General features: G+C 43.4%; 1 protein-coding gene across 4 annotated transcripts; it reads right to left on the minus strand.

Moving 5' to 3' along the window:
• Positions 1–30,581: 30,581 nt before the first annotated feature.
• Positions 30,582–60,555, minus strand: PDCD6IP (programmed cell death 6 interacting protein). 4 transcript variants are annotated; one of them, XM_057431386.1, is made up of 18 exons: positions 60,323–60,555; positions 54,546–54,600; positions 52,746–52,815; positions 50,250–50,377; positions 49,536–49,689; positions 46,662–46,762; positions 44,006–44,122; positions 42,698–42,920; positions 41,833–41,956; positions 40,963–41,140; positions 40,465–40,576; positions 38,760–38,929; positions 37,792–38,040; positions 36,114–36,248; positions 35,159–35,253; positions 32,605–32,734; positions 32,027–32,238; positions 30,582–31,250 (listed from the first exon to the last, which is right to left on the minus strand). In XM_057431386.1, exons 1-18 carry the CDS (start codon positions 60,526–60,528, stop codon positions 31,082–31,084), a joined length of 2,628 nt encoding a protein of 875 aa, XP_057287369.1. In that variant the 5' UTR covers positions 60,529–60,555; the 3' UTR covers positions 30,582–31,081. The 4 variants fall into 4 exon arrangements, with proteins under 4 accessions (XP_057287369.1, XP_057287367.1, XP_057287368.1 ...); XM_057431384.1 differs by having other exon boundaries at positions 44,006–44,137; XM_057431385.1 differs by having other exon boundaries at positions 32,602–32,734; positions 60,323–60,554.
• Between the last annotated feature and the right edge of the window lie 393 nt (positions 60,556–60,948).

Raw genomic sequence — 60,948 nt, forward strand, 5'->3', positions numbered from 1 at the left:
ACCAAAGGCTTCTAGACGTGAGAAACCTGAACTCTGAACAGCAAGCAGACTGCAGTAACAAAGAGTACTGGTGGAAGCTGCCAGGAAGTCAGCACAGGCAGAAAGCAAGCAAACAACTGTGCAGTCATTCAACAATTTGCAAGAAATTGCAACTTCTGACAAAGAACAAGAGCTCTGTGGATGAAGAATTATTAAGGATCTGGCAGGCTTCAAATCAGACTCTCATTTCCAGGATCCAAGTGGTGAACAGGTCAGTCAAATCTTGGAGAAAGAGAAGGTTTTTTCCTCTACATTGTACAGGTAGAGGAATACACTGTGATACTCACAGAGCCACAAGCAGCACAGAAAACCAAGGAAAAATAAAAGAAAATAGAAAGAAGAAGGAAAAGACCTTTCAACAGTAACAACCAAATCCAAAGAATAAGGAAACCAAAACAAATAAACCACTTGGGAAACAGTTGTTACTGATATGCAGCAAACACAGGGCTGGCTTCAATCTTCTTTTACCTTCTATAGTCAAAATGGCAAAACCAGCTATTAAAGTCTGAAGAGCATAGTCATTCCTTTATATAAGGATAAATGGTTACACAATACATTAGAGAATGTCACCTTTAGCAGTCCAAATTCTAATTAATGAATGGCATTTTACATAGTATTAACTCAAATAAATAAAATTGGAAGTGATGAGCAAGCAAAAGGGAACAGCATCTCCTGATTTCTCAGTCAGCCTTCCACCAAACTAAGCTATTTGCAGGAGGAAGATACAAGTCATATCTGGACAATAAGGTTTTCCACAACCAAATGAAGCACTGAAGCAGAGAAAAGCCAGTTTCTTTATCATCCTGAGCATTAGAAGTGAGAGCAACCTGCTCCACGTGGCCTGGAAAGTCACAGCTCAAGTTGGAGTTAAGACACCAACAAGCCATTCCCAGCTCCTGGTTGATGACCAGAAGGATTCATAGTAATTATTCCAGCAAAGACAATGTATTGGCTAAAAATAATACTGCAGGATTTTAATAATCATAGGCAAATAAAGGTTGGAAGAGCCATCCACAGGTCATCCAGGCCCATCCCGTTCACAACACAGGGCTTCAAACTTAGATTGCTCAGTGCCTCACTCAGCCCATCAAGAACTGAAAGTCTTGAAGGTTAGAGAGTCCACAGCCTTTGGGGATCCTGTTCCTTTGCTTAAGCACCCTTTTTCCTGAATCCCATGGGAATTTCCATTCCAGCTATTTCTGCTCATTGACTTCATTCTTTCATTGTACAGCTGAGAAAACTCCATCTTCTCTATAGTCCCCCTTTCTAGGGAATGGAAACATTGAAAACAGATCCCTAGATTCTTCCTTTGGCCATTTCATGGCTGAACCAACCCATGTCCTCCAGCAATGTGTGTCATGGTCCATCCCCGACATTAGCCCTCCACTGGCCTCATTCCAGTCTGTCTCTTACACTGGAAGGAACGGAGAAAAACCAACCATGGACGCTAATAACAGAGTAATATTCCCCTCCAAGGAACAAGGGTTTTACGGAGATGGGTTAACAAAGGGGTTCCCTTTTTCATCACTAGACACACATAGGTAAGGGCAGCAGCTTACCCGGGCCATAACACCATCCCAGTGGTCCTGTGTTTTACACAGTCCTTCACACAAGGACTTAATACATTGCAAAGGCAATTAGTAAACCCAATACAAGCGGAAAGCATCCCAAAGCCTCCCACAGAGGCAGCAACCCCTCACAGAGCCAACTGTGCCCAGACTCACATCCTAAAAGCCATAAAACCAAAAGGGAACGCTGGCTAGCATTAGGAATATAGTGTATGGGGAGATATGAGATAAATGAACATAACTTCCACTTTTTCCCCATGTATCATGGATTTAAATTTTAACAAGGCAGAGGAAAAGCATCTATAAAGGACTTTACTAAGTTGAGTGACACTGTTCTAATTACACTAGATAATCTTGGAGCAAAGAAGTTTTTCCATATCACGCCTTTAAAGGATTTAAGGAAAAGAAGAAAGCCACAAATTACCTTAAGAACTGAATCACTCTGAAGATTAATGATATTTAGCCAGAAAAGACTTCAAAGACACAAAGCATCCTTCCAAAATCCAATTGACCCAGCCACCCAGGAACAAGCAGGTTTGTTCTCCTGAGCAACTGGCAAGGAGGATACGGATTTCCTCGTCTATGGCAGCCAAACAAGAAGCTGAAGCCAGTAGATTTCCACAGCAGCTCCGCAGGGCCGATTTATCCAGGTGAAAGCAGCAAACTGAATCCGAGCTCCATAAGAAAAAGCCAAGGGGGATTCTAAGGGCAGTTTTAAGGAATTTTCCTGTGTTCAAGCCCTTTCTCCAACATTCCACTGCCGGTAAAGGAGATTCCCTCCACCTCCCCAGTGCCAGAAGGCTCCTCTTCCCCTCAGACCCTAAGGGCTAGCCCATGCAGGGGGCTGAGCTGCACCCCGCTGCTCTGGAGCTCCTGGAGGATCAGCTCAGGATGCTGGGTCTCACAAAAGCAATTCAGCTCCCTTTCTTAAGGATGAGAAAACCCATGGGAACAGTACCAAAGCTTTGGTAGTTGCTGGTTACCTTGACACCACCCATAAGACAAGCCAAGTAAAAAGCAAAGAACTAATTGACTTACTGAAATCAAAAAAACATCCACCCCGTTTCTGATGTTGTGAAGGACAAGAGAACAGAAATAGAAGTGTGATTTTTCTCTTTTATCCCCTCATCTTAGGATCAGATCTAAGAGGTTTCTCACTCTTTGTCATACGGTTTTTGATGAGACAACTGTGTGGTGAAGGCTCCGCTCCTTGAACAAGCCTTTGATTCTCACATTATCTTCACAGCAGGGGATATAGGCTGAGGAACATGTTTGCCATAACACCCCATCCGTCCTGTGTGGCCTCCAGCTAGATACAGATCTTGGTCCCTTTCTCACCCTCTAGGACTACTGTATTTAGCTGTAACTAAGGGATGCAATGTCAGTAGGCTTCCCCCTTCCCTCCTCCCTTAATGACCACCCTCACTTAGAATCATAGAATAGTTAGGGTTGGAAACGCTTAAAGTACAGATTGATTATGTTCCTGTGAGGAAGATATAAAAAGAGAAGTAAATGTTACTCATTCCACAGGCATGTTACACTCTGAAGAAGTTAGGGCTGGATTAAAAGTACTTCTGACTTCTTAAATCCATTTCACAGCCCACACCAAACATCCTGCTGCGCTGAGCCGGCCAGCCAAAAGATAAATTGAGGAAGCAAATAGGATACAGTGTAATTGCTAAACAGGAGAAAACTGTAAATACAGCCATAGAGTGCCTCTTCAACAATGTAGTTTCATGCAGATAAAGTCATTTCCTTTGCACAATGGAGATCAAGAGCTATACTTTGAGATAAATCCTGCAAACAATATGCCACTGCAGGAATAAGCCCATGGAAAAGAAATGGAAAGGATCAACTACGGTGTTGATCATCATTTCATTTGGACAGCAGGTTCCTGAAGGCTTCTGGGGAATGCTAAACTCTGCACGTTTAAGGGCTGCTTACCACTATGGAAAGGCAGCCACCCTGGCACTGCTCCGTTGCTTCCCTGGAAACTTTTCCAGGTGTTTTTACGTTATGTGGAATTTTCCTTGAAACAATGGCTGCCATTTTCATATCATACGAAGAAAAGTTTCTGTCCTTCATAAAGGACAGAAATACTTGAAAACACATCCCTTCCCTGCCAGTACTCAAGGCCAAGTTGGATGAGGCTTGGAGCAAGCTGCTCTAGTGGAAGATGTCCCTGCCCGTGGCAGGGATTGGAACTGGATGAGCTTTAAGGTCCCTTCCAACCCAAACCAGTCTGGGATTTTGTGATTGCTTGTAGAAGAATAAAAAGCAAAACCCCAAAGGAGACATGACACAGTCCAGATACAGGAGTGAGACAGCACAGCACCAACAACTGGAAATCTCCTCTTCAGCTATTCCACCAAGGACCACACAGTTAGCAAGTACTGGCTTATAACTTGGGTACAGGCAGGTACACCCAGAACAGGTTCATGTCGAGTATTTCCACTGAACATAAGGTATGTTCAAACCGAGTTATAAGAAAAGCCTTTGATAGAAGGGCTACTACAGGCAGGATCCCTAAAGCAGTTTTCCAGTGATGGAAAATCATTTCTTTATTAAAAACACACACCTAAAGAAAACCACACATAAAATGCCAATGTTTCTCATTTATGGGGATTGGGATTTTCAGTGCTGTAAGGAATGCTGCTTTATAGGATCCTGCTTTTAATTCAGACATCTTGGGCTCTGCTGGACACTAGAGAAATCCTGTTTTGACACAAAAGCTCTAACTTCAAGCAGTACACAGGGCTACAGATGGCAACAGTGGGCCTTTAGAGAGCTTATTCTAAAGAGGCAAAGTTCAGTGGAAAATAGCACAGATCTTCCTTTTTGAAAGGCACAAGGATCGTCATCAACCTCTAAAAAAAAAGTTATATTTTGTGAGAATAACTCAAATTAATGTTTCAAAGGGCTTTTTTGATAGACTAATTTATAAACCACAAAGACCAATGGGTCTTTAATCAAAGAAAATGGATTCCTTTTCTGAACCACAAAGAAGAGATTGATGATGTCCTAGACCACGTCTCCACCTTCAAGAGTTGTATAGTGCCAAAAGACAGTCAGTTAGTACTTTACAATACCACAAATAACTTGCATACTAATTGCAGCTGAAGTTCTCATGGAGTGTTTTGTGGACACTAGAAAGCAATATTATAGCAAAGGGAAATTCATGATGTAATTTATCTTATCCCCTCAGTACTTTTTAAGGATAATGCAGGGGGGGTTAAGTAATAAGCGCACATGGCAAAAAAGTAAAATAGGTACAAACATTTCATTTTCTTACATATAGAGCAGAAGTAAAAGCAAGAGAGTATAGAAGGAAGTGGTCAAACCACGGCGACATTTACTGTTATGTTGGCCTATACTGTCCTCAGAAGCCACAAGAGATCTGTGGAGACCAGAAGCAAAGAGCTTCCCAGCTAGATGGGACTTGCTGAGGCCTGCAGCTTCCAGTCCTCCACAAGGTCAGTATAACTGGTCTAGTTTCATCATCTCACGCCCATCTGCTAAAACCTTACACATCACCAGAGGTAGCAGATTCCACATTGGTTTCTTATAGCCTCCTCCTCCACCACTCAAATAGCCTGCCTTATTCTTCAGCTTGTGAGCCTGTGACTGAGGCTCAGTCATAACCCTTGGTACTGAGCAACTGAAGAAGGCTAGACTGAGCAAGCAAGAAATAGTGCATTATAACAAAATAATGCAACCCAACAACAACCAGGGTTTTTCTTAGTTTTATAACCTAGACATTATGATAAAGATGATAAAATTAAGAACACATATTTTCCCCACAGGCCCTTAGATTCCCAGAAGATTCAAGAACAATGCCATGTATCAATCATTTTACCAGTGCCTGTTCCTCCAGTGCTGTGCCACTCATTGTACAGCAGCTAAAGCCAAAGGTTATAAGAATCCTACTTCTCTACTGTGCCCTTTTTTCATTCTTATTCTTGTTCTTGACATCTTTATGCTTTGTTCTTTTGGGTTAATGTGGCATGTCTCCAACACAGCCCTGGAAAACAACTATAATGTGGTTTGGGTTTAGTGTCATTAAACCCAATTAAGGCTTAAGGGAGTGCTCATGAAAATCCATAATTATCTCACAAAACAAAACAAAAAACCTTTTTTGCAGGGAACTACAAAGAACTTCACTTTTATTTAACTGTTTAGGCTACATGGGAAAAGGTATTGCCACATTGTTATCCCTCTGCACTTTTTTGTGCCTTGAAAATACCGTAATACACCAAAATCTGCTGAAAACATCAACCTTCTAAAGCTGATTTTTAATATGAAACTAAATATACAGTCTTTATTTAAAGAAAATAAAGTAAAAAACCATAGAGATCGCAATGCATCTTGACTGATGCACTTGTGCTTTGGGTACAAGGCTGGACTTTGTGACTAAACTTGTAAGGATAAAAAAAGTTCAAGCTGGTCAACAGCACAGCGTGGCTCACATCAACGCAGCTAAACTGTTTAGCTTCCTACAACACAGTATTTTCCAGTAGTTTGGGCACTCCCCAGATCCCACTTCTCCATGTCCTTTACTTTGCATTGATTGCTTTTTGGGAAGGGGAGGATACTGCTCTAAACTCTGTGAGCAGAGGCATAGTCGAAGACAGGCACCAATAGGCATTTTTCCAACTCCTCGTTTAATGTTTAATAGAGGACAATCTCTGCCTGTAGGCTTTTCGGTCTGTTTTCAGTTGCAAATTAAGCAGAGATCAGCCTTTACATCAACTGCTGCTTGAAAACCTCAGTAAGAATTGGGGAGAAAAAGAGCCTTTCTCCCCTGCAGCATCAGGAAAAGGGTCTGGGGCAGCTCCACTGCTGCTCTCCATGGGCAAGCATTCCCACAAACCTGTCCCCAAAGCCTTGGCAAATCCAACAGCATTGTTGTTTGATTTTTCCAGTAATACCATCCTCAGGGAATGAGCTTGCCTAGACTTGGCATAAGCAAAACCCAGCTTTCATTTGGACCATTAAGAGGCTCACAACCTTAGGTGCATTTATTAGAAGCTGGTGTTGTCACATCCTGGTTTTAAGCTAGTGGGTGTTCTTGGGCTCTGAATACCATAGACTTCTTCCCATATAGCTCTCATATCCGTATCCAGAGCTGTTCACCACAGAGTAAATACTTCCCCACCTTCTACACAGGGACAAACCAGCAATGCCTGTGCAATGGTTGGATGTTGTGCACATGCTGAACCCCAATCAGAGGGTGGATGTCCTCTGTACCTGAATGAGAGCTGGGTCTGCAGCCTGCAAAGCTGCCCTTGAAGCGCTCCAACATGCAAATTTAGAGATGTGGGTGAATGCATGTGCCATAAAGAAATATTTGAGGGACTCTCCAGCCCCAGGCAGAGAAGGTAAAACACATTGACAATCTCAGTAACAACACGAGAAATGTAGGGGGGGAACTAAAATCACCTTCTTGAAGGTACTAGGTAGGCTTTGGTTTACCCATCTTAGAAGCAGGCAGAATTCCACTCACACATTTACCCTCTACATGCAGTATGACCATATCATCTAAATCATACAAGAAATAACAAGCTTCCTTCAGAAGGTCTCAGGCTTGCCTCTCCTGCACAGTTCTATGGGTACCCACAAGTACAACTGATAAAATACCCTGTGTTCTTCCCCTCCATCTACTTACCAATGAAAACAGTAAAATGATGGCAAAGGAGAAGCTGAGTCAGGCACTACTTTGCAATGTTAAGGTAAATGCTATAAACCTGCAGAGCTTTATCACACAGACCAAGGTGATGAAAACATCCTTTACACATGCCACTTCCCTACCACCTCATAGTATTAAAAACCACTCAAAAACCCACCTACTGGATTAATGAAGAACGCACAGAGACAAGGGACGGTCTTACTTTAGCAGCAATGGGAAGTTTAAAACAACCTTCCAACATCATCAGCAAAGGCAATGCGGGAATTCTCCCTCTTTTGTGACACAATTCTGTCAATTAGCTGAAAACAGCAATTACCAGCCCTTTTCTTTATTATTTGTGAAGAATCAAAACTTGCTGAGGATGATAAATGGCTCCTTGGAAATTGCAGCGCTTGGTTCTGCTAAATCTGCACTTTCTTGTTTTGTGGGGGTTTTGATACTTTTTTTACCTGTTCTTTCACACAGCCTATAAAAAGAAAGTAGGGGCTGCTGAGAGGAAAGGAGAGACAGGACACACATCATGGAAGGAAAATGCCAAGGAATGGTTTAAAGGAGAACACAGAGCTTTCCTTGTTTCACTCACTGACCAGTGACACGTTCCCGCACCCTCATTAATCAGACAGAAAAGTTAACACTGTTGACCACATTAGGAACAAAACCTCATTTAAGTTCTTCTGAAACAAAACAGACACAAGCCGATGCATTCAGAGGGTGACCTTTGAGAATGCTGCTTCATTAACATTTCAAACAGCACAGCACAATATTAAGACAGGAAATAGACTTGCGATGCTATTTGGCTGCAGAAATATATATCAATTACATGCCCATAAATAACAGGATACCAATATTTGTTCCATTGTCGCTGCTAATAATGGTGTAACATGCAATGAGCATTTCTCCTAACAAAAATCAAGGAGCATATTTAAGTTTATTCCACTTCTTATGTACATTAAGTGAAGCCAAAAGAGGCCCTTTTGTTCTTTGAAAGGGATGCTCTCCATGCCTGCCCTCCCAGGCTCACCTAAAACAACTGCAGACAGTAGGTACAAGCTGCATTTAAAACAGAGTCCCATCATCCCTTCCCACCCCACAGCAGCAAGCTAACTGGGGAGCTCCCAATAACCCACACAGGCACTACAGAAAGCAATCCAGATGCTAACATTACCTCTTCCATGCAATACCACAGTGTTAGCGGATCCCATTCTTCTCAAGGGAATCATTTTTCCCCAAGACATGACAGCAAATCCCTATCCATACCTAATTGTTCAGAACACTGAGCTCCCATGCCATTTCTTGGTGCCTGCTGCGTACCAGCCAGACACAGCCACACTGGGCATGATCATACTTATTTGACACTGCCCCGCTCCTATGGCACAGGTAACTGAGCCTGCTCTGTGCTTCAGGTTTTGGGATCTTGCAGTGGAAGGAAAAATATGCCATTCAAAACAATGCTTAATAAGCAAATGCAATAGAGCACTCAGGGCAACCCAGCACTCAACCTGGTGGCCTTGATTTGCTATGAAGGATTTCAGTGCAACCCACTGAAATAAGGATGAACCAAGGTGCGATCAGCAGTGCCACAGGAGGACCAGAGTCAGCATGCCTGAAAGCCAGAGCAAGGTCTGGGAGATGGACATGGTAGCAAACAGCTTCCTGAGGTTCCATGAACTTCAGCCTCCTCTTGGATAAACTAGTGGTAACACCCCTGTTCAAGACACAGGGTCAGGACCTTCCTTAGACTGCAATCAATTAGTTAACATGTAATTTACTGCCCAGTCAGGGAAGGAAGCTGCTCCTGCAGCATGTGGTTCCCATCGCAGACAGCTTGGCCTGGGTCTGACTTGCACATGCTGCCAAGGTAATGCCTATTCATTCCTACCATCATAGTGCAGCCCTTTGTAGGGCCAAATGCAAGTTTTGGGGGTTTTGAACATTCACACAGAAACCATACATAACAGTTCCCAGGGCAGAATGAAGGGCTGGGCACGACAAACTCTTCAAGTGCCACTGCCAGTCCTACAGTTGCGTGATTAAGTCAAGTTATGTCACTTGAATCTGTTCCTCTATTATCCCTCTTCTATGCAAGGAGGCTAAAGTAGCAGGGAACGAAGCTTACTTTCTTGTAACAGACTAGGGGGATTAGCTAACCTCCTTCTATTTGCATTAAGACATCATTTATGTTATGAGTTTTCATACAAAGTCACAGAAAAATCAAATACTCAACTGGCTGATTGTTTGGGTCACAATAATAAGCTTGCCCATAAAACATCCCATCATCAGACCGTTACACAGTCACTGCTGTGCCACAGTTTATGTCACCAACCTACTAAGGGTTAAGGAAATTATTATTGTGGCGTTGAGAGACTTAGTAAACAGCAGAAGTTCAAGGATGAACCAGATTTGTTGATCCCAGCAGAGAGCTACAGTTAAGATGCAATATTTCCTTATGTGTGTGTGCGTCCCTTTACTGTTCATCAGTATTAAAAAGGGAATTTATACTTTACAGCTCTCTAGGTTGGCCAGTGCATCTTACCAGCGGGCAGAATTAACCTGTCCATCACAACAAATTGTCCTTTCCCTCCTCTTATATTATCAAAGCCTATTGAGATTAAAGCCATAGGAAAAACATTCATTTGCTTCAAATTCATGGGCTTATGAAGTTATATTCCTACACACCAGTAGTCATCTTTAATAGGAAAAGCAAAATCCCAGATGTTCCCTGAATGGTAATGAAAGAGTTTGAGAAACATTATATGCATTTGCTGAACTCGCTCATCAACACCATAAAATATCTTGCCAGGATGCCCCAAACCAGCGCAGTCAGAAAGGCAACATTTCCATGGCTGATCTGTTTAAAGAGGAAAACTACTTACCCATCTGGCAAGACTGAAAGTGGCTCTGGGCGTCTTTCCCTTCCAGAGGGCTCTTCTCCAGTCTCTCCTATAGGTACCAGTCAGCAGAGCAGCGTTAAGGTGAGGGACGTTTCAAAATGCTTCACTGCTCCACACACCATCATCCAGAAAATCCCCTTTGACCAAAGTCAGTACTACAGCTTTACAGTATAAATTGCCATGCTGATCTCAACAGTACCCATGCAAGGTGCTTCTAGATCCATTGTTGGTATACTCCTTCCGAGGTCTGAAAACCAGGAAAAGTCACTGTATTATGCAGCCACCTTATGTTTATTCTTCAGTCGAACGTTCTCATCCTCCATTCACTTCACTAAGACTCTTCAACTGCACTTATCAAGCCAGCTGTAAATCTTCTAGGATCAGAACGCCTCCTCCTCTGACACAGCCCTCCTTGTCAACCAGTTGAGCTGATTTACCTGGGTTAAAAAGTCTTTGTGCTTCCCTCGGGGTTGATCAGAGGCTGTAAAGCCAGGGATGACCACACTAGAATGAAAGGAAACCCAAATCAAATACATCAGTATTACAGTTGATAAATACACCAAGCAGCTAGCCAATATACACATGTAAGTCAGCACAAGTTCACTGAAGTTGCAAAACTCCCTGGGGCATCCCGATACCATGGTAGTGGGAACAACCTAAGGGACAAAGGAAAGAATAAGTGGCTGCATGGACAGAACTGCTGCTGGGAGCTCTCCAGGGAGCTCTCTCATTGCTCAGGAGCAGCCACAGTTTTATTTGTGCTGTAAATAAGATCTCTTTCTTTCTGGAACTATGCTTGGAAGCACAGAAGTGACCCTTCCAAGCTCAGAGGAACACAGGGAAAGAAAGCCCTTTAGGAAGCCCACATCTTTCTGTGCTGCTCCCACAGACCAAACTGTCTTTGGATGCTCACTGACAGAAAGACCTGTAACTCACAATTGAAGAAAAACACTTCCCTAAATTCCTTAGAAGCCTTTACTGGATACCCTTTATCATTCCGAGTCAAAACCACATTTCTTCTACTCACTAAAGCCCCCTACTACTTGAAAAGCAGAACTGCCTCAGGACAGATGTGTCCCTGCAAAGCAGCAGCAGAGCACAAATCCCATGTCCATCCCTTCCAGATGAGTCACATCCTCAAGGGGTGACAGTCAAATGCAGGGAAATTGGAGCTTTCACAGCTCAGAGGACAGACTGAAAAGGCAGAAAAGTGAAACCATTGAAGGGCTGAAAAGATCTGCTCCCCAAAAAGGCCGATTTTTAATTTCCCTGCTTTGCCCATATTAAGCAGCAGCACAAAAATTTGTATATTCAGCTGTATGTTTCAGTCAAGAGGAATAGGCAAAATTAATCCAGCAACCAGAAAATCGCTGAGGACAGGTGAGCATAATGCTTTCTCCAGCTCCTATCTGCTAATTCGTAAAGTACATGACTGCTTGTGGCTTGGTTTTCTCCCTCTTTTAACAAGGATAACACCCAGTACACATCCTTATGAAACCCTTCAGCAGATTTAGACTGCCTGAGCTGGGGGCTGAGGGAAGCCCAAACCTTCTGGTTTCATAAACAAATTGGAGCTGGCTGAGGATCTAACCTGCTACTGCCCCACTGATGATAAGCAGCAATGCAGAAAGGTACCAAAATGGATTCCTCAGTCCTATCTCATTTTCTAAAGGGAACACTGCTAAACCGTATGTGCCCTTGTCAAGATGAGGCCGGTTTTCAGTACTGGTACAAGCACAATGATATTGGTGATATTTTCAGCAAAGGATTCATTTCCCAGATTATAGCAGGCAGCTTATTAAAACCAACAAACACAGAAACCCCACAAGTATGAATAGGAGAGGTTTTCCTTGGCAGGATTCAGCAAATGACATAATACTCACTGCAATACACATAATTGCTCATGCCAAGCACAAACAGAAACAAGGAGACAAAGCCAAGAAGAAACAAGCACAAGTTCATAGAGAGCTTTTACGCACCAGGGGACATGTGTGAGATTAACAGAGAAGCTGACTAACAGTAAACCACCTCTCTAAACACACACCAATGTCAAATCTGAGAGAAGCTATGCTGTAGCAGCAATCCACATCAAGTCACAGAAATCAGAGCACAGGATCCCAAGTAAGACCTTGGACCTCAAGGGATATATGTTAAGGGTGCACTGAAACTTATCACTAATCCTGTCTGCCCATCCAGCACTTTTCAGCAGCAAACACCACAGTGATCAGCCTGCCTGCCTAAAGTACCCACACAACAACAGGAGAACCAAATAGAATCAGAGGTTTCCATGAAGATCTATTCCTCAAAGAAACCCAGCAGTAAGAAAGAAAACAAATCCCATCCAACCCCCTTGAGAACCAGTCTCCCTGCATAGATAATAATGGGCCGCAATCAAGAATTTGTATTCCCACAGGCTTCAGCTGCTCAAACCTCATCAAATACACTTACAGCAACATAAGGAATGAGAGGGAAAACCAAACCCTGACCTGTGATGGGCATCCATAGTGCTTTCCTGCTCAGGTGAACAGCCGGACAACCAGCAAAGGAACCAGCTAGGAGGCAACCAGACTTGTTAACCTGCAGAAAGCTGCTGTAATTAAGCCGGTGCCTAGAGCAATCAGCAGGATTTGAGACACCTGGGAGACCACGGACATTTTGTGACAAGGGAGGAGACCAACCCTGATTTCTCAGGTGATGGATGGCAGGAGAGCGGTGCGAATACCTGCAGACATCAGCAGCTCTGCTCTCACCAGGCCTTTGTACCTTTTGTGGGAGCCACGAATTAATCCACCAGGATTCCATATGCAGTGAATCCAACCTGAGCTCTCTACTTCCGAGATGAACTGTAAACGACTAATTAAAGGCCAAATAGTGGTATCCTTACTTGCATTTCCCAGTACCTTACACCATAAGCGGTCCCTTTGGCTTCAATTAGTTGCTACCCTGATGGGTACTGACTGAACAGCAGATAAATGCCCAGTCTTGGCAAACTGTGAACTTCTGCCCCGGTGAGTTTTCCTATGGGATGCCCGGGTTCTTTGCAGCTGGCTGCTGTGCTCCAGGTGAGCATCCCAGAGCTCAGAAAGCTCCCAACACCACTCTCATCTGGAAGTCTGCTCTTTCCTACTGACAGATGCTGTGAGCCTGCACCGGTCACAGAAGGGCCTGGAGGAGCAGCTGGATCAACACAAGGGCTGCAAAGTTCATGGAGCTCCTTCCCTCACCCCCTGGCAGGGCACATGTGTTATCAAAAGCCCACGCAGATAACAAACAGCAGCATTTGGATCAGGGCCCGGGGTTGTGCGCTGCAGAAAAGCAGGGGTTTATGCTTCAGTCTTTTAAGAGAGGAAGGATGGATGCTGTGATGTCAATTATGCCTCAAGACAAAGCCTGCTCAGAAGCCTCCAAAATGTACCAAAGAGGCGTTTTACTCACACATACCTTCTGCACTGGGCTCTGTGAAGGTCAAACGCAGCCCAAAACAGAAATACCCAAGATATTTATAACCCCACACCTCTCCCTCCCCCCCCCCCCCCCCAAGGAAAATTCATAGGAATCAGCTGTTATTCTGAATTTTGTAGCTTTTTTAGTAGCCTCACTCAAAGGGGAAAGCAATCTGATTTTTTTATGGCTTCTCGCAGCATGTTAAACACAGACTGGATGCTCTAGATTTATTGTGCCGCCATTCCAGCTTGCACAGGTGTAACATATTGGTTTACATTAACTTCCCCCACCAATGTCTGTATTAATATATGGCACTTATCATGCTCCACAGCAAGAGCAGGTTATCTTCTAGAAAACTGAATGTCTTTCACCTTCAGAAATAAAATAAAATAATAAATTAAAAAAGCCAATTTCTTTTCAGTTCTTCCTTGTCCTCACCCCTTGGCCAACAGACAAGCAGGTTTTCCTGTGACCCTTCTGAGCTCAGGCCAACAGAGGGTCATCAGGAGAGCAAGAGCAGCCCTGGGAGCAGCAGCATCACTGGAAAAGAGCCATTTCTTGCTCACCAACTTCCCTTTCTACCTGTAACTTCAAACTGTACCAATTGCACAACCTGCTTTTGGCACCCCATGTGGCTGTGCCAAGCGGAGTGGACTTCAGGGCACTGGATGACTCCAGAGGTCTCCATAAAGCTCCATGCAACAGCTCTAAGGCAGGTCTGCAGAGCTCATTCCCAGCTTTGCCTCGGGGCTTGTTTGGGTAGGAGGACTCGTCTCTCCTGTGGTAAGCAGGGAAGCTGTGGAGGAGCTAAAATCACTGAACTTTTAAGTATCTCATGACCTTTTTGCCCAGCCTTTGCTGTTGTCAGACCAGCAGCAGGTACCTTTGCCAGCAACATGGTGGGGAAAGAGGGAAAGCACCCAAGTGAAATAAGGGCAGAATAAACTTGGCTTACCGTCTCCTGTCTCTTCCTCAGAGCATCCCTGGTTGCAGGCTCACTGTTAGAGCCCAGACTGGCTAAAAACCGGGAACAAAAGGCCTGCTCACCAGCCCGCCTTGAACCAGCAGCTACCAGTCGGGGTAAGGGAACACTGCCGGTAGCAGTGTGCAGGCGCAGCCGCAAAATGGGGCATGAAGGAACAGAAAACACGCCTTGGGTCCTTTTGGGGTCAGTTGCTGAGGTGAGCAGCTCGAGAGAAGACCCTTCAACACCGGAGCGGGAGGAGATCAGCGTCCAGGAGCCTCAGCTCGGAGCGGCGAGAGCACTGAGGTGAGCGTCGAGCGCCACACAGGAGGCGGCAGCGCCGCTGAGGCGAGCGGGGACTCAGAGGGGGCGGAGCCAGGAGGAGCGGCACCAGCCCTGATTGGTTACAAGGGAGCGCGAGCGGTCAGGGCGGGACGAGGCCGTTTGCGCGGGCGGGAGAGCGCTCGCCTCAGGAGCAGGGCCCGCTCTGGGAGCGCTGCCCCGGCGGTGCCAGCGTAGGCACCCAGGCAGAGCCGATGAGGGGGAGGCTGCAGGGCAGAGCTCGGGGTGCAGAGAGTGCCTGCACCGGTCTGGTGAGGGGAGGGGGCACAAAGGGCAGGGCTGCACTGGTGGAGGTCCTCCTGCAGCAGGGGCTGAGCTGCGAGATGTCATGGAAGCTGAGAGGGAGCAGGAATGCTTGCTCCAGGCCCAAACTGTGCTTCCCCGCTAGCTCATGGAGGAAAGAAGGAGGCTGCTAACCCAGGGAGCTGGGAAATAGTGACAAAAAAGAACAGCACAAAAAGGAGGAAGAGGACAATTAAAAGCAAGGGGCTTCCTCCTAAACCTGTTACCGCTTTGCTGCCCCTTCAGGGGGGTGATGAGGAAACACACTCGCGCCATAAACAACCACCTGATGCACTGGTAAAGATCTCTACTGGTGCTGCCAGGAAAAAGCAGCTGGTCGTAGTGGTAGGGGACTCTGCTTTGAAAGGGACAGTAGCACTTGTCTGTTGGCTTGACATAAAAAGGACATGGAACTGTTGGAACAAGTCCAGAGGAGGCCATGAGGATGATCAGGGGCTGGAGCACCTCCTGTATGGAGACAGGCTGAGGAAGCTGGGGCTGTTCAGCCTGGAGAAGAGAAGGCTGAGTGGAGACCTCAGAGCAGCTTCCAGTGTCTGAAGGGGACCTATAGGGATGCTGGGGAGGGACTCTTCATTAGGGACTGTAGTGACAGGACAAGGAGTAAGGGGTTAAAACTGAAACAGGGGAAGTTTAGATTGGATATAAGGAGGAAATTCTTTACTGTGACGGTGCTGAGGCACATGGAATGGAATGCTCCATCCCTGGCAGTGTTCAAGGCCGGGTTGGACAGAGCCTTGGGTGACATGGTTTAGTGTGAGGTGTCCCTGCCCATGGCAGGGGGGTTAGGACTGGATGATCTTAAGGTCCTTTCCAACCCAAACCATTCTATGAGTCTCTTCCTAAGCAGCAAGTTGTGGAAATAAATGGACCCGTTTTGAACCCTTGTCATCTATAATCACAAAGAACAAAAATCTCGTAACTTTTAAAGCTTGTAACCATTTAATCACACCAAACCTCATTATTCTTCACAAAAAAAAAAAACAGCCAATTGACTCCTTTCCTCAGCTGATCTCCCCCCAAACCCTCAACCTTGGTCTGTGTGTGCACAGCTTGGTTCAGAGCAGCAGGACCTAAACAGCCCCAGCTTCCTCCTTATCCACAGAGGGCTTCGGATGACCCAGCAAAGCTCATAAAACAAGGCAAACACAGCAAAGATTGTGCTAATTAAATGGAGACCATCAAAAGCAATTTAAGTTTTTAAAGGAATCTTACATTGTTTATAAAGGGAAGCTGATGCTGTTCAAATGGCTCCTGAGAGGACAATACCAGCAGCAAGTCTGCAGCATCCAGAGTATGTTTGTCTACCAGATACTTAGTAATCTATCTATGTATGCTTACTATAAGTGAAAACATACACAGACCTTGGCAGGCCAGACACCCACCGTGGATTTAACACACACTGCTCCTAAGTCTATTTATTTTCTCACATGCCTAAAGCAAGCCCAGAAGGCTTCAAGTGAAACTTTCTAGGGTGCAATACCACTGCCACAGGCACAGGTAAAGAATAAATGACTTCAGGTGCTTTGGGAACACGAGCAGTGCTGCAGGCAGAGAGGCAGGCAGTGGAAAATAAATACAGCTAAACAGTAGGAAACAGATTACTTTTGCTCCTTCAGGCTTCCCACTGGGGAAGCGGATGGCAAATACAAGGCTGGAAAGGGCTTCCAGAGTTACCAGTGCCCTAGATGAGGAAGCTATCCCCTTTCTTTTTACATTCTTCAGCTGTTAGTGTTGTGAAAACCGGTGATTGTGTTGAGCAAACACAGTGTGCTCCTGGGGTGAAGGCATCGGTGCTTCTTGTTTGCTGCCCATGATCTCCAGCCAGAAGGGATCCCAAACCAAGCAGGGTTCATTGCTTTTTAGAGTTGGGCATCAGGAGAAAGGCCACATCCCTGACCTGTCCTTCAGGAAGCGGCTGCAGAAGGGGGTCCTGTGTTTGCTGTGAGCGCTGATTTGCAACTACCTTACTCGGGGGGAGGGTTACAGCTGCACCCCCCAACCTGCTTACTTCAAGGATTAAAATTCAAGGCCCCAAAACTGGCCTGTTCTGGTGCTTAGAAGCAGCAAATTCTGTTTATCAAGCTTTTTCTACCTTTTTTTTTAATCCAATGTATCTTTAAGGTAAAGGGCCCAGCTCTTTCTTCCATATACACTCTGCCTAAGTATTTACAGCTCAAAGAACACACTGCACCTAAGAACTGCTAAACTGCTCTAAGTCAATGCTAATCTGCCAAATTGCCCCATATCAAAGGTTCTGCAAGTCCATTAAGTACCACGAAATGAAGAGCTGTTGAGCAGTGCCAGCAGCATTAAAACCCACAAGGTTTTTGTGCACTGATTGATAGTGTTCATACCTGGCTCCAAACACAGCCCCACACAAACCTCAACCTCAGGACAACCTGCTATAATGGTGTCACAAGCAGGTGAAAGACGAAAGGAAATAGGTGACCCTTCCTCCACTCCTGCCCTTGCTCCTAAGGTCTTTGGTTGGATCATTGAATCAACGGACCCCAACAGCTTCCCCATTAAAATTACAAACAACATAAAAAGCTATGAGCTGCATTTGGTTTTTATCCTGCTTTATGGAGAGATTTGTGAAATAGCACTGTAAAAATAAAGCAAGGACTCGGTAAGAAGCAGTAGTGTGCATTATTAATACCAATGAATTTTAAAAATCCAGATTTACTTTTAACTTCTTTGCTTTTCCATTATTAACGGTTCTGTATGCTGTACCCAGCGTAGCCCCATGAATAAATATGCTGAAGTAATTTAATATGAAGATGGAAAAGGCTTGGGTAGTTAGAGCAAGTTCACATCCATCTGTAGAAAAACAGTCGTGCAATCTTTTTGACACCAAAAATGTCAGAACGTGCCTGCAAGTGTTCTTACCTGTAGATTTCAGAGCAACTGAGGATGCAGAAGGGTTTGGGAGGGGCTGTTGGCACAACCCTAAGCGAGAAGAGTGCAGAGCAGCACAGCCCATCCTCCTGGGAGCAGACAGACCCACCTTTACTCAGAATAAGGTCCATCCATCACCCTGTGCAGCAGGATGGGCTTGAACAATGGGTGTCTGCAGAGGAAAGATGTTAGATGCGGGAAGCACCGCGTCTGGGGTTACTGCTCCTCCAGGAGCACTCAGCGTCACTCCTCAACTGGCAATCTCAAACTGCCCCATGTCAGTGCGAGGTGTGGGGCTGGCACCATCCAGAGCCTGGAGGGTCACATCCGTGCAGTGGTACAAGCCCAGGGGCAAGTCAGCGCATCAGCACCCACCCCTTCTTGGTCAAAGGCTGCCCATAGCTCTGGAACACAGTTGGCTGCTGGAAGGTTGGGGCTTCCCACAGGCAGCATCACAGCATGGTGCAGGCAGGAACAGAGAAAGCAGGTGGACATCAAGGAGGGTACAAATGGAGGAGACCTTCTGTAACTCAGTAAAATAAGGTTACGTTGCACCATACTGCTGATGCTCAGCAGTGGCGAGGCTGGAACAAGCTGTATGTGTTTAGGGACAAAATGGGGTTTGTTTTCTTATGAAAAAGAGATGTCATACTCAATTTATTAACATTTTACTTTTAAAACTGCCTCTCACCTAGAAGTGGAATATTTAGCAAGCCGAGAGGTAGCTGTATTGAAAGCCAACAGCAGGCTGAATTCCTCTGCAGTAGTCAGGAACTGGTTTTCTGGGTAAGAGAAGGTTAAAAAAACCTTCACATGGAAGCAGGAAGACTTTGTGGCATTTACGGAATTAGCACAGAGGAGAAATCCATGGTTCAGGATATTTCCAGGACAGACTGCAGCAGAACTGCAGAGGAAAGGCAAAAAACAAGAGCATTAAAACCCCATGCAGTTCAGCTACCAAAACACTGAAAAACCAAAACACTTGGAAGATGCAAAGCTCTCCATGTTGCAATGGTTTAAACAAAGCACACTTAAAAAGAGACTTTATACTGGGTACTATGCCAAAATAGAGCAAGCGTTAATTAGTGGCTGTTCAAGAAGGGTGCTCTGAAAATGTTAATTAAAAAGGGCTTTCAATTAACAGAACACAACTTTAAGGGAGATGCTTAGGAAAAAGATTCAGCCTTTGCTTTTGGGTTTATGGAAGCAGTTGCGAGGTCTGGTCTGGAGGCTGCAATCAGAGCGTACAGCTCACTCCTGATACCCTGGAGCTCTTTGGAGGGATAAGTTGATCCAAGCCTTCCAACACTGGGGAGCTTCTGAAGATTCCCATTAACCAGGAATAAGACACTCCTAAGCTGACCTTGCAGCCTCAGGTGAATTGCAGAGGAGAAGTTCAGCGTTTTCTAGTCTGAGGGTTTGATCTGAGGCAGGAGGACCATTTGCTTCATGAGGGGCTGACTCCAATCCAAACCACAGCCCTGCCATTCCGCAAAGCGTGCTCCTGCCTTCAGCTCTGACACAAGTGGTCATGCTCAGATCCATGAGACCTAATTTAAAAGCAAGCCCATTTGCAGAGGAAATGGTGTTTGAGAGGGTGCATTCTGCTGCATGCAGTGTGTTAGGGAAAAACGCATTGCAGAGCTAAGTTCAGGTACTGTGAACATGTTGTAGCTCTAATATGAGGGAAAACAAGGCAGAGGAAGACAGCATCTCCTCTCAGGGGAAAAGCAATCTCACTGATGAACAACATAAGATGATTAATAGCTAAAGGAGAGCAGAACAAAGGCTGAAAACTATAATCTAAACATTAACACAAGATGTCCAGGCAGTTGTCAAAAGCACAGAGCATGGTGCATAGACCCAGGCAGACAAGAAAGAAAGCATCAAGCTAGCTTGCTTTTGACCTTTCTTTAAGATGGGAGAAGAACGAAACCTGAATCTTTGGCTTCCATGCAGAGGGCTGCAGGGAGAATCACAAGCCACAAAGTCTGACCTAAGCATATTGCATACAGGTAGCATTAAGGGTCTTGTCTTTGCCATCTCATAGTCAAGCCAAACAAGGGCCCCGGCTTCACTAGCAAAAGGCTCAGGACAAAGAGCATTGGAGCCTCAGGACATTGGTGCACACACTTGTGCAGGGTCTTGTGTCCGAGATCTGTCCACCTCACAGGACAGGCTTTAGGAAGCCTGGAGATTTACTGGGGAAGGACAGGAAGTTCCATTTCAATGCCATCAGCAGAACTTGCACCAGAGGGCTTCAAGAACAAATATCCTTTAAGTAATAATGCTGACATGCATCAGACTGTTCATAACAAATATAGATAGAAAACACACATCTCCTCAATGCGGCTGGGGCAAAAGGCTCTCTGAATGCCACCAGATGCAATGATGCAGGTTGCAATGAAGTGTGTGCATCAGCAAAAACAAAGTACAGCAGCTCCTTCAAAGGAGAAATCACGTGTGAAACAAAACTCACATAGGTCTGGTAGTGGAGTTTAACAGCACGGCATGAGCCAGACACAGCTGCTCATTGGCCTTGAGTTCTGCACACAAGAGGCACTAGAGCTGTGCCAGGTGAGCATCCCTGCTAAGTAACCCTGATTAATCCATCAAATTATGGCAGTGTTCTGAAAGGATGAGCAATGCCACGAACTTCATGGTTCAAGGCTTCACAGTCAAAAGAAATCATCTCTTGTCAGGTTTCTGCAGGCTCAGTCAGCACCACAGATGCTGCATCACATAGAGGTTGAAATCCCGCTTCAGTTACCAAACGCCCTTGTGGACTGGGTCTAGAAGAGTGCCTGGGAAAAGTTATGAATGAAGTGGTGTGTGCTGAATGATGCCCTCATGCACAGCGGTGCCTTGGAGGGACGCACAGAGAACACAAGAAAAGCACTCTAACCGCTGGAGGAGCAGGAGGGGAAGCTGAAAGGTCTTAAGTGTGGTCTAAGTCAGAGGTACAGGACATGGGAGTCGAAACGTCTGTTGCAGGGGATTAGAGAACAGAGCAACAGAGTAGGTGGGATGTCCCCTGTAGCCTACACGTGGATGTTTTCATGAGGGTATTAGGTACAGCTCATTATTACTGTGTCAGGATGTTTGACCGAGCATCGCTGTTCATAGCCTGGGAAAAGCTCCAGCTAACAGGAAGACTGGAGGGCCTTTTTTACAAGAACAGTGACTGCCAAACTGTTGAAACCCACATTGAAAGAAACCCTTTGCTTCCCACAGAGGGAACAACCTGACCCCATCGAGACAACCTGGATGTTTACCCATTTTGCCTGGGCTGCAGAGAGAAAAGAGCTATCGGTGCAAGTGTTTCTCTGGGTATCTTTCGGTCCATTCCAGGTTTGTCAGACCCACTGAGGTTCACACCGAACAGCCAACAAACCTCAGAGGAAAACAAAACTTGCTGACAAAGGAATGGGGCAAGCTCTTGAGTAACATCGTACAAGTCAAGTCACAAAAGAAAACCATGAGGAAAGGCAGGCTTGACCTGTGCTTGAAATCCATTTTTCTGCCAAGGAATTATGTGAGGTTTCTCCAAGACACCTTTTAACAAAGATACTCCTGATGCTGGAGGCATACAATGCATCAAGATACGGCAAGGTATTCCAATTAGCTGTACCTTTCTGTCCTGGGTTCAGCAGACCTTAGGACCTTAAGATCATCCAGTTCCAACCCCCCTGCCATGGGCAGGGACACCTCACACTGAACCATGGCACCTAAGGCTCTGTCCAGCCTGGGCTTGAACACCACCAGGGATGGAGCATTCACAACCTCCCTGGGCAACCCATTCCAGTGCCTCAGCACCATCACAGTAAAGAATTTCCTCCTAGCCAACCTAAACTTCCCCTGTTTCAGTTTTAACCCGTTACCCCTTGTCCTGTCACTACAGTCCCTAATGAAGAGTCCCTCCCCAGCATCCCTATAGGCCCCCTTCAGACACTGGAAGGCTGCTCTGAGGTCTCCATGCTTCTCTTCTCTAGGCTGAACAGCCCCAACTTTCTCAGCCTGTCTCCACACAGGAGGTGCTCCAGTCCCCAAGATGCTACCTATGGTGTGTGCCCACGATGTTCCTGTTCATCTGCTGGTGTCTGCGGTGCCGCTTTGAGCTAGGGTAGAGTTAATTTTCTTCTTCATAGCTGGTATGGGGCAATGCTTTGGGTTGGTGCTGCAAGCAGTGCTGATCACACAGGGGTGTTCTCACTACTGCTTACACAGTGAAGGCCTGCTCTGCTCCTCACACCAGCCGCCAGCGAGCACAAGGAGTTGGGGTGGGGGGACACAGCCAGGACCCCAACTGACCAAAGGGATGTTCCATGCCATAAGACACCTCCTCAGCCTATAAAGCAGGGAAAAGAAGGAGGGAGGGATGTTTGGAGTTCTGGTGTTTGCATTCCTAAGGCACTACTACACACGATGGAGCCCTGCTTTCCTGGAGATGGCTGAACGCCTGCCTGCCCTTGGGAAAGGGTGAATGATTCCTGTGGCTGGCTTTGCCTATTAAACTGTATCTCAACCCAGGAGTTTCCCCACTTTTACTCTTCCAACTTCCTCTCTCATCCTGTTGAGGGCAATGAGTGAGCAGTTGTGTGGTGCTCGGTTGCTGCCTGGGGTTAAATCACAGCATAACTGCCCCAGCTCATGCAGGTTGTTTTTAATCAATAAGAAGCATACTTTCATTGGGAATAAAAAGCTAGGACATGGGTCTCAGCACAATGGTGGCTGTTACCTGCACTGCTGTGCTTCCCCAAGGAAGCATCCTGCCCTCTCCATGGAAAGCTTGCGGTCGGTACTTCACGGAGCAAAGCAGAGAGGTAGCTGAAGAACCTAACAGCTCAAATTACCAGCTACCAATGAGATTGAACATCCATTTCCAGGCACATTTACTGAAGAGAACACAGAAGAAGTTTACAATTCCACTGTTCCTGCTCCCTGTGCTTGTTAAAGTGCAGAAGACAATCTGTAGTTGCTTATTTTGTATCTAAGCAACTGTCAGACTCTGTACCTACTAATAAGAAAGGGTATAATTATATGCTGCTACTTTAATTAGCAGCAGATGCCTATGTTTATGAAGATTTTCTGAAGTGCAGAGTCTTGCTTATATGCAAATTGCAAGAGCACTTTTGGAGGCTTCTAAAGGCTTTGTTTGGCTGCAGCAGGGGTAAGGCACCTTAGACCATGGGCTCAGAGCCCAGCTGTCCTCAACACCCGTTTGGGTGAGCTGCAGGGCAGGGATAAATCCGTGTCTGATGCATCTTCTTGACACGAGGCAAGTGCTTGCCCCTGGTTCAAAGCCCAGGACCCAACCAGCGCACAGCCTGCTCTGGGCTGCCCACCTGAGTGCCCCAGGGGCTGCTCTCTGCGGGCTGTGGTTGCAGAGCAGCCAACACTGGGGCAGAATCCCTAACGTGTGTTTCTGATCTCACCGAGGTGCTTCAGCAGCACACAGCGATGCAATGCAGCATTTCCCTTCAGAAGCAATCACAGCAGGGGCTACTGCTGAGGGTCCTGCTTTGTGAATAGAAAAGTACCAACAAAACAAAGTAAACCCCACAGTCTTCCAGAAACCCATGAAGTCACAAGCAGACAGAGAATATGGATGAGAATAACCTTGTCCAGGATAGAAAACACTTGTTAGAGGAGCCTCTAATTTCCATTATTCAGTATTTTTAGCCTTGTTTCCATGGAAACAGCACTTGTGCGATGATGCTGTCCTGCAAGGGAGCGAGTGGATGCACACGTGTACATCCATCTGTGTATTCTCCTCCTGGCCTTCAGCAGCTTTGAACAAATTCACCAGCAAAGCTGAGGTCCTGAGGACAATTACATGTGAAAGCAGCCAGGTACGGGAGGGAGAAGGGATCTTGTGAGTTCTCCAGCCAAAGGAATCGCATTCAGCAGTAGAGAACCTGCATCAAAGAATCAAACAAAGGTTTGGGGTGCCAATAGAGTAGCATCTGTCTTGCCTGTTTGCCCATCTATTGGAGTGCCTGCCCTGCCACCTGCACCCTTCAAACACGAAGTGTTCAGCCCATTTCTCCATTCCTTCCAAACGAGCTGCCAGGCTGCCCCATGGCCACAAGAAAAGGGGCAGGTTGGGTCATCAGGTTAAGTTAGGGAGAAATGCTGAGCATCCACCACCACATTTCCTCATTGCGAGAGAGATGCGAGACCTTTAGCAGACCTTTATATCCCTGGTTTTGTGCCCCTCTGTCACTGCTGGCAACCCCATTACAAGAGCTAAGTTACATGAGACTGCACCCTAGGAGGCTGCAGGAGCACCCAAGCGAACAACCTGCACCTTTGTCTCCTTTTACTGCACTTCCTAATGCCTCACCTGCCCTCTGCAAGAGCCGCCAGCCGTTCCTTTGCTCACTGCAGTACAGGCTGTCAGCAGAGACACGCTCCAGATGCTTCCCCACAGAGCCCGATTTCACGCTCCCTCTTACTCTGTGGCTCCCAACCAGGATTCAAGGTCGTTCTGATCACAGGTCTCTTTGCACTTGGCCTTCCCGGGCACAGCATCAATGCACAGCGGGCAAAGCAAAGCTTCCACAACAGGAATCGCTCAGAGCACATACAGAGGCAGAAGGATCTGGTTGAACCAGACACTGCTGCTGGAGCATTTGCCTTACTCAGAAGGTTTAGGGGCGGATTTATAGTGTAGAATATTTGTGACAAATCCCCATCAGCCTTGTCTTCAACATGCTTTAAGAAATCACCCATGTTTAAGGTTAGCTGCATGAAACCACTGTGCCCTTTATTAAATCAATCCTCTAGAAGAGGAAAGCTCTGTTGACACCTGTGGTCAAAGTGACCTGAACTGAGCAGTATTTCAGCATTATTCTCTTCACAACAAGGGCTTTGTACCTCCTGCTACACACAGAGCCAGCTTTAATAACCTGCGTGCAGGTAACGCTCAGCAGCCGGTACCATCTACTGCGTGGCCTCCAAACATCAGCACGTTCTCTGTGCCGCCTGGCACCAATACTACCGCAGCTGAGCGGGCACCAGGTCTCCTCACACTGCCCCAAAGACAGCGAGTGCAGCCCAAGAGCACACCAAGGCACCAGAAGTTCCTGCTTCCATTACCCTGAGTTCCCAGTTCCCCTCTTCATGCTCCTGCCGCCGATGGGAAGCCACGCGAAACACTTCCACCATGAGGCCACAGGAGGGCAGCAAAGGTTCCCGCTGTCAACTGCATCACTGCAGAGAGCAGGGAGGCTCCGATGGCACGGTCACCTCGGGGACACTTTGCTACCCAACAGCAGAAGCAGTTACCCAAAGTGGTGGCCCTTGTCTGGAGGGGGGAGACTGCAGCATCTGCTATTACGGGTTCTGCAGAAGTTAGGAGAAATACTTTATACACGCAAGGTTATTAACTGATAATACAGGTCATTGCTATCAGTATTTCGCATAACCTACTGCCCTTCTGCTCCTTCGTTAAAAGCAATGGACAGGAAGTGTTATTTCACAGAAGGCCGGGTGGAGGGGTCCCACTGACAGCCCTGTGCTGAAACACCACATAGCCGAAAGGGGGGAGATACTCTCCAAACCCAGAAAACTCTTCAGGAACCTCACGGGTAGCACTCTGCCCTAACACACCCACAGCAATCTCCTTCTGCAGCACAGCAACACTTCCCTCCCGCCAGCTCGCATCATTTCACCGTGACTGTTAACAATGCTGCTCGAAATTTTCCACCCGACGCTGAGGATGCCGCTGGGATGCAGGGATGCGCAACAGCAGCGCGGTTGGGGCTGGAGGAGCGGAGCTCTTGTCATGCCTTTCCATCTAATGCCACCTAGCGATACGAAGCTGCCACACGCTCTGGGTTAGGTCGTTCTCTGTGTTTGGGTGCTGTTAAGTGCCCCGTGAAGTTTTGCTGGCCACATGGCAGCACTGGAAACAGCAAGACAGCAGGTAGGTTTGTTCTGCTGGATGTAGGTCCGTTTCCTTGCTCAGTCACATACTCCCTTCCTGCTTATGGACATTAACACTTGCTGGGAACCAAAGACTAATGAAATATTGAGTATGAAATATTCCTTCACTAATAAAATATAACGTGGCAGAAAGAGACTGAGAACAGAGTCAGCTTTCTTGCTTCATGAGAAACTCCATTTGCTCTGAGATACCCCTACCTACCACTTGTTCTTGGGCTCTTGTGCCTGGACCTGCTCACCTCCCTCCACAGGCTGCAGGGTCTCCAGCACTGCAGACTGCCATGCCAGCACCCACCTCAGTTCCTCTGCTCAGCCTGGTCACTGCATGTATGACCCAACTCCTTTCTAACTCCCCCTTACAGGCAGCCTGTGCCAACGCTGCCAAGTCCACCTGATCTGCTGCATCTTCCCAAGGCCCACCCTGCCCATCACCACTCCTCAGGTCTCCAGAGCTTAGGAGCCACTGGAAATCACCTTCTTGATTAACTCCTTCCCTTCACCATTACTTCTCCCCTTGCTCAAGGAGAAGGTGTAATAAATCAGTTTCCCTCACCTTTAAATTCCTTCCCTAACTTCCCCCTGCTAAAGCTCCTTTTCCTCTTCCCCTTGGTACCATTGCTCTGTTTCAGTTATTTCTTCAGCTCTTTCAACTTGAATCGTTTTCCTTGCACTACCCAAGTCAGTGATTTATGGCATCGCGCTGTCAGAGCCCTAGGGCCTTTTGTCCATGACCTGATTTGATGGTTTCCTCAAGTGTCAGCTCTCCCTCAGCCTTCCTTCCATTTTCTCCTGGCTCCTTCTCCTCTCTGACCACTTTGACACTTTCCCTCTCCAAGTTTCTGAGGCCCCTGTGCAACATCTGCGGTTCATGTTGCTCTCCACAGTCAAAGAGCTGCAGCTGCCAGCAGGCTTTCCAGTACTCCCACTGTCAGAATGGGTCATGCTAACACCCGCCATCCACCTTGCTCCAATGTCACTTCATCACAGCACTTCATCTGATCACTTGCTGCACCGGGTAAGAAACCATCCTCCCATGTCAGGTAACAGAATCCCAGAGTGGTTTGGGTTGGAAGAGACCTTAAAGCTCATCTAATTCCAACCCCCTTCCACTAGAGCAGGTTGTTCCAAGCCCCTGTGTCCAACCTGGCCTTGAGCACTGCCAGGGATGGGGCAGCCACAGCTTCTCTGGGCACCCTGTGCCAGTACTTAGAACAGTGAAAATAGTCAAAATTGCTATTTTTTAAACACTGCCCATTTTTAAATGAAACTTTCAAAAGTTCAAATAAACCTGAATAGCAGGTGGCGACTTCTAGTCAAAAGTGGCAACAAAAAAGCCCCAAATCCTCCCCATAAACACCACAACAAAGCGATTTGGAGTGTTGCTCTGCTGGCACAGCTCATCTTTTCAAGGGGCTGGAAACTCCAGATGAGTTTCTTTTAAACTGAACATAGCCAAATGCTGATAATCCAGGAGATCCCATCCAATGGTACACAACCAAAACCTGAAGCACATGGTCACTCAGCGTAGCCTGTTTAAATGTTCTGTCAGGACAAATACATGCTATAACACAGGCTCTGTGGTGCAAGTCACTTCAGAACTGAACCCGTTAGTAAAAGCAAGCACATCTCTCGCTAATGCAAAGAAAGATTTCCTTTCCAAGGAATTCTCCTGCCAGTTTCAGCTACCTGCAATGGGTGATGCTGCTTCACAATGCTAAGGCCCAAATACTGCCTCAAAGGGCTCTGAAACAGCAAGGACACTGGTCAGTGTAACTTAGACTACATCCCACAGATCAGCCCTAAAGCACTCAACTAACCCTACAGCCTACAGCAGTAACAGAACCAGCACTAGCTGGCAGTGTGAAAGCAGTGGGCAGCAAAGACACTTCTTCATATGGGCTGAAACCATCTTAGAAAGGAGCAAGGAAAGCATTAGGAACGACTTGGTAGCCTTGCAATGGTTTGGTGTTTCACTGATGATCCAGAATTAGTTTGCTTCATAAGACTCGCTTTTCTCACTAATTGCACGGAAAGCTTTTCTGCAAGACAAAACGAATGCTGGACTTCAAAAGTCTCTGGAAAGGACATGATGGTAAGCTTTGCTCTCCACACAACTGCAATATGCATGGTGGTAGACAGGTTTCTTCTACAAAGAATAAGTAAATGAATAACTAAATCAGGTTCTTGGTGTGCCCATGGGGGTCATTTATGTGCTGGCAATAGTTAACCACCTGATGGCCCTGACAGCCTGGAATGGCTTTGCCCAGCTGCGGGTCACACAAACCCCGGCCTAACATGGAGCTCAGGACAACAAACTTTGATTCAAAGCTTCTGGAGGCATAAGGACCTTACCATTTCCTCCTCCTATCAAAGGGGGACACACTCCATCAGCCTTGGGAATCAACACAACTCCCAGGATTTGAGCCCTATTGTTATTCCAGAGCAGCAGCTGTGCTGTGAGGCACCTGACATGCCAAGTGCCTTCACCACAGCCCAAACTTACTTACTTCCATCCTTTCCAAAATAACACTTGTCTGAAGCCAAAGGACTCAAGAGAAAAGCCATGAAATCAGGTTTTACTAACTGGGTTTTTTTAATAAACTATAGAAGAACAAGGTAACATCTCAACCAAAGTCATGACAGCTGCATGCTTAAAAGCAGATACATACATGTCCCTGGATTCTTCTGTTCTGTTTAGGAAGGAAAAAAAAAAGGGGAAAAGGGAGAAAAACAGAAAGCTGAACACAATGCATAGATTTCTATACATATTCAAATCATAGCAGAGTAAAGCAAGCAGTAACAACTGGAAAAATAAACAGCAATTCCAGCTCCATGCAACTTTAAAAAGGGGATTTCAGGTCTAGGAATCTTTATGCTGAACCAAGTTACATTTTTAGACAGCATTAAAGTAAGTCTTATAAATTGAGGCACTAGAAACAAACTCACCCGGTAGCTCAAACGTATCTAATGTGCAAACTGAAAAACCTACAGGCCATAGTGTACGAGACATTTTGAACTGAAAAGGTTGCATTAGACTTGCACTTGCTCACATCGACACAGTGGAATTAGTGGAAAACTACTGTTTTTCCAGTTAAAGTCAGGTTCTGATTGTTGGTTCCAAACCGGGATCTTCCAAGCTGCTTCTCATCGTCCTTGCTTGCCTCTTACGTATTCTCATCAGGCAAAAAAATACTGGAGGTTCCTGTGCCACCCCACTCAGTGAGGTTCATAAGGGAATGCAAAGCACCTGTCCTTGTGCATGGTTGTATCTACAGCGCTGCATCCTCCTACTTCAACCTGCTCCCCCACATCACTGAGGTTCTACAGGGTTAATAAATGTGTTCAGAATTAGGTACTCATGTTCTAAGAGATGCTCATTTTTACCTTTTGGTCTGCATCTTCTGTGGGGGTCAGGGAGCATCAAAGACAAGTAGTCTTCACAAAGTCACTGGAGTGATCACATGGCAAGAACTTGAGACAGGAAGAAAGGAGCTCACATGGGTACGTGTACTGCTTTCTTCATGAGGAAGAGTATTCAAGGTCCAGTGAGGTTTCCACCCAGATGCTACAATAACTAAACCCCTGCATCAAAATATACCTCTATATTTAATCAGGCACTTAAATAGAAAATAAAGCAGTAACATTTAACATAGGTATTGTGAGAGCTCTTCTGTAAGGCCAGAACATCTTCTATGAAGCACTCAGGACATTAACTGCCCCACAGAACCAAGGGACTCATGTCAAGGGCTAAAGGAACTGGGGGGGGTCCCTCACTAGACGAGCATGTTTAAAAGAACCAACCTAAACCAGACTGAAAGATGGTTTGTAAGTATTTGGTAGAAGCCATTAAGCACAAACTGATATTCTTCATTACCTAATGCAAAATGTAGTGCAAGATTATTAATCCCTTGAGAAGATGGGTCCAAAAGAAAATATTCCATGTGCTTTCATTTACAAGATGATTTTTTCCTTCCCCCTACACACACACAAAAAGTTTCTCCACTAGTACCAAGCTCCCTGAGGGAATACATTGATTTTTCAAGGGAAAAAAGCAATCATTAGAAACGTAATCTGAAAAGCTCCAACAATCAATAGTTGCCCTGTTCTGAGCCACAGCACATTTCTCAGCAACGTTTCTTTGGAAAATGTGGGTTAGACCAACCTGGCACTGGGTCCTGTCGGAGGGACCCTGATCTCCCTTCTTTGAAGTAGGATCTGGAGATGAGATAACCATTCCTTTAAAACAGTCATGAACATATTTTAGCCCAATACACTTCAAAGCGACAGGAAAATTCTACCTGCAAGACGCCACCTAACAACATTTAAATGGTTAATTACAGATTCTGTCACAAAAACACAGAGTCAGGGAAAAGCTGGAAGCTCAGTCATAAGGCTAACCGCTTGGGAAGTTCCTCTATGCTCTGCAAGTCAAGAGGCAAATGACAGAATCTACAGACACACCAACCACATCCTTACTGCAATGAGAATGCCAAGTGTTTAAACCATTCTTCAGTAATTTATTTTGTTTACTGACGATTTACAAGGCCTTGATTATTAGACAAAATAAGCATTTTTAACTAACCCCCCCCAAAAAATACAAGCCAATAGGGTATAGAAGGAAATGCTATATGGTTCCCTAGAATATAGCACACCCAGTGCACGCACTGCTTCATTTTTCTCATCTGAACCCATTTGTTACTTACAGGACTTTTGAAGACAAGTATTTTGGTCTAGCCAACAGGTAGTGTACAGTTTCAGACCACGGAATTAGGCTCTAATTCTGATATTAGTCTACAGTCTAAACCACTGCAGCAGATCTTTCAGGGTGTTTAGTGTAACCAAGAAGTGATCAAGGTATTTTTGAGCAGTTAACAATGAACAGGAATTACAGACTGCATACAGTTCAGTATGGTACAGGAACTGAAGCTAAAAGTTTTAGTATGCTTATTGCCAATTTTTCTCCAATTTTAACAAGCAGAGCTTCTTTGCAGATACATTATTGCTGAGGGTAATAAGGCTGTTGAGGAAATAGGTATCCAGGTTGTTGAGGTGTTGGATATGGTGCTTGTCCAGGGTTTTGATAGACAGGTGAAGGAGCATATGGCAGATTATACTGACCATACATGTATGGATTATAGCCCATTGGCATTGGCATCTGGCAATACCTGTGGGGAGAGGGAAGCATACTTCAGTTACAACACACTGATAATCTTAATTTGCAAAAGACAACTCATGAATAGGTACAAGAACACAATCACTGCAAACGCTTTCCTTCAATCTTTCTCTCTGTGCAGCAGAACTTGTGGTAACTTTCAACGTTCAAACATGAAACAAGTTATAACACATGAAGCAGAAATGCAGGCAGGAGGTGGAGTAAAAGCAACCTGCAGGATTTAGAACTGATCTAAATTGATTATCTCATGTTTAACATCACTGTGTATATTTTAACATTTGCTGAGCCTGCTGCTGAAGGAGAGCATCTGCCTTCAAGTGCTCATCCTGACTCCAGAAAGATGGAAAAAGGCATCAGAAGACAGCACACCAAGCTGGAATATTTTCTGTATTTTTCATCATCTTCCATGAAAAAACAAGATTTGAAAAATGAGATATGCCAACACTTTTGAGATAAAAAAACACCAACTGATTATGCAAGGGCTGGCAATAGTCCCCAAAGCACAGTTAAGGAGCTGCAGTCCTGTCTCCCTTTCCCTTTAAAAAAGCCAAGCAACAGAAACTAAGTTTTCAAACCCTTCCCACAAATGGTACCAGCAAATGATTCCAGCAAGAATGATACGACTGAAACTAAAAAGATCACCTTGCCCCTAACACTAAACACGTCTTCAGCTGTAACACTAAAGGATTTTGAAACAGCACATGCAACAAACAAGTGCTTTTAGATAACAGAGTAACAAAGAACTACTTAACTACTCCCATAGCTTACCCTGGGTAACCTGGATAAGTTGGGTAAGGAGGTCCCTGTGCCTGTGATGGTGCAGTGCTTGCTGCAGGTGCGCTGGCTCCTGGAGCAGGAGGAGCAGCAGGAGCAGCAGCAGGAGCAGGAGCTGTTCCAGAGGGTGCTGATGTAGAAGAGGAACCGCTTGCTGCAGAAATTACTGGTGGTGGTGGCCGTGCTGGTGGCTGTGGTTTAGTCCCCTAACAAGAGAAAAAGGATTAGGCTGATGCTTCCTTCTGGAAGCCGCCTTGGAATCAAAAGCTGTGTGTATATGGTCAGTTGATTTTTATTTCCATTTTCATTTTAAGCAGACATTCTATTATCTCTATAAACTAAATATAATGTGAAGCATCTAAAAACTCACAAGCTTTCCATTTCAAATCTGCAAATTATAAACATCAATAGCGCATAATACATCTCTCTGCACCTTTGGAGTTTGCCTTCTATTTCCCCTCAATGCATTTCCAAGTACATTAAATATTAAGGTGTGATATACACGAGTTACAGATCAGTTTGGAGTTCCACAGTATTTTCAAGCCCCTAATTCTGTAGTGTGTATTTACCACCATGGTTCTGGGTGCTGGGGTAGGAGCTGACGATGCTGCAGGCTTGCTTCCTCCAGCTGATGTGGTCTGATAGGTAGGCAGAGGAATAGAGGGAGCACTGGGTTCCCTGGCAATGCTTTGCTGCAAATCTCTATTAAAAAACAAACAAGCAAACATACAGCTTAGTTTAAGAATTGGCTGTCATACACTTCAGCAAGCTAAGCTATAAAGAGGCAACAGGGTAAATCCAATACTTAAAGCATGATCACTGAGGTAGCTCAAACTGAATTTGGAGTCCAAATCACTTCACTGGAAACAATCCTCTAGCCAACCCTCTGATTAACTGGTACATCTATTTCCTAAGAATGTCTTTATGTTCCAACTCAATACTAGGTATAGATCACGGAATTAGCCAAAAGCTTTGGGATCAGAAATCACAGAACAGTCAAAACATTCAGCAGCTTGGAAGCCTTCCTGTGAACCTAAGGAAACCTCAAGGCTACAGAATGGAATACAAGTAAATGTCAGGGATTTTAACATGTGAAAAGATGCTCAAATACAGAAGCAAAGCAATGCCACATTGCTTAGAGATTGTTCTAAATTAAATAATATGGCATGCAAATACAATACATCTAATAGAATTGATAAAAGAAGTCTGCTAGATAGTCTACAATGTCATTTACACTTGTGTAAGCACAACTACCAAAAAAAACCCTGGCAAAAACGTGACTGCTTCAGCAAATAAGCTTTCAAGTTCTCTATTCTGTTACCTCTAGTGCTGGAATTAGCCTTACTTGGGTAAGACACAAGGAGGCTTTGGTGTCATGGGGCACCACAAGCTGCCATTCAACAGCATCATTTTACAGGCAGCTTGCCATGAAAGCTTTAAGGCAGCAGTTCTAAGCTACATATTCAGTGTAGTGCATTCCTCAGCGCAAGGAGTCAGTATTTGAGACTGGGCAGGTTCTCCACAGAGACATTAGGAACCGCTGAAAATCCCAGGCAATTTTGGGTAAAAGTGGTAGGGGAACAGCATGTACCAGCTAGAACTTGACACCTGAAACAGAAGATGGGGGAAACCAGCAAAGGCACAGCTGAGGTAGCAACTACAAACTAAGAAAACCTGAACATCTCAGAATATGACCTAAGGAACAGAAGTAATGGTTTTCTTCTTCAAATCACACTGCAAAGACCAATAGCTTACAGAACAGCAGTACCGTCCAGAGTGAAATAAACTGAACCACAAAGTGACTAAACACATTAATACTAACACACTATTAAAACTGATCATCCAATTATGATCAACCATTATGTGGGGAAACAAAACCTCTCTAGTTCTAAATAAGAAACCATCTAAACAACTTCACTTTTACTAAGTGAAGATGTAGCTCAGTCAGTATTTTTATTGTGGGGATGTGGAAAAGGGACAAAACCACACCTTTACTCAGATTTTGGGTTGGTGCACTGAGAAATAAATGTTTGTAGATGTATATTACAAATATCCCAAATCTGATCATTGCCCCCAACCGTGACAGGGTTTCATGTAGTGAACTGTTAAGCACGTGAGGCAGTAAAAGATAGCATGCCAAAGCTCAGCTCAATGCTAGACCAACACTAAACCCACAGCTTTAACACTGAACATTAACGTATGAGAATGTGAGATATTCAGACCACAGCCTTGGTTAGGCAGCCTACAGATCCCAAATTCCATGAGCATATGAAGTGGAAGGGATTGTATACAGTTACAAGCACTGTGCCCAACTGAAAAGGAACAGTTCTACAAAGAATGAAGTCAGGAAAGAAAACCTAAGGGCTGAGCATCTCATTGACAATATGGTTCATGCACACAACTGCAGTTTCACCAGCTGAAACTACAACAGCAACCAGCCCTGCTTAGAAAAGGCTACATGCTCTGCTAAAGAACACTGATTAACAGGTAGCTTTTCAGTTATGCTTTCCTCTTGAGAGCCTATAAATGACAGCTGAAGCATACTATCCCTAGCCTGATCATGTGTGTGAGACAAAAGCAACACTTTCCTTCCCATGAAGGACAAAATACACCAGCAGCGTAGGCAACCCACGTATCTAACCAATGATACAGTATGAGATCAGAGCAGACTACACAGCAGAAGTAGAACACCAACACTGTTCCTCCCCACCACACTGGGCACATGGAAGGCAATCACACGCTGCAGCATTTATCTCATTTCTCAAACCAAAAGCAAGGTGCAGAGACCACAAGTTCCTCAAAGGAGAGAGTAAAATAAAATTATTAACAAATAGATGCCAAAAAGAACTAAGAGTGAAATCACGGTCAGATGAAACAGATTCATGCAAAACTGTACACAGGAACAGCACAGACTCCAAAGTATTCCATTTATTTCTCCTATCACTTTCCCAGTTTATCAGATGAGGGGAGAGTGGGGCTAGCATTAAGGCAAAGGGTGACAGTCTTACGCACCTCTTCTCCCTTTCTCGTTTCATCAAGTACCACAAGAAACACACCCCCAAAGATTAACTTCCAATAAATACTTAATGTTTCTTAGAATGCTTAAACAAAACACTGAAATCTTACTTGAGCAGTTCGTCTCTTTCAGTCTTGCGAGCAAAGACAATGTCACTGCATTTGTTTTGGAATTTCAGCAGGATTTCTGTCAGCTCATTGTAAAACTAGTGAAGAGAAAAGACCCAACAAGAGCATGCTCAATCAATACCCTTGCATGTTTCTACATATCAATCCAGTTATAGGCTTTGCATTATTACAGTGCCCAAAACCTGTCATTCCAGTTTGCTAGTGCCTTTTAGTCTGCCTCTCAAAACCAAGCATCAGTCAGCTGTTGCCCATCCCTGTAATACCAGATCATTTTGTGGGGTTCTTATACATGGGAATTTGTGTACAAAGGTAAGCGTTTAAGGCAACTAGAAAATGTATTCAAACCAGAATAAAACTAGATCACATCTAGTGATTAACAACTTTTAAAGGGTACTTTTTCCTTTTCATTTTCTTGCCTTCAGTCATTTCCATGCATTTCATTTGTACAGACGTTTCAGTTTTATTTCCCTCTAGTGAGCTATCAACAAACCAGCAAAAAGTACTTAATACAGAAGCAGTAAGACACCCTTCCAGATGCTCCCATCAATAAAAGCAAGCTAAATAAAGCTCTCCTCATCTTTCCTCACATATGCACAGCAGTATATAAACCAAAATTTGATAAGGTGATTAAATACCATGGGAGAACAAATGAAAGAATTCCTTAGATAACATGGCTCATCTGGGCAACTTCAGCATCGTTTACTCAGCTGTAATTAACAACTCTTTCTATTTTAAATATAAGTCAGTAATTAGAAAAGCTTACTTTTCAGATAGGAACAAAGCAGCATTTCACAGCTGTCAAAACAACCAAAACTCAAGCAACTCCCTGTATTCGCATCAGCAGTGAACTCCTCAAAAGCGTACCTCATTCTAGCATGCCTGCAAAGTTTATCCATGTCTCACCGGGTAAGTAAATCACCCTTAAGCACTACTGTACCTTTGTGCCTTCTTTCAGATTGGCAACAAGTTCCACGAAGTTGTCGTTTGCCACAGCCAAGTTCTTCAAAACTTCTTCTCTTAAATTGGATTCATTGTTTGATTGTTTCATCTTTGAGAAATCCTGATGTGCATTCTTAAAAGAAGGGAAAATAATAAGCAGTGAAAATAATGCAAGCTGGTTTGGTGCTAGATTCTACATATTTTGGTGTCCTTGCTTCTATCCCCTTTTCCCAATACCTGCCTTTAGAATCATAGAATTGTTAGGGTTGGAAAAGACTTTAAGATCATCCAGCTCCAACCCCCCTGCCATGGGCAGAGACACCTCACACTAAACCATGTCACCTTTCTTCACCTTCCATCCACACACTGTGCTTCCTGACACTTGCCATCTGCCACACACAGTGGCTATTTCAGAGCTATATAGTGGCATTAGCTATCAGTTAAGTATCAGTCTCTTGTGGGCCACTTTCAAGTCATTCTCAAGCAGACTCTCTCTCATACTCATTAGGCTCTCTACCACTCTCCATTGATAGTCACAAAACCACACTTGAAGTTAGTAGTTTTAGGAAGTGCTACCTCAAGTTTGGTTGACATTGGCAAGTTATTAAAAGGACAGGAAGTGGAAAACATCCAGAAGGATCACCTACCTACATGGCATTTCTTTAGGGAAAAGAAACAAACAAGCTAATTTAAGAAGACTATTTCAGCTGCCAGAAGCAGCCACACTTGAACTCTAGGACATTCAAACATCAAAGTAACATCCATCAAGATTTTAAAAGTTTATCATGTTAAAAGACATCTGAATACAAAATCCTTGATAGACATGAGCCATACGGTCATTTGGAAACAGTTTTTCCCCTTGCAATCCAAGTTGCAGTCAGAAGCTGTAAGTAATCCTGTGCATAAACAGGCCCAAGCACCAGGAGTTCCTCTTTTGCCAGATGTTTCAGACACCTGACTCCAGTGTTACTGACAAATTCAGGCTGAATTTACAAAAAACTTCTATTTTCACCTGGATGAGCTTTGCACATGCTAGAAGTCAATCATGTTGTAAATATCAATTAGAAGCAAACCAAAATGTACTTCTGAGACCCAAAATGTCTTCTAGTAGACAGGCCTCCTGTTAGAATCACAGAATGGTTTGGGTTGGAAAGGACTTTAAGATCATCCAGTTCCAACCCCCCTGCCATGGGCAGGGACACCTCACACTAAACCATCTCAGCCAAGGCTCTCTCCAACCTGGCCTTGAACACCGCCAGGGATGGAGCATTCACAACTTCCCTGGGCAACCCATTCCAGTTATCCCAGAAAGAAGTATTAAGATTGGATAAGAGGGAGAAAAAAAGAAAAAAAAGATCAAAACAAACCTAAAAAAAACCCCTCTTAATACACCAGGCAAGCTTCTTTCAAGGGCCAAAGAAAAAATGCAGAATTGGGGAAGAAAAGGTCCAAGAGAATTGACACTACAGAGCTCTGGATGAGTCTGCTGGAAATTTATGTTCATTTCCAGTGAACACAAAGCCACCCCTGTATCTTTCAGTGATCAGACAGGTAAAGGAGTATCAACTGGCCTATGACAACAAAAGAAGAGAAAGCAAAGTGAGATTTCTGTAGTACTGGAGAAGTGATCATTGCTCCTTAGTTTAAGAGTTAGGAGGACATACAACATGCTGTACCTGAATATTTTTGAGAAGTTCTTCCTGCTTCTTTAGGGACTCTTGCACTTTCTGTGTGTAACTCCCATAAATTCTGTCCAACTCAGTCACAGAGATTGCCTCCTCATTTATAGCACCATCCTGTGCAAGCGCCGTCAGGAATTTGCTTGTCATGTCAAAGTTTACGGATTTCAGGTCATTTTCCAGTTGTTCTCTCTCCTTCTTAACTTCATCCAGATTGACCAGCAAAGTTCTTAAGACATTAACAACCTAGGCAACGAAAGTTGTAAGAAGTTAGCACATTCGGAGGAATCACTGCAGAAGTGTACTCTATTACTTGCTCCCATCTTGCACTCCTCACTGACACTGCCAACACTACTGCATGTGCCTTTGTTTATAGGTGTTTAAGGTGACAAACCAGGACAAAATGCAATGGAACAAAGATCTTCAAGCGCTTCTCAAGCTATATTCTCTTCTAAAGATTTGCTTTCACTAATAACACTGAGTGACTATGAAGATTTTGAAATCTTCTTTAAATTGATCAGACACCTTCAGTAGGATATTCTAAAAAGAGCAAACCCACTGACTTCAAATCACTCCTTCAGAAAAGTAATTGTACTGCTGAGACATGACTTTCTTAGAAAGCAAACTGGTGTAATTGCCTAACAATTTAAAATGCTAGCCCATGTCTTTTACACATTGCCTGCCTGCCCCAAGACCTGAGCACTACACCCCACCACCCTACTTCAAAATATGCATCAGGAATTGCTCCTTTTATAACAGATCTACAGTCCTGCTGTCCACGGTGACTGAACTTGCATGCACTAAGTGTTACAAAACACACTTAAGTAATTTCCAGATGTTAGTCACCTCCTGTATCAATTGTGACAGAAACAAGGGCAGCTAAGCGTCAGCATCCACACCAATTCGTGCAAGTTTACATAGATAAATAGCACTTCCATTCCTAAAGACAAATTTCAATGCTTTACCTCACTTCCTTGTAATGTTTTTGCTGGGTTGGCAGAAGGAATGGCTGCATTGAGTTCTGCCTCAGGCTTACAGAGAAGGGCAATGGTGTCCCGGTGAGACTGATAGCGCTCTCTAACTTGGCCATCTGCTTGCACAGCTTTATTCAAGATATTGTGGTAGTTTGCTCCCTCTGGTGGTAGGAGAGGAAGAAAACGCAACAGTGGTTAGGTGATTTCAAACCTTGTTTCATCCAAGACTTGCACCAGAGCAGTTTTCATGCTTTTCAGAGTCTCCATACATTTCTATGAGCCTGCACATCATGAAGTTAAGACTTATAAGTAAACTTAAGCTTCCAAGTTATCGTTTAAATAGTGCATAAAATAGGCACCGATATTAATTCTCCACAGAAGCACGTGGAAGTAATTGAACAAACACTAGGTTTGAGCTACTCCCCAGATGTAAATCCCCATAACTCTGCAAAAACTAAGGTGGCAGTATCAGTCCCTTGTTAGCTTCAAGCCAACACACACTAAGCACACCAAAACCATGCTCTAGCAATGGCTCTAAGTACACTGAAGTATTTAAGAGGTAGTTCAACCAGATTCTTGGGAGGACAGATGTTTTCCACCACACACGCTTTCTGAAATTTCACCATGCACACACACTGCACAGGTGCACAAGCAGCAGGGAATTTTCTGCCTGCACATCATCTCTCCACTTCAAATAATGCTCCCAACTGCAATAAGGGTGTTTTGGCACATTTCAGACAATCATAGAATAGTTTGGGTTGGAAAGGACCTGAAGATCATACAGTTACAACCCCCTGCCATGGGCAGGGACACCTCACACTAAACCATGGCACCCAAGGCTCTGTTCAACCTGGTCCTGAACACTGCCAGGGATGGAGCATTCACAACTTCCTTGGGCAACCCATTCCAGTGCCTCAGCACCCTCACGGGAAAGAATTTCCTCCTCATATCCAATCTAAACTTCTCCTGTTTAAGTTTTAACCCATCACCCCTTGTCCTATCACTACAGCCCCTAATGAAGAGTCCCGCCCCAGCATCCCTATAGGCCCCCTTCAGACACTGGAAGCTGCTCTGAGGTCTCCATGCAGCTTCTCTTCTCCAGGCTGAACAGCCCCAACTTTCTCAGCCTGTCTTCATACGGGAGGTGCTCCAGCCCCTTATCATCCTCGTGGCCTCCTCTGGACTTGTTCCAACAGTTCCATGTCTTTTTTACATTGAGGACACCAGAACTGCATACAATACTGCAGGTGAGGTCTCACAAGAGCAAAGTAGAGGGGCAGGATCACCTCCATGACCTGCTGGTCACGCTCCTTTTGATGCGGCCCAGGGTATGGTTGGTTCCCAGGCTGCAAGCGCACACTGAAGCCGGCTCATGTTCATTTTCTCATCAACCAACACCCCCAAGTCCTTCTCCTTGGGCTGCCCTGAATCTCTTCTCTGCCCAACCTGTAGCTGTGCCTGGGACTGCTCCGACCCAGGTGTAGGACCTTGCACTTGGCATGGTTGAACTTCATAAGGCTGGCATGTGCCCACCTCACAAGCGTGTCACGGTCCCTCTGGATGCCATCCCTTCCCTACAGTGTATCAACTGAACCACACATTTGTATCTTTACAAGTATTTACCAAACTACTTTAATTTACACAATGAGAATGGCCATTTTCAGAGCATCCCCAGAATCCAAAGCATGACCTTTACCTGCCCGTAAAGGCTTATAGAGCTCATTGGATGGAGTTCTCTGCCAGCGCTCTTTGAATTTTGTTCGCAGGTCATTGTCTGTTGCTTCTTCTTCATCTAATAATCTTAGTGACTACAAGAGAAAAAGGTTACATGCATTATACACCGTTCTAAACATCAAACACATAGTGTTGAATACATGAAGAATGTTTATACACCCTTCACAAATATAATTTGCTAAACAAAAACTAGGCCTGAACGGCACAAATCACGCACATCTCTCCAGAATGCTTCCCTCCCCAGCCCAACACTCTGAGAAACAAAACACTTGCAAAGGAACAGGCACATGTGACAGCACAGTTTTTGTACCAACTAAAAACTTGTATGACATGTTTTTAAAGTGCTAGTAAAGTTACAGGCATTTTGGTTAATTTCCTATTGCCACTTGAAGAGGAAAGAAGTTCGGTGGTGGTGGTTTTTAGCAACATTTTAGTGTTAGCAGTTGCTGAGCTCACTTACTTCATCTAAAATTTCTTTATTCCTTTGTAGCAGTTCAGGCAGATCTTTGATCAGCTGATCAACAGTCTGAATTCCTCCCTGCTCAATCACAGACTTAGACTTGGTCAAAATAGACTGAGGCACAGTATCCCCAGACACATCTTCGATAGCAGCAGGAAGATTGAGGGAAGCCAACACACTGAAAAAGTCAACATGTTAAACAACAGCTTGTCTGTAGCTGTATCCTGTAAATAACACTGCCGTCCAAACAACCACTCAGTCAACTAGAATGGAAACAGAGCATAATGTACTCCTGGACAGAAATCTCAGACTGAAAACTCTGAATTATTCCTAGTGTATACCTCACCAAAAACACGTTTCAAAGCTCTTAAAAAGCTAAACAAGCCCTAGTCTTTTAGCACTTACAAAAACATAGCAAATGTTTTTAGCAGTAACTATCTGGTAGATAACCAAATGCCTTGAGTTACATTCTTATCTTTCAGCTTGATACGATTTTTTATGATTATTTATTGTAAAGAACAATTTCTTCTTTCTTTTTGGGGGGAATATAATTTATTGAGTCACTAGTACAATCAAAGCTGGAATGTGAAATTCCTTCAAATTAATGGTACTGGAGCTTTTTCTGAGCAAGGGTCAGACTCTCAAAAATAAGGGAAGATTGAAGAAAATGAAAAACAATTTGTTCTTGATAAGCTTTCAGTCTGCAGAAAAGTAGTTCTAAATACCCCTCTATGGCTTAAATTTGCAGGCTACCATACAGTTATACAAAACTGCTGCTGTAATCTGGATGTCTGCAGGCTGCAAGGCAACTGATGTTCATAGGCTGTTCCACAGCTCCTCTGGAGAAACTTCACAAGAAGCCATACTTACCCATTTGCCAGGTTTGTGGCTTCTCTCATCTGGGCTATTAACCTGTTCACCAGATCTGCCTTCCTCTGGTTATAAACACTCACAGACTGCTGAACTTGCAATGGAACCATCTTCTCAAACAGGTCTGCAATTCAAGTAGTATAAATTACTCAAGTTGCACTGTGAAGGTAAAAGGACACAGACATCTTCACAGCTCTGTTACTCAGGCTGCAGAACAGAGACTGATCTGAACAGCTTAAGATACTCTCGCACACCCCAGGGTGTCTTAAAAATACTATTTCTACAGGTGCTTAGGTTAGATTTCAGTTTTTAAGACTGAAATTAAGTTAGAAATAACTTAAAGGCATGGTATTTAAAACAACTGTAGGATTACAAATCCGATTATTCTTAAGGCTTCATTTTTAATTTTGCTTCTTCAAAGGACCAAGCTTAGAACAGGAAGGGAGGATCACTTTTCAGAACTACCCTGTACAGCCAACAAACTAACACTATTTCAGCCTCATAGAAAGCCAGCAGCTAGGTTTGTTAAGGTGGTACAATTTGATACCTTTCCCTTGTATTAGTGCTCTTTCTGAAATTAAAAGGCTGGTTTAATATACAAAATACAGTTGATGAGAAAATATGAGAAAAATAAGAGAAGAACACATTGCAGATAATGATCTTTGAGCTGTGGTTTATTCTTCCATCACCAAGTAGTGGAACACCAAACTGGAAAAGACAAACCACACTCTCAAAATCACTACTGTACGCTCAATAGCATCCCAAAATAGATGTTGACCCCGTCATGGTACAAATGAACGCTGGTGGTGGTACCCGGGTGTCACGAGGTGACAGTGACCCTGTGCACTCTACACACTTCACTCACCAGTGAATTTCTGACTGAGCGGAACAACAACTGGAGTGGACTTTACAAGACTGGCTTTTCCAATGGACTCCAAATCTTTCAGGTCAGGAACCCGGTCATGGTAAATGAAGTCATTGTCTTTCTTGGCGGCTGTAAGCGCACGGTTGATTTTGTCAACCAGATCTTTCACATTTATATATTCATCATAACGAGACGCCACCGTCTTCACTAAGTCTGCTGCATGCTGAAAGAGATTTTTAAATACAGTTACAATTAAAATAACTTTGCTTTTTCCTTTCATCTATGCTTGGGAAAACAGCTGAGCTTCCCAGATAGCCACAGAAAAATCATGGTCACAAGTTAATTTACTATAGAGCTTAACAATAATAGTGAATTTGATACCTGTCATGGGTGAACACTAAAAAACAAATTAGATATTAATGTTCTATTACAGTGAAGTCCTAGGAGATCCGCAAAGCAGAGTTAAACTCAAGAACAAACAACAGGTACACCTACATCTATCACCCAGTAATACAGCCATAATGTAACTGCTATTAGAAGCTCATATAGGCACCTCATGGTCAGGTAAGCATACAAAATAAACCATGTTTAAGGTTTCACTGTGCACCAAGTCAATACATGCATAGTGGTAACTTTCAAAGTGTCAACAGGACAGTTTTCTGCAAGCCTCCCAGCTCTCTGCCTATCAGTAAACAGATACTGCACACAGATCCTACAAGGTCAGCTGAAACAGCACTTCATCTTTACTTGATTTCCCCACAAAGCATTTGAACAAAACAGTTATTTTTAGCTATTTTTCCCCGTTGTACTTAAGACAAGACATTACTCATTACAACATCTATAGCCAAGTTCCTCTAGAAACCAGATAGAGAGGCAGAAATCTATGAAGCCTAAAAATACAACTGTTTTATGCTTTTCAAAACTGTCCCAGATTTAAATCAGGATTGCAGGAAAGGAGTTAGGTTTAACCACGCAGACTTCTAATGTTATGGGGACTTAAGAAAATGTATTTTAAAATCTGTTATATTAGCTATACTGAGGTAAGAAGCCTCTGCAAATGTAAAGACGAAGACCTAACGTGTCAAGCAGTATCAAACTGCCCAAAAATCATTAAAACCCATCTTTACAAAGGCTGCAGACACACCTCTCCTCTTTTTAGCTGCTAATGATTAAATTCATGTGAAAAACATGCTTTGCAGTTTTTGAGTACGGCTCATGCTTGGTTATTTGGATTTCAGTACTCTGAGCCAGCTTTTCAGGATTTAAAGTCTTCCCATAGTATTCAGAGCAGAAAACTCCATTACCCACCTGTAACCTCCCAATTTCTTCACCAAATTTCTTCTGCTGCTTTGCCAGGATAGACTGATGATACTCTGCATTGGCCTGCATAATGCAGTGCTTTGCAGCCAGAACAGGAAACACCTCCTGGAAATAAAAATACTGACCAGGGGAAAGTCCAACCACATTAACCACCACAGACAACATGGGATGCAGGAAGAAAAAGGAAGAAGAAAAGGAAATTAGAATCACCCAATTAATGGTTTAGATAGGTTAAAATGTTAGAGGTAAATGTCAGAGGCCATGGGACTTTGCATGGATTGAATCCATTCTTTGTTTTTCCTTGGTTTGATCTGTTGTTGCAAAACTCTGGGTGTCCACTATCTCAGTTAAACTGTGATTTAAATTCAAGCCATGAAGTCACAACATTTACTTCAAAGATTAGAAATGCATGCATATATTAGAAAGGATAGTTGAAAGAACGCACCCAACTGCCCCTAAGAAAAAGCCAAGACACAATGGTTTGAGAAGGTGTGGGGAAGAATACAGTCCTTTGGGGGCTTCTGTTTGGTTTGGCTGTTGGGATTTTTAATTTAAGAAGGCAAATTCACTTAAAACAGCAGTAGATCTAGCAAGAAAGGAACTCTACAATTACAAAAGCAAGGAAGAAATAAAGAGCCCAAGTAACTGCTGACATGGAAAGCAACTTAGAAATCATTTTTACACTTATGTAAATGGACTTATCTTTGCAGGAGTAACAACCAAGACATGAAGAAAACATTATGATGCAGCCCACAGTACAGGCATGGTCTTTGATCAAGGATTTGGCCTTACTGTTTTATCTCTTAAATCCAGGTGCACTGGAAAACCACAGTGATGCTATAAACACCTCAGTATAAAAAGACCTGCTTCTTCACAGATGTGCAAACTTGCTGCAGCCCCAGAAATAAAAACAAATCAAAGAGGGTAAATGTGAAGGTGTGGGAGGCCTTACAACTGGAATCTGGCACATCGTATCAACCTCTATTTCATTTCACACTCCTGAACACTTAGCTGTTCTCAGAGCTGGTGTTAACTCGTGGAGCCAGCAAACCTTACTATATCCTTTCACATAATCAGTTGACGGATTACTTTGCACCTGGAACAGGGAGCAGATCTATGGCTTAGAATGGTCCACAACCAAAGACAAAGCAACGCCTTTATTATATCTTATTGCCTCTCAGAAATGAGTCCCTGCCCATGGCAGGGGTTTGGAGCTAGATGACCTTAAGGTCCTTTCCAACCCTAACTATTCTAGGATTCTATAAGACCTAAGCGAGAAATTGGCCCAATCCATAAAATGACACAGAATGCATGAGAGGAAATATGTGCACACATAAAATCATCTAGCAAGCTGCAGCCAAGCAAGATATCAACTTAACTTTAAAAAACACCCTCCCACCTCTCCAATACATCTGAAAAGCACTGACTGGCCGACAAAGGCATTTGTGCAAGGTATTGCTTAAGAATAAAAACACCTACTTTTACTTCAGCACAGTAGCCCTTACTCATACAGTTCCTAGCATTATCAAGATTCTATACCACATTAGAAACCCAAGGGAGTGGGGGAAACATTACCTGACTTTTTTTTCCCCTGAGGGAACAAAAATGCTTTCAGCAAATACTTTGGCAACTGTTTGACTAAGACTGCACATCAAGTTATAGAACCAAACATCAACCACTTCCATTTATCACTAGTAATAATATTTTCTGGTGTATTTTTAGTAAATCTAGTACATTTCATATCTTCCTTGTAACAAGAAAGACCTCTGCAATAGTTATCTTAAGAGTTTTGAAACCAGCTGCAAATCTGGAACAAGGGATGCTTCTTAGGGACATGCACGAAAAAGCACTACAGAAAACAACCTCCTCCTTAACTAGATACAGTTTTCCAGAGTCCAGGAATATCAAAAGTAAATAAATCTTTTACTTCTGTAACACTGCATAACAGATTTTGTTATTTTATGATTTGAATGTAACTGATACATTTGATACACTGAAAACTTGCTCATTTTTGTTATACAATACATATATACAGTGTGAAAAAAACATCCTTCTGCATCTTCCAAATCCAACAGCACTCAAATGAACACTCAGGACTAAACTGAAACACTTTACAAGTTCAAGACTGTTTTGGAGTGGAGAAAGAAAAGAAGGCAGGCAGAAGAACAGAGGACACACACACTGACTTCCAGTCATGCTTTTCATGAACAGGTAAGTGAACAGTACCACTGTATTCAGCTGTCAACATGAGAGCAAATGTCACAAATGCATTGAGACTAGAAGCCAGTTAAGTCCCATTAGGAAGTGTTAAGTTTGAAAAACAGGTTTAGTAAGGCATTAAGTGCTAAGAAGGCATCCCTAAACGTCATCATAAACATTTCAAGTTCACTTTAGATGAAATGTGTTGCAAATAAACACACTTCATGTAATAAGATTTTACTTAAACAAAAACCTAAAGCCCACACTTTCTTAGATTCTTCACTCTAGATTCTTTCTTAAGATTCTTCACAATTTCAAATTACAGGTTCAGTTCCCTTAAATGTAGCAATATGTCAGCTTTTCTTGAGGATACACTTCAAGTACACTGTAAACAGTTATTCACAAGAACAGCTCGTCCCAGATTATCGCCATCAGAGTTACTAACCTTGGGCAAAGTATCTTTATATTGACATTGTTTGTAAGCATCTCCATAGTAATCTGCAGCTTGATTAGCTAGTTTAGCTATGATACCATCTTTCATTTTATCTGGGGGAAAGGGAGAAAAATAATGATTACCATCAGGTTTTACAAGTGAGCAGGTAAATGACTTCAAACAGCAACAACCGCATTCTGACAGTACAGCTTGGCTTGATAACTCAAAAAGGTGGGATTCCATTCTTCTGTTGACATCCAGCAGCAGTTTCCAGATTTTCTACTTGCATCATGACACTGAAGGTTCAGGCAGTTGTACAGGAAAGCTCTGGGCAGCTGCTGACATAAATAACCACAGCTCCTCCAAGTGATATCCACTACTTCATCAGAGCTGCATGTGCCTAAAGGCGGCGGGTATTCCCTGCCTCACGTCCTCAGCCTGTTCCTGAAGCTAAAACTGCTAAAGCAGGAACATGCTGGCTCTATCTTTATCTCCTTTCATAATCACCTCTGGCCTGCACTAGCAATTCAGCCTTCCAAGAGAGGGCAGGCTATCAACACAAATGCCAGCCATCCACTCGAAATAGCAGCCCTTACAAACAAGCATCCTTCAGTTCAGGTGACTTTCACATACTGCCAGACTCATAACCATGGGGGGAAGGGGGGGAGGGAAGGAGGCACATGGGGAGATTAGGAAATCTGCAGAGTATGCTTAATTGCCAAAATTAAACCAAAAGAATTCCCAAGTGGTCATTCCTGCATACTCACACATCTATCTACAGCACTTCAAGCATGAGCTATGATTGAATCTATTTACCTTCTATGAGGTAAATGCCAGAAAGATCTTTTCACTGTGGAACAGGATTTAGATGACAAACAGAGGAAGGAGTCTGAGATTTAGCAAATCACTTCTTTGTTAAAATGTTTCTGTTCAGTGCACTAAATATTTAATAAAGCCAAATGAAATAAAACTTGAGTGTCCTTCTAGCCCCACCTAGTGTGTGGTAGCTGCATCCTCCTCCACAGAGCCTGAGCTTTAAGGAAAAGAAAAATATATTGCCATATTAACTACATTTCCTTTAACAAAGTAAATGTTAAAGGGGACTCATTTCTCCATGCAGACAGCTCCAAGTAGATCTTTTGTAATCAGATGCTTTAGTTTTACTCATATAACTTTAAAATATCACAGCTACAACACAAGCTTTAGGATGGAATAGCCATCACATGCAGACTTAAAGACACTTAAACATTAAGAAAGGCTCAGAAATTAAAGAACTGCTGTGTAGTCATGCAGTGGAGTTAGATTTCCCTGGCTAATTTGGGTTTTGCCAAACGCTTCAACTTGTGAATAAACTTCGGTTCTATCAGAAATACCACTATGCTAAATGGACTGTCTCGCACAAGAGCAACCAAAAGACTGCAACTAAGGTAAACAGTCAACACAGCAAGAAGCTAAATTTGAGTTTTGAGATGAAACTTGGAAGCATTTCCCCTTGAAAAACAGGCTGCTGACATTAATCACGCTGTCAAACACGATTCTTCACAAAACATCTTTCCTGCAAAGGGAAAGAACCTCTACGTGTGGCAACACCTACAGCCTCCATAGTCAGATGATTATCAACCTTACTGTCCTTCTAACACTGGCAAACCTGTGGTCCTGGGAGCAGACACAAAAATCTTGATTTCTCTGGGCACACATGGTTTGGAACCAGTTTTGCTTTGACTTTTTCATGTTTGGGTAAGAAGAATCCAGGTGACAGACAGATCTATTTCTCATGCAAAATGAGGTTAAGCACCTGCTTCTGCCCTGAAGAAAAGTTCCAGGCGTTTGTTACACGAATTTATTTCAAAGCAATGTCCAAATAGCCAGAGACTAAAATAGTACCAGCAGAGTGATAAAGAATATAAACTTAATTTATCAGTTGACTGGAGGACAAGAGTTTCTCCTCGAGATTCTCCTGAAGGCAGTAAGGCTACAAGATTTTTTCAAGGATCTTCCCTGTGAAGAGAAGAAACATCCCAGTTAAGTTAACCCCTTTCTCCACTATACTCCAAACAATGCAGGGAGAAAGCAGTTGATGGTCTATCACACGTGACCCCTATGTCCTTAGTTTTACTTTTAGTTATCTGCAATCTCTAGATGCACAACCTCTTGTAAATACAGACAGAAAAGCAGAATAGGAAAGAGAAAGAGATCTTGTACCAAAGACTGGACTGTTCCACAGGGAAATTCTTTCAAGCCTATGTTCTTTAACAGTTATATTAGAACACGCAGCCTCTGAATCATCATTTTGCAATCACCCTTTAACAGTTAGGGACACCAGTTTTTGTTCTACCTGCAGAACTTCATTTTCCAAGATAAACTGGGCATACCCAAAGTTAGACTTGGTCAGAGTTCCTCTGTCAAAATTAGGAGCAAACAGATTTTGCCTCCTCTAAACTTTTAGGACATTTCCTTTCTTTCCTAGTACAGTCATTTCTTTCTAAATTCTCAAATCCTTTTGCAGACAGGGGAGGAGGGGGAGTAGTGGCAAAACCCCTATGAACTATTTCTAGTACTCTCAGTTTAGAGACTGTCTTGTTCTCAAGGGGGAAAAGGAAAACACATAAACCAACAAAATCCTTTCTAACTGTGGAGACTAAATGTTTTGGACATAAAAAGGAAAGGCAGATAGGAAAACTGCACTGTGAGGTGAACCTTTAGACAAAAGTGGCACCTGTAGTTTGCCTTTAATGACCTCCAAGGGTGTGGGGGGAGGAAATGCAGTAAATGCAAAACTAACTTCTGAAAGGCCCTTTACAACCTCTTAATAACTTGCCACACTTGTGAGCTTTTGTGGAAGTTGGAATGAGCACATGAACATACACGCTGAAGATTAAAATATACCTCTTGTAGCTTTCAAGAAGAAGACTTCCTGGGCTTGAGCCAACATTATAAGACTGAGAGTTCCAACTGTGTCTGGAGAGATGTCCACTGTAGGTTCTCGATTCAGTGCTGACAAAACCGTGTCTTTAATGTGTTGGAAAGCACCACTTGCAAACTAAGTAAAACAAAATTATACATTATCATTCATGTTTCCAAAAAAGACTTTCTCTCCTACAAATATAATATATAAAGCAATTTTTAAAAAGAGATTTTTTGGAGTATGGTCTCTTATTTATTGTTTAGCCATTAAACAATTCCTTGTTCTTGGAACCACTTACACCGATACATTTATCAAGATGGACTACAAGGAAAGGTATACTGATTACACCTAACAACATAAGAACACGGACATTTTAATGCATACCATGAAGAAAGACATTATTACTGTAAAATTTGTTAAAACTAAAACTTGTACTAGCTAGAATTATTAAATCTTTAAGGTGAAGGTTAAAAGTTACCAACACGCTTGGGGGAAGGAGCATACAGAATTCTAGGGGATTAAATTCTTCCAAGCTGGCAAGTAAGTACTTAGCCAACTGCCTTTGCAATTAAGAGGGAGAAAAGATGTGTATATATTTATGTATGGGTATATACAGCTTTAGAATTGAGAGATAGTATTTGATGTTCTGAGATTAATTATTCTGAATTCCTAAGCATAAGCACAGAGCTCTGTACCTGATAATGCTTAGCTGCAGCTTTTAGTCCTTCATCATTATCTAGATTCTGTTCTGCTGCAATCTGGCTTGCCAACGCTCCACAGTTGAACAAAACACAGGTCTTCTCATACCCCAAACTTGCCAGAGCTGCAATCAAGACGGACAGTTACCCGTAGTGTTAAGGCCATAAACCTTAGTACTAAGGCACCTATAGATGAGGCCAATGCTACCGATATCTTTACTTAAGATGCCAACAGTTTCAAGCCAAGAGAAAGAAAAACAAGCAAACAACCCCAATCATACTGAACTTTTCATGTTTGAAGTCATCCTCATCAGGAAAGCTTTACATAGTCTAATGTAGTACTTGCACAAAATGTTTCATGTGAGGAACTATGCCGAGTGGCACAAAGCATAAAAGCGGTAGTATAAAAACCCTTGCAATACAGAAAATAACTTTAAAGTCTTTCTAACTCAAGTACAGCTTTTTGCTCCTGAAGATACAGAAACACAAGTACTACTGAAAGCTAATCTGAAATATGAACTTGTATGCATTAGCCAGTTTACAGTAACTGCCCAATTATATGCTCTTACTGCATCCTGAATGCAAGATTAACTACCCTTCTCTCATTGAGGCCAAAGACTTTTGCATGCTCTTGTGTTACTGTTTATTGCAATGCAGGGAATTTTCCACCTCTCAGAGCTATCATTTCAGATTGAAAATGCTGACAAATATCTTGGTTATGTGTGTAATGAAACAGCTAAGGATTTACTTAATTAAAACTTGTGCTCACTAGACAGCAATGTAGCCTGCTCAGGCTCGACTCCTGTAGTACTTCACAAACCCAGAGGATGGAGCCCACACTTCTAGAAACAGTAATACCTGAACAAGAACCATTTTGAACCTATTAATTGCTTTCAAAGGTTATCTGCCGTATGCAAGCACTGGGAAACCTGAAGACTGCAGATATGTACAACTGTTAGAAGTGTTTAGATGTTTGTCTTGGAGAACACAGAAAACTCAGCTAGCGAATCTTCAATTTCCCAAACCCACATACAACTTCTAAAGTTATCCTTAAACCAATGAAGTACTATAAGGGCACATTTGTTTTTTTTCCACTAACATCCAGCCTCCTTACACAGCTACAGATTTATCTAACAGATCTCTGAAGTTTCTATGTAAGCAGCTGTAAATCTGGCATGCCATTCTTCCCATTGTGTTTCTGAGTGAAAAGCCTTATACAGTCACTGGCTGTATTTCTGCAAGAGAATAGTAATTTATCTAGAACATCTCTTTCCCGTAGTTTATTTTCCAGATTTTTTTCTAAGATGATCTTGTGCAACTTAATGCATCATTCAAAAGACTGAAACAAACACAAGAAAGGAAAGAAAATACAGCTTTAAAGTTTCTGAAGTGCAAAATTACTTTATATGAAGAATTACTTTACACTCCGAATTGCATCTCAAGTGTGATTTACAGTAAGAACAGCTGTTTAGCAACATAGATTCTCCTCAGACCCTTCTGTTTATAGCTCTACCTATTAACCTAAGACAACATATTTCAGATTACATGCCATGCTGTGAACTGGGTCACTTCTCAAGCAGCCACAGTATCTGTCAGCTACCCTTGTGATACAGACTTGGGATTCAGTGGGAGCCGGGAAGAAAACAGTTTGCCACAACAGCATGAAGCAGAGCTCTCAAGTCACAGCCCTGTATCTCAGCTGCATGGAAGTTTTAAACCAAATTTCAATCTGGGTATAGGATTGAGGAACAATGACACATAACTGAACAGCTCCTCGCTTAATTCAAAAGGATTTAGTCTCAGTTTCTCCACTGGCAATTGTTCCAAAACCATTTAATGATCCCGATTTTGCAGTGCAGAATTGTCCTATATGACTAAAACGAATCACAGACTCAAAACACCTTATATTTGCAGGAAACAAATGCTTTTTTCTTTCCAAGAATTCAAATTTGTATGAAAATACTGTATAAAGAAGTAGTAGGAAAATCCTTTCAGGGCACTGTAAGTGCCTTCCATTCTCCTGAATGAAATGTGCTATCAAACTAGGTTACCGAAGCCAGTTACCATCACTTCCCTTCTTCTGGAATGGACTCACCCACTCTCAAGTACATCTCATGAGGATCTTATTCATGTAGAGGAGTAAGAGCTGGATTAGCAAAACCTACTACTATGAAACTTCATGTTAACTTGAACAATTTTGATTAATGTCAGTTGTGGCTGCTCCCCGAAGTCTGAGGAGCAGACAGCGTAACTATTATCAGATTGCACATCTGTTTGTGCCTCTGGAAAAACCAATACTGAATCTCAATTTTATAGAAATGCTTTGCATTTATTCATTACCAGTGGTGAAGTGATTAATCTGTTACCAATAGAGTTGGCATCATTTGAAAGCTATGTTGAGAATACTAGAAAGACTATTAACAACTCAGTGATATAAACACATTCTCAAGCCTTAATATCCTGAACACTTGCACTGCCAGTACATTCACATACCCAACTTGGCAGATCCTCCAAAAAGTGATCCTTTATCAAAAGCATCTTTCCATGTAAATGTTACACAGACCTGAAAGTGGTGAAAAAGAAAGATCTTGTTTTCATATTTAATCTCAGAGAGCTGCAGAAAATATCCCAATTTCACTTATTTATCCTTCAATAGTCCAACTGTGTTAAACACTTCATTCACTTGTAGCACCACAAATATTCTGGAGGTTTCAGAAAATCATTAAGGATTATTAAAAAAAACAAAACACAAACAACTACCTTTTTTCCTTCAGGTTTGCTCAAAACATTTCAAGCAGAACAGACAGAAATGCTCAAAATAATCTTTCAGCTCTGCTCATATTCTGAGTGACAGATAGATTTCTTTCCAAACCCAGATATTCCTCTCCCAGTAAGTCTGATGGTCTGGTATACTCACAGCTAAAGGAAACCACCTAACCAGGCAGTTTCCACTGTTCCATACTGGTAGCATATTTGGAACTGGTTTGTAATACCAAAATTCATTTATTTTTTGAACATTATCAGGAAATGCACTTAGGAAAGACAATTCAAGTAAAACCAGTGTGGCTTATGTTACAGTTCCAGTGCGTACTTCATAGGCAATGCAAATACTTCAAAGAATCTGCTCAAGGTTCCACAATTTAATTCCTTATTCAGCTGATCAAACTAGTTGTACACAACTTGTATCATAGTATCATATCAAACCAGAAAACATAGTAAAATTACTTGTTTTAAAATGCTTGGGGAGAATAACTTCAGAAAAGGCACAGTACTGCTTGGTGATGAATTTTCCTGCACTAGCATTGCAGCTAGACACTGTGGCCCTCAGCTGTTCATTGCTGCTTCCACTGACAACTACTTCCCTCTGATGGAACAGTTTACAGCACTGCAGAACTTCCTCTTCATGTTTACCAGTCTTCTAGGTCACCGTATGATGATCATTTTCAACACTAACAAAAGTGCAGTTCTCGGCTACAAGTGAATGCAGCTATATGCAAAACTCAAGTCAGCTTGAACTGCATTAAAACTACTTCCTTACTTGTAACCAAGTCCAAAAAGAAAGTTTTTCCTTTAATTATAATGTTACCATTTAAATATGATTTCATCAAGAACAAAATGCAAATTCTGTCCTATTTGTCATCACTTTGAAAGAAAAGATACATCTTTTTCTACCAAAACACAGGAGCCTATAGCTCTATTCCAGCCTCCACCTGAGGAGCACTCCAATGGTCAAGAGTTAAGCTGAATTTCCCCTTAGAGATAGAGTTCTGAAGAAATATGGTAGGAAAAAAAAAGAACAATTTAATTTTTAGATAGATACGATGTTCATTATGACTTTTGTAGGTGCAGAGGCGGGAATAAAGAGGTTAAGCTCTTAAGTGGCTTATTCTGTTAGGTGTTGTGAATAAAACACCTGTACTACTTCAAAAATCATCCATTACTTAAAGTTTTCCCATAGAAATTATGTTTTTAAAAGCCTTTAGAACACAGTATGAAAAAAGACTTCTTGGAAAAAGGAGGGTTGAAGAGTAATCAGCACAGCACAACTCTTTCCAGCCACCAGCCAAAGTCAAAACGTTTCCAAATCTGTAAAATGAGGATAATTATGGCCATCAAAGGTGACATTTCAGTAGAAAGTATATGTGAGCAAAGACTAGAAAATGAACAAAGATTAGAAAATTAAGGCTTGAAGAGATTAAATGCCTCGCCCCACAGCAGTACTGTTCAGTGGATTAGGTACAGGCTTGGAAGTCATACATTGTAGGCGCTGTGGTTTTGATAAAGTCTTCTTACCTGATTTTCAGAGAACGGAAACTTTGGCTCAATTGAACACAGCTGATCGTAGTATCTACAAAAAATAAAAGAGAAGAGCTAGTAGATAAATCAAATCAAGAGTTTTGTTTCTTACACTGGCATGTAAAGAAAAGGGTGCAAAAATCCCACACAGAAGTTGTGAAGCTCATTCATAACTATGGAGGATCTGCAGGACAGGCAGAAATTCTGCCTAGAGATATGTTTCCAGCAGAGAAGAAGTTCAGTAGGAGGCAATCTTTCACAGATAAGGTGAAACCGTGTTTCAGTCAGAAGAGTATCACAGATGAAGCTGACCCATTCCACTTGCTGATGGGGCAGTGGATTAGAAAAAAATGGCATGCTAATGAGTCCCTGTATATGTATAGGGAGGCAAAGAATACATCAGACATTGAGTCATGCTGCAACAGTAAATTAAGCACAGCATTTAACATAATGTTAACAAGCTACACTGCACTCCCTTGATCTGAACATTATATCCCACTCCCCTACAATTTCTGACTCTTCTGTTTAAACTTCAGTGTCTTTGAAATAGATGCCACTGCCTTGCACAGTATCAACTGGAGAGCCTAGTGCTTGATTACTTGATCCTTTACTTGCAAGCCTAGTTTTCATTATATTGTAGTAGTCACAGTGAATTAAAACCAAAACATTCTCTGTGCCAGTATTTTGTCTACTCCTAGTGAAATATGTTTGGAAAGAATGCCCAAAAGATAATACAGCAAGTATAGAATGGTACCTCACACAGTCTATCCAGGCAAGAGTCAGCAATTCAGTTTTCCTGACCTGTACCCTCCACCTGCACCACTTGTTAAACATGAGAGGCTGGATGCAGAACAGAACACCTTTAAACTGCCTACTGCTGAGAACAGGTAACATGTAAAGCCCGTTTCCTACACTATCCCTGTAACACTTGCCATACAGGCATACACCCAACACTACATTGGTCAAATTCCTTTTTTAAGAATTCATTTTCCCAATATACAAAACACATTGTACTAATGAGTTTCACAGTCTGTGAAACAGGGTTAACATTGTTCCCATCTCCTTACATGACGTTATTAAATATCTATCACTATTGATCTAGACATGAAGCAGATGTACAAGGTGTATGTTCTGCAAGCAATAAATGTTTAAAAAGTCAAGAAGCATTTTTAGAAGTCAAATACAACAATAAAAATAATGCTAGCATATTCTTCAGCGGCTTACATCTGCCAGTGTACATACTACTACACAATACTACATAATACTACAGCTTTCTACTTCAGCCACTGCAATTTAAGACACACTATATTAAGCCTAATCAAAAGCTACAGTAATCTGCAGCAGTAACCCAGCAGGACTTACACTAACAACCGAGTTGAAAGAAATTGCTCCTAAGGTTAAAAAGAAAAAAGTCTGCAGATATTTACTGTAAAGGCACTTTAATCAAGATTAATTTTTACTTTTAATAGCTTACCAAGTATGTAAAAAGTATAGTTAAACTCCTAACACTGAAGATACCTGCAACCGATTTAAACACCCTTCCTTCACTGCCTTCAGCCAGTCTCAACACAGTTCTCATGTGCTATCACAAAGAAAATGAGATTTTCCATGCTTCTTCCTCCTGCCTCAACTTAATTTGTTAACCAAAAGCCACTAATAAAGCCAAGCTGTCTTCCCACATTCCACAATTACCCTGTCCTCATCTGCCAAGAGGGGAGGGCCAAGAAGCAAAGCTTGCCAAATGTCTGTGTGAAGTTGGGGGCACCTAAGCCTAAGCATCAGCCCTTTGCAGCAGACTGTTCTTTGTATGCCAACAGAACCACAAAGAAAATAAGCAAAGGAGGTGTAGGTTCCTTGCAAACACGTATATTGCTGCATTTAGCATCAATGAACACCAGTTAACACTGGACTTTTTGTCTGCTTGGTTTTAAACAAGTTTAGAACTTAGGTTCCTATTTCTGTTACTACTTTAAGCATGTGATGTCATTTCTTTTTATTAAGGAACTTGAAATTCTATTTAAGACTTGAGAGCTCTTTAAAAAGCCTAAAATCATTTAGTTTAGTAGATTAACATATATAAATATAATGGAATACACAGACCAAACACATATAGAATGTCAAACAAAGATGTTAATCACAGCAGTTGAAAACTAGCAGTACAGAGAAATAAATAGTGACGGAAAGGCCTTCATCAGATGCACAAGTCTATTACACACTGAAAGGTGAGGCAAACATAAAGGTGTCATTTAAAAACATTTACAGTAATCTAGCTATCGATACACAAATAACAGAAGTTGCCATGCAACACAGATGAGTGTTGGGTGTTTGGCTGTGCCAGTGATACAGAGAGCCATGCAAACATCAACTACCTGAGTTCTAATAGTTATCAACGGGAGGGCAGAGGTCAGCAACACAGATCTAGTTCTCAAAGACAACAATTTTTCAGCAAAACAGGCATTACACACTCCTAAATGATAGTAAAAATGAGTTATAGCACTCCAGTGGGAAGTCAAGGTTTAAATTAGAATTTAATTAAAATATATGTATTACATTAAAAACCTCAAATCCTGTTCCTCTTTCCAAGGATCACAAAGGAAAATCTCCTTCAAAACAACATAAAAGAGACCGAGATCCCTCTTTGCTTTCCTAGATAAGAACAGGAGTCCTGAATCCCAGCTGGAAACCAGAACTACAACTGCAGCCCTCAAGAGATTGACCGTTTAAAATAAAACCACACAAACAGTCCCCCTTTTCCCTTATTTTTCCTGTTTTTAAAAGGACTACAAGAATTACTGGTAAAATTAAACTACCACCACCACCTCACCACTCCAGAAAAAGGAAATGAAGTCCAGGCTACCTTTAATATTAAGAAAGGCAGCAAGGAATCCCTTCAAGCTGTAATTATAATCATAAGAAGAAAAAAAAACAGAACACCAAAACCCACACCACTAAATCAAATCTGCTATGACAGAATTTAAGGAGAAACATCTGTACCAAGTTCACCTACGTCACCTTCAGAGCACTCAGATTCCCACTAAACAAAGAAAGCTTGGAAGGAGGCTGAGGTCTTTCCCAGTTGCACTGTGCCCCTTTTCACTGGGCATCTCAAATACCTGGCCAAGAGAAGCATTTGCGCTCAGCAAACAGCAGCACACCACGCTCTTCCAAAACTTTATTGGTTCCTGTTTGCCTGGGAAATGGGACCACAACCAAGTTCATATCTTACATAAAAGAAACGTGCAGTAACCAGTCAGCAAAATGAGGTTTCTAAAGATTACAAAATTGTGGGCAAATCCTGGATTAATTAGCAGAAGATTAAGGCCTCATTTCTTAACAGTTAGTGGTCTACAGTGCTCTACAAGGTATTACGGTCTATAAAAAGCTCCAAAGAAGTAAATGGATGCAAGAGGCATCCACATCTTAATCAGCTCTTCCAACCTTACTTCACTAACCAGCTGTAAACTCGAATGAAAATCTTGCTGAAGTTGTTACTTAAACATGACTGAGTACAACTCAAACAGCAACAGGAAAATCCTGGAAGTTGGAGAGGTAAGGAAATTATCAGGAGAAATGCAGGGTGCTCAGACTCTTACGCTCTTTTAGCCATAAGCTCAGCTGGATGCTCCACACTTCAGGTGTGCAGACGGTCTGACTTTTTAAACTGCATCTTACAGAGTACTAACAGAATTTGTCAGAGTATTCTTACAGAATAAGTACAAACATTTTCCAGCAACTGCAATATAAATGGTTAGACAGGGGCAAACCACCCACACCTTGTTAGAGATACAGGAACACAGACAGCTGATCAGTTTCATTAACAGTTAATTCAGACCCTCATCTTATCTCACTCCCATTGTAAAGAGAACAAGTAATCGCAAAGGATACAGTTTAAAATGCAGGTGCTTTATCAGAGGAGCTTCTGTGTAGCAGAGAACTGCATATGGAACTGACTCAAAGGAAAACTGGTAATTATGCCATTGCAAGTGGTTTCCCCTCATTATTCAGAGAGAAAACCTGAGCTGAAGCTGCATACTGTGGCTTTAATTAATGGCCTGCTGGCACTCATAGACAGAGGTCCCACTCAGCCCCTTGGTTTTCAGCAACACTACTTTGATCCAGTTTTGCACTAGCTCTGAGGTTCATCTGACTGTCCACTGAACTCATCCAAGTAGTTCACTTGTCAGAATGTCACGTACACCTTCTGTCTCCCAGAAATGGTTCAAGAGAAGGACCACAACTGAAGAGAGGGTGATGTAAACACGTTAGACATAGGGTGAAGCCATACAACATGGCTGGGCCAAACAGGCATTTCAGCTAGAAACTGATGACAAACCTGATGGGCACCATCAGTAAAGGAAGCTCAACTCTAGCATTCAAGGGGAGATAACAAGATGCCTTTCAATTTGCATATCAGAGTCCCTCCTTCACTTCACAGAAGCTTGCGATTTCCCTGACCTTCAAACGCATATGCAGTAATAAACAGGAGTAGAACAGGAAACTAAGATACCATAAAACAAGATTAGTACAATCACAGCTTTTATAGCCCAAACACCCAATGCAGGGCTGATAAGCTCAAAAAACATCAGCAATTCATCTTACAAATCTTGTTTTCTTTTCAATAAGTCACTTGTTCCTTTTCCATTCCTCTTCAAGTTGGTAAACAAGAAATTTGAATGAACCCCAAATGTATTTCTACTTGCTCATGCTATTACAGAGACGTCTCCCTGTACTAGAAAATCCCTCTATCTTTTTGCCTTCTTTAAAAAAAATGAAGTTGCTTTCACTATGTAAAAACTCACATTCTGGTAGTACAAGTCTTTGCTCCAAGCTTTGCAAATAGAAGTGTGTATTTAGCACGACTCCAACAAATGAGTCACAGTGGCATCAGTGAGTAGATGAGCTACAAGAAATGGGCTCAAAATATTTCCAACACAGAGAAACACCTCAGCAGTATTACCACAGCAATGCTGCAATCCATAGATGTTCTACAGAGATAGGAAAGTGCTTTTGCAGGTGATGGAGCAGTTAGCCCTAAAGTATGCTGTCTGCAGTTTACCAGGCAGAAGGCACAGATTAACCATAATACTCCTCTAACCTGCGATAATTCCAGCACAACACGGGTACGGGTAAGTTTTCCGAGTACAAACTAAGTGTGCTAAGTGGAAAATAAGGATGTGATTTTGCAAATACGTTAAGAACACGGGAAAAGGAAGGAAAACATACAGTAAATAAATAAACAAGTAAGTAAATAACTAAGTAAGGCTGCCAGCTGTAACAACAAAATGTTAAATAAAAGGCAGACCTGCTCGCCTTTTAAAAGCGAGCCAGTCTTTCTGTCCTTTCTACCCAGACTCGGCGGCGACGGGCAGATTACAAACACCAGCAGGGGAAGCTGGCCGGGACAAGGCCTCCTGTCCGCGCCCCGCTCCCCCCCCCCCACCACCCGGCACCCCGCAACACCCGAGAGACTCGGGCCCGCGGCGGGGAGGCAAGCAGCAACCCACAGGCCACAGAAGCCGGCCAGGCAGCCCAGGCCGCTTCCTCCGGGGGAGCCCTCCGCCCCGCCCGGGCCGGGCCACCCACACCTGGGCCCGCCCGCACCTGGCTGCGGTTGCGCCGCACCCAGGGCCCAAGCCGGGCGCTGCCGCCACGGTCCCCCCCCCGGTGCCCTGCGAGGGGAGGTGCTAGCCCGCCCCACCGGAAACGGGAGAAGAGGGGCGGGATGGCGGAGTCGGGTGGGGGGGGGGGGGCGTGAAGCCCCGGCGAGGCCTTACCTGAGGAGGGTCTCAAGCGCGCTCTCGTGCTTGTCGAGCGGGCGGCCGAGCGCGCTCTTGCGGAGCTTGCTGAGCTCCTCGGCAGCGCGGCAGTGCTCGGCCTGCGCGTCGCCGCCCGGGTAGCTCTGCTGAATGAACTTGCACAGCGGCTTGGCCAAGTCCACCTCCGCGGCCTTCTTCAGCTGCACCGAGATGAAGTTCGTCATGGCCGCCGCAAGGAGCAGGGAGGCGGCGGCCAGCACCCACCGCCGTCACCGCGCCCTCAGCCCGCACCGCGGCCCTCGCACCGCGCTTCCGGGATCACCGCACGCTCCCCGACGCGGCGGCGTCACGTCACGCACGCACACGCACGCACGCCCCGCCTTTTCAATCGCGCAGGCGCGGCTCCCTAGGAGTTGTGGCGGCCTGAGGGGTGGTTGTGTGGGGGGCTGTGCCACAACGGTTCGGTAACGCCCGGTCGGCCCGTTACTGACCGGCAGCGTAGTGCTGCAGGAGGGGGTTATGAGGCATCCGGAGAGCGTTTAGAGCACGGGGAAGGCAGAGGAGAGCTGGCTGTGCCGCCTCTGGAGAAGCGCCGTTGAGTGAGAGACGTGACGGCGGAGCTGCGTTAAGGGAGGCTTCGGCAG

Source organism: Pezoporus wallicus, unplaced genomic scaffold, assembly GCF_028554395.1.
Source record: "Pezoporus wallicus isolate ANWC-B61680 ecotype Strahan unplaced genomic scaffold, APGP_CSIRO_Pwel_v1 scaffold_11491, whole genome shotgun sequence".
Taxonomy (NCBI): domain Eukaryota; kingdom Metazoa; phylum Chordata; class Aves; order Psittaciformes; family Psittacidae; genus Pezoporus; species Pezoporus wallicus.

What these genes read in the sequence shown, in the direction of transcription:
- PDCD6IP (XM_057431383.1), bottom strand. Translation starts at nt 60,528, where the DNA reads ATGACGAACTTCATCTCGGTGCAGCTGAAGAAGGCCGCGGAGGTGGAC. An exon ending in GAAAGAGACGAACTGCTCAA is followed by an intron (nt 32,735 to 35,158) that starts GTAAGATTTCAG and finishes GTTTTTTAATAG; the next exon opens with AGATTTGCAGCAAAGCATTG. An exon ending in CAGCACCCAGAACCATGGTG is followed by an intron (nt 32,239 to 32,601) that starts GTAAATACACAC and finishes TTCTCTTGTTAG; the next exon opens with GGGACTAAACCACAGCCACC.